Source organism: Loxodonta africana, chromosome 15 (genome assembly GCF_030014295.1).
Source record: "Loxodonta africana isolate mLoxAfr1 chromosome 15, mLoxAfr1.hap2, whole genome shotgun sequence".
Lineage (NCBI taxonomy): Eukaryota > Metazoa > Chordata > Mammalia > Proboscidea > Elephantidae > Loxodonta > Loxodonta africana.
Window position 1 is genome coordinate 13,023,736 of NC_087356.1, and position 72,089 is coordinate 13,095,824.

Sequence of the window (72,089 nt, forward strand, 5' to 3'; positions counted from 1 at the left end):
TTTACAGACAAGAAAATTAAAGGTCAAAGAAGTAAAAAAGAAAGAAAAAATTGCTAAAGATCCCATTACTAATACGTATGAGCTGAAGTTTTCCTTCTTTAAAGCCCATGCTCTTTCCTCTGAAACAACAACATCAACTCCTCAAAAAAAAAAAGTTAATCGTTAGGTACAGCAGGGAAGATTTGAAAGAAAAAAAAAAGCAAACCAACAGATTCCAAAGCCTTTGCCTAACAGTCACTAACTCAGAATTCTCACCTTTGGGGCCCTAGGATCCTCAATTTTTAAAGCACTCTATGACTCTGATGATTACCCAGGTTTGGGAGCAGCTGGCGAATAGTCAAACTGCTATTGAAGCTGAATGTAATCAATTAAGGAACTAGAGATGTGCAAATTAAAACTGTATCAGAAAACTAAGACATTATGAAGGATCGATGCCTTTGAATTATGGTGTTGGCAAAGAATATTTAATATACCATGGAGCACCAGAAGAACGAACAAGTCTGTCTTGACTAAGTACAACCAGAATGCTCCTTAGAAGCAAGGATGGCAAGACTTCGTCTCAAGTACTTTGGACATGTTATCAGGAGGGACCAGCCCCCGGAGAAGGGCATCATCCTTGGTAAAGTAGAGGGTCAGTGAAAGAGAGGAAGATCCTCAATGAGATGGATCAACACAGTGGCTGCAATGATGGGCTTAGGCATGGCAACGATTGCGAGGATGGCACAGGACCAGGTAGCGTTTTGTTCTGCTCTACCTAGGGTCGCTATGAGTCAGAACCGACTCAATGGCACCTAACAATAACAACAAGGGTGTGGGAGGTGAGGCAGGGGGCTGGGCAAGTGCTACTTTTTCTCCCAGCAACCTTCTATACATCCTTTACAACTAAGACCAGATTCCTCAACCAATACTTCTCAATCTTCAAAATATCTGGAGATCTTGTTAAATTTCAGATTCTGAAACATTAGGTCTGGGGCGGGGCCCAATATTCTGCATTTCCAACAAAATCCCAAGTGATGCCAATGCTGCTGTATAGTAGAACATACTAGCAAGGTCCTAGACTTTGAGCTCCTAGCTCACTGAGAGCAGGGGCACTTTTTATTTCATTGGCTTGTGGATATACCTCACAATGAGCAATTTCCAACACACAGTAGGTACCCATCATGTGATTGTTAAATAAATCTCCAAGCAGACTGCTCCAGTTTGACAAGGCGTTTGGTTTGTGCTTCCCCTGAAATCTGTGTCTTGTAGGTATGATACGTCTTTCCCAGCATTTATAACTGTGTTTTTTTTACTGACCTAGAAGTTATGTTTGTTCCTTCCCTCCCTTTACCAGTGATAAATTGCTTGAAAGGAGGGGCCAGATCACTTTTTATCTATAGTCGCGGTACTTAGGACAGTGCTTGTACATAAAAAGGCATTTAGGGAATGCATGTTAAATAAATAAATTGGAAATGCAAAAGCTGCTTTTTATTCCCCTCAAAAGCTGAAATTGATCACTGACATGTAGGCCAATTTCTCTAACTCCAAGAATGATCATATATTCCCAGGAAAGTAGAGCAAGAAGTGCATACTGAAGACAAAAGAGAAATGAGTGTCTGGGTGGGTGCACCCTGCAACAGAAATATACAGGCTGTGTCGTCCTTAGATCAGACACAAGAGCTCAACGGACTCAGCAAATGAGGAAATGTCTCCACAATAGACTCAATACATCAACAGTTGTCATTTTCAACTGGGGCTTTTTGTCATGAAGGACAGTTGTTCTGCCAAGCTAGAGCTTTTTTTGGTCACTTTCAAGGTCATTGTCCCTTCCGAGATCTGGTGTTAAGTCTAGATTCTGGCAAGTCTGGATTCTTAAAGTGGATTAGATGAGCCCACAGAGAGCTGCGTGACCTGGCTGCACTCCGATTCTCCTACTTAAAAGGCCTGGTGGTGCTTCTCGGAGCACATCCAATCATTAGCCCCTCTCTGGATTCCAGTCAAGTTTCCTGAACTTAGCCCCATCTGCCATTTCATACACTGACATTGTGCATGCTTGCCTTGTGACTGTCCTAAGCTTTTTGATATCATTGCCTTAAATATATTCTGATAGGGAAAATATAAATTAACCTGTGATCAAAGTCCAGAATCAGAAAATTAGTTACAACTGTCAAAAACAAAAACAATGAATGAGTCCATCAATCAATCAAACTCAAAAAAAAAAAACACTTGAGTGGTTGTTTGAAATTCCATTTGGCTTTTCCTCTGTCAGGTCTTTAGAATTCCTTAAATTCATAACCCTTTCACTTAAAAATATTGAAAGGCTATCTAAGAGTGATCCAGAAAAACAGTGAACTAATCACATAAGCCACACAAGATATGCAGGTCCTTCGTCCCTATCTTAATTTCTGTTTGAACTCTATAGGCTTCTCACCTCAAACAACATGGTTGTTGGCAGTTACTGTTTATACAGAGGATAAAGAAAAGGAGGAGTGAGGTAAATTTTAAAATCTGTTTCTAATTCCAGTGTAAGACAATGGGAGATGTTCTGAAAATTCATCCAGAGAGAGGCAGACAGTAGTTGAGAATTAATCTGACTCTATTACTTATTATCTGACTCTAATTCTTACACTATTAGTTATTAAATTTTTACTGTTTAATAGACTGGCATGGTGAAATATGGAAATGATGGAAGACATGAGAAGGTGTCCAGAGGGTTTCTGACTATACCTAGTCTTTCTTTTTCTCTCTGCCTCTATATATGATATACACAGTCATGCACCATTGTCCATTCATGCAATGTCCATCTGTGGTTATAACGGAGTTCAGAAATCCCAGTAGGAGAGCAGGACTTAACAGATATAACCGGAAGTAGCAAAAGCAACAGCTTCCCACACGCCACAGACTATCTCATGTCTCTCCTATTTAAAGCGATTGTGCGCCGGGCATATAACCTATAATACCGATGTACATGTAACCTTTAATACATATGTCTTGATAGTCATAATAAATGCCTATGTTACTGGCCTATGTACATAGTGTACTTTCTATGGTTATTTTAATGTGAACTTTCCCTACTTCCGAATAAAAATTTACCGTACAACAGCGTGTGCTTCGACTCACAGGCAGCAGCAGCCTTGAGTGTTACCAAGTGTCTCCTGAGTGTTGTAGCGTTATCTCTCTGTTTAATTTTCTTTTGCAAATATCACCGTGAAATGTATCATGACTCCCAAAGCCAGTGCTAGTGACAGCAGCAGCAAGAGGCAAAGGAGAAGCGTTGATTCGGAAGGGAGACGCAAGATTATTAAACAACGCAAAGGTGGAAAATCAGTGAGTACCGTTGCTCTCAATTTACACATGTTGGTACAACTTCCATATCACATAACATCCTATTTCACAGCACGTATGGTGGATGTTGCGTGACACATGACAGTATATACACATTACATGCACACATATAGATATACACATAGCTATCTATATCAGTTTGTATCTATTTATATAGATACAGGTCTCTAGATATTAGAAAGGTGTGGTGGTGAAAACAGTGAATGTGCTCGGCTGATAAATGAAAGGTTGAAGGTTCGAGGCCACTCAGAGACACCTTGGAAGAAAGGCCTGGTCATCTACTTCCAAAAAATCAGCCATTGAAACCCTGTGGAGCACAGCTCTGCTCTGACACACATGGGGTCGCCATGAGTTGGGATCCTCTGTGAGGGCAACCGGTGGTTATTTATGTAGATAGAGACACATATACATAGATAGCTAAGTATGGATATAAACATTGACAGAGATAAGGAAATATTTTAAACAAATACAGCAATTTTTTGTATGCTGCACTTAGAATAGGATATCTTGGTAGACAAGCAATCTAGTTGGCTTTAAAGAAAGCTATCTTATATTGTTACCTCTTTGCTACTTTGGACGACTATTAAAGTTTTTCATTTTAACTATATTTTTAAGTGGAAGGGGTGTGAGTTTAAAAATGACTTTCAAGGCCTTCCTAAATTGTCGCCTTCAGAAAATCCATCCCCAGGGATAGTGGGAATCAGCCTCCACCTGGAGGCCCGCAGAAGGCAGTGGGAGGCGACCTCCCTGCTGTCGGTGATAAAAGAAAAAAAAAAAAAAAGGACACTTAATTCCAATTCGGGACTATAGAGTAGGCAGACAACAGCCCCAGAGCCCTCCTCTTCACTGGACTTTTAGCTGTTCCACCTGAAAATACATTTTTCTGAGGCTCTCCTAGTCACCCCATTTCCTCCTTCCAGCCAAAGTCATGGGAAGCTAGAATTGCAATATATTGTAGGAATCAGTCCCTCCTTTCCCGGAGGAGAGATGTGGAGTGGAAGGGACACGCCAGGCATCTTCCAGGGCAATAGTGGCAGCGCTGGACCGGAGTCCCATCGCTAGCCTCCTGGCCCCTCTTGCAGTCCTCCAGGCTCCTCTAATAGACTACCCGCAGCCCCAGGGTCCCAGCTCCTCAGGCTCCCAGTTCCCCTGGCGTCCCCCCCCGCCCCCCCACACACATACACCACACCCTCTTCGCCCAGGGCACCGTCCCCATCACAGGCTCCAGCAGCACTTTCCTCTGACGTCCGCCTCTCAAGCTCTGACGATCACCCCCAGCCTGCCTCCCTTATAAAGGGGACTTTTCCTAACCCTCCGATCGCCACCTCGCCCCGCGCCCTCTCCTCGGTGCTGCGCCCCGACACCCACACCTGTCAACTCCGCCGCGCTCAGAGATTGTTGGAGACGGTGGGCGAGGATCCGCCCGAAACCTGCGGGCGTGGCGGCTGCCGGCATGGACCTCGGCCCCTGCCTCCTACCCCTGCTCCCCCTGCACCCCTGATCTCCCACTGCCCCTCACCCCTGCGCACCCCCTCCAGCGTGTCTCACAGGCGCGGCGGCCCCGAGAGGACCGGAGCTTCCCGAGCGCTTCCCCGCGAGCCCATCACTCCAGGTAGGAGTAGATTGGGGATCCTGAGCCCTTCGGGGACCCATGCTCTTGGGGACACTGTGGGGACTGAACCCGGGCGTTTTTAGAGGGGCGGGACTCGGCTCTTTGGCCCCTCCGTGGCGGGTCTGCTACCCTGCACTCCGCACCCTCGGGGTGAGAGCCAGGGCAGCCAGGAAGGGGAAGAAAGCTGCAGGAAAGTCTGGGCGCAGGAGAAGAGCAAAGGGGTTGAGGACCGACAGCAGAGGGCCGGAGAACCCCACAGCGACCTGAGAAAAGAACGTCTGGGCCAACAAGCAGGCTGTTCACAATACAAGGTCCACCGCCACATGGGGTTCTTTTGCTTCCCCTGGAATTCGAGGGAGGCTAGTTCTTTCACCATACCCACCTTTCTTCCTTACCCACCTGCGTGCACAAACATGTGAGTGTCACCCAGAAATTTGTTTGCGTAAACTGGGGTGCATGAAATAGCCAAGGTCTCAAGGGAAAAATAATAAAGAGAACCAAAATTCCGAAAGGTAAAGGTGTTAGAACTTGACATCTGTCTTCTAAAAGCCTGGTTTTTAATGTTATTAGGCAATTCTGTGTTTTTAAATAATTTTTTGATTCAATATATGGTCAATAGAGGGTTTTTTAGAGGGTGGAGGGAAATGAAAGGAAAGAAGAACAATGGGGAAAAAGAATTAATCAAGGGGGTGGAGCCTTCAAACAAAAACGTCTTTAGTCTTTACAATAACTTGAATAAGAACTTATTGAAAAGGTGAAGGTAAGGTGTCTTTGAAATAAATTTTCCTAAAGTTATTTTTTTTTCCCAGATGTTTGCATGTCAGGTTACCTTTGGAACCATTTCTTGAGGCTGTTTGAAAGGATAGATAGATGAATGAATGAATGAATAAACAAATATGTCAGATACCTCAAAGTAGTCCTTTATGATACACTTAAGACATTACAGAATAACTTAGTTTCAGTAAGCAAACACAGCGATACTCCTTGTGATTTCTTGGCAGAGTTACTGAGTTAAGATAATTCAAGCCAAGATTAATTTTAAATTAAAAAGATTTGTTAAACACAAAATGATTACGCTTATATTTATTTGTTAGACAGCACTTCCAGAATGTTTCTATTTCTTGAAAACTAAACCAAGTTAAACTGTTAACCAGAATTAGAATAATGTAGTAGACACTTGTTGGTGATTATGACTTTAACATTTCAACATAACTCTTTCTTGAAGTGGCACAAGCTTTCTCAGGAGCTAGCTGGTTTATTCCTGGCTGCCTCAGTCTGCTTAGCTCTTGGCTGACGTACAATGCATTACTGTGATTTCTTTTGAAGCCTTCATGAAGTAGCCAGCTGCAGAAGAACCTGGACCCCTAGATAAAAATGGCTTTCCATGTGGAAGGACTGATAGCTATCATTGTGTTCTACCTTCTAATATTGCTGGTTGGAATATGGGCTTCCTGGAGAACCAAAAACAGCGGTAGCAAAGAAGAACGCAGTGAAGCCATAATAGTTGGTGGCCGAGATATTGGTTTGCTGGTGGGTGCATTTACCATGACAGGTAAGTTCAGGTGCCTTCTGTCCATGCCGCCTGCCCATTCCTTGGCTTTGCTGAATGTACAGCACGTGGTCTCAGAGTGACAAAGCAAATGTGCTCTTTGTTCTTTGGGGGTTCTTTATGCTCACTCATAGACTTTCAAAATAACTTGGTATTTATTTGAAACTTAAAAATCAAATGGTTTCAACTCAGTACTTGAACAAAATAATTTTATAATAAATCACTGGAAAAAAATATTGACGGAACACATCTTGGCTCTCTGGGCTGTTTAGTGGGTGGAAACAAGGAAAAACAAAGAGGTGAATGAAAGGACAAAAGAGTCCTAGTCTTACAAGTTGTGTCGCTGTTAATATAATAAAGTCAGCATTCATCATATTCATTCACACATGCATGAAGTTATGGCTTTTAGTTGTCTTGAGTTATAATTGTCAATGATTACCAATTAGTGAGGGTTTTTACCTGAATACACCAATTTGAGGTCAAAACAATTCCAAATTAATTGATGCCCTGTTTTGAGAAATAGTTCTTCCATCTAATAAGCTAATTTTTTTACAGGAAGTGAATCACATGTAATAAATCCATGACACTGAAAAAAAAAAATTCCTAGGAACATTAGTATAAAAGGAAAAAACCTAGGGCGTGTCCTACCGTGAATCCACCATCCACCATTTGTGGCCCTCTCCTACCCAAACCTTCTTTGTGCTAGGAGAGGCTGACATTCTCTCCTCCATTGTTCTGGAGATGGTGGTTCTGTGTCATTGATGACATGGTGGCGTGTTTCCCTTCTACATTCTCTTTGGTCATTAAAAACATCCTGAAAAACAACTATCTAAAATCATATCTTTAATCTTATTTGATACACATTTACTAACAACATATATTTTATTATGGAATCATAATAGGTTTTAAAACATTAGCAGTATAACCCATACTAACAAGAACTCTGAGTACCCAATGGAAAAATAGCTCATTAGAGATCTTATTCAAATGATAACCAGTTTCAATCCTAAAGTACTACTGAAAAATGAATCACCCTGTATCTCTATTATGAAACAAGTCTGTGAAGACTGAGTATATTTTGAATGCCTTGACTGAGGCCATCTGAAACCTCACAAGGTTCTAGAAAAATTTATAAGTGTAGATTGTATCTTTCTTATGTTCACATTTTATGTTTATTTAACTCTTTGCCAAATATCGTGATTTCATATGATCTTTATACCTTTTTTTTTTTTTTTATATACCTGGGGTTAAGTAAGGACTTCAGGGTCCCATGGTTAACCAGGACCAGACTCAGGACCAACCCAGGTCTCCTGTCAGCCAAGCCCAGGGCGGCTCCTTAATATACCATATACAGCCCTCTAACTGGTTTCACTCTAGTTCTTTATAAAAATGCATTGTCTGTTAAGAGTCTTTTTGCTACCCTCTGTTTCTCATTTTCTCTGTATAAAACATACATAGAACAAATTGTACTGTGCAAAATATTTCATAATCACATTTATCTTTTTCTAATAGTAGACACTAAAAGGAATAATCTGGAAAACTAGAAAAATACAAAAAGCATAAATAATAAAATGAAAATCACTGATAAACCTACCACCTGCAGACAAGTTTATTGAAATGTTGACATAGTGCTTCCTATGCCTTTGCTGTATTATCCACCTATTGACAAACAGTAAACACAACTCTGTATCTTCAGTTCTCATTTTTCATTGTAGCAACAGCATGTCTTCTTGCCCCTTGAGATCCAGATGTTATTCGGATCTCTGAAGCGGAATTAAATCATTGTGATTATACTCCCCTCAGGTTTGTTCTATTACAAAGAAAATGAGAAAAATAGAATAAACAACAAAATAGGAAAAAATAAAATCAACAAAAGCTGTTGATTTCCCTCAAAAAAACCTGTTGAAAGACCTATTATATGCAAAAGTATCCCGTTCAGTGTAAATTACTACAATATTCTGTTATTCAAGCTTAATGTTATTTTTTAACGTATCCCTATAGATAGTGTTCCAGAATTTATTTTATCATTTAGAGTGATTTTTTTAAGCTAATAGACTATTAAAGTCTATAGAAAATATTTGAATTATGATAATAATGCTTTTAAGATCGCATGGTCCATGTCAGTTTTTAAAGTTTTTTAATCTCTCAGAGCCCAAAAAGAACCTTAGTCAATACCATAGTTATTTAAAATCTGAATCAGAGCATCTAAACCTTGTCAAATCAATTGACTTTTATATATCTGATAAAGGAGAGAGGTCGCAAATGTTGATTCTTAAAAACTGCATATAGTTTAAAAGATTTCTTGTTCCCACTCATAAATCTGACACAAAATATAAATATATATATATATACAAGCAAGGAGCAAATTCCAGCATAGAAGGGACTGAATTGATATCAGCTGAGGCATTTTGTTTAATCGTAATAAGTAACCAAGCCTTCACTTCTGTATTATAGTAGTTGCAGTCATTCAGGCACCAATTTTCTTTTTGGACAAGAGACAGGAGACCTACACAATGCAAAATGGTCACTAATAAGCTTTGTGTTTGTACAACCATCCGACCATTTACTTTGTGCGATGAAACATTGCTGGTTTTGAGTTGCCTCCCTAAGAAGATGAAGCCTCAGTACTATGCCTAAAAGAATTCATTTCTTCTGGTCCTAGTTTCACGCCCACTCAAAAGCCCCCTTTTTAAAGAAGGAAATGTACCAGGCTTTTCAAAACTCAGGACATATATGCAATTTCAGTAGGGCTTAGAATGAGAAAAACAAGTAATAGCATTTGTTATTTATTAACAACCTATGTAAAAGCTACTGTGAGACGGAAGTGACATATTGCTAAATATGTATTTGCCCCTTTGGAATTTTGTATATATACCTCCCATTTATATGTACTTAAATTCCTTTGCAACAAGGTTTTTCCATGGTAATCTTTAAAAAATAGTATCAATCCCAAGATACTCTCTCCTTTTTGCTTGTACTGGATTGAAAGACATAAACAGAAGCACTCGTCTTAAACAAGTTTTTACATGTATTATTTCCTTCACTGATTTACAGTCCAATTGTAAGATTTAAGAGAATTCTTTAGAATTAGATTTTATTCAGTCTCATGTCTGGTAATTAAGCTTCTTACCAGTCAATATCCCTCATAATTTTATATAGGGATCATTTTGATTACTTTGAATATAGTCTTAAAAGATTATAAACCGCAAAGATTTAACCTGCATTTTTCAGCAAGGTCCAAATATTATATTGTCAACTCACAGAAAATGATAAGCATTTGTAGATTACTCTTGGCCCCATCTTGTTTAGCCAAAACCTATTTTCTCTGGTTTCTTTGTTCCTTGAGCAACCTCCTTCTTGCTGTTATACTACAAAAATTGTATTTATGAACATCTGAAGAACACATATTTTCTTATTATTCTCTATGCACTACCAACTATCCTAGCAAAAGACCCATAGTAGAATGAAGAGTTGCACGTGAGTACACAGTCAGCATTTTCAGCGACTATGAGTGCTAGTCTAGGCCCCAAGTGTATGCTGGTTAGTTGGGAAGAGAAAGGAAAAGCTAATGTAAGAGAGAGGGATACCTGGGGTAGAATTCTCTCTCCCTTTCCAACAATTCAAGGTAGTAAGTGCACCTCCATTGCCATGCGGACCAGATTTTCCAGAATCATATATCCTCAAGGTTTAAGAAAAGCCTCCATTGACGAAAAGCACACACACACCCTGCACCTGCCCACACACATACACCCTATACCCACCCACACACACATACACCCTACACCTGCGACACACACAGACATACACCCTACACCCACCCACACATCCACACACACATACAGCCTATACCCGCCACACACACACATACACCCTACACCCCCCACACACCCACACACACAAATATACCCTACACCTGCCCATACACCCACACACACACATACACGATTCTTTGATGACAACAGTCATGAGCAATGTGAAGAGATCAATACAATTAAAGCAAAAGGGCATTGAAAGAAAGACCCTTGACTGTTATAAGGGCCGGGGTAAAGATACAGAGTTATTGGTAATGGAATAATCATATAATATACTGTATGATCTCAGACTTTATGATATACTAAAGTGTTGATAACTAAACACATTTAGAAAACATCTAGAGTAGCAGTGTATAATAGAATTATGTTAGCCCCAAATGTGATGTCAAATTTTCAACAAGACACTTTTAAAAATGTAAAAAAAAAAAGTGAGTTAATGTTAATAATATATTTTATTTAACTGAAATATTCCATTTCAACATACAATCAATACAAAAAACATTATTGAGGCATTTTATATTAAGTGTTCCATACTAAGTCTTTTAAAAAATGCAGTATATATGTTACACTTATGAAAAAATCTCATTTGGGACTAGTTGTATTCCAAGTGCTCATAGCTACATGAAGCTAGTGGCTACTACGCTGGCCAGAGCAGGCCTAGGGTGTGACAGGTAAGACAGTCTCATTCCCTTCTGTTTCATTTATTGCAGCCACCTGGGTTGGAGGAGGCTATATCAATGGGACCGCCGAAGCGGTGTACGTACCAGATTATGGCCTAGCTTGGGCTCAGGCACCAATTGGATATTCCCTTAGTCTGATTTTAGGTAAGTGAAAGTTTAAATCTCAGTGACTCATTCAGTAAAGCATAAAGAACAGGAGCATAAATAACAAATGAAATAACCAGTCAAACAATATGAATAACTATTATAGGAAAAAAAATGTTCCCAGAAATTTCTAAGTAGCTGTTGTCAGAAATTAGTAAGTAGCAGGATATGAATGCTTGGCTTCTTTGATCTTTTGATTATGGACTATATTACAAAAAAAATTTTTTTGTACTCTGTGGTTAATAGAACACTGAATTTCTTAACATAATGATGTTTTGTATCTTTCAAAAATAGCATGGATATATCACTAAACATGAATCAATGTGAATTGTACCTGAAGTTCTTTTTCTAAATCAAGTTAATGAAAGGTCAAAAATATTATATAACAGGGAATTTTCTTTTTTTTTTTTTTTGCACTCAGGATAGTTTTATTAGATTCTGTACTTATTCTAAACATTATGCTGGGAGATACAAATGGATCAAAGCATTTTCATGAACACTGCACCGGTCAACATTTTCGATTTATATGCTTCAGTTATGCCACCCAGTTGTCCTTTGGATACATACAATGTTAAGTGTACTAAGAAATTTATATTTGATTACTAAATATCTCATATTTCAGACTGGTTCCACAACACATTAAAAAAAATAAAACCAAGCCCCTTGCTGTTGAGTTGATTCTGACTCGTAGCAACCCTGTAGGACAGAGTACAACTGTCCCTTAGGGTTTCCAAGGAGTGGCTGGAGGAGTGAAGCTTCTGGTTACCAGCTGAGTTCTTAACTACTGTACCACCAGGGCTCTAAACACATATAGGTGTTTCAAAAAAAAAAAATTTCTTTTAAGAAACTATAGCATAGTAAAACATTGGCAAAGACTATTATGAATTCTTTATCTTCTCATAAACACTCGTTTGATTCACTTTAGGTGGCCTGTTCTTTGCAAAACCTATGCGTTCCAAGGGATACGTGACAATGCTCGACCCATTTCAGCAGATCTATGGAAAACGCATGGGTGGGCTCATATTTATCCCTGCCTTGATGGGAGAAATGTTCTGGGCGGCATCGATCTTCTCCGCCTTAGGTAAGGACCAATGAACCAGTGAAACAGTGTTCTAGCTGTGCTTCTTTGGTGGACTGAAAATCAGATACACAACTTTACTTTCTTCAGCTTTGGCTTCTCAGGTTTTGTTTTATTAAAACCATATTCTGAGCCATTTTTATATCCATAAAATACTAACGGAAATTCTACATTCACCTGCAATATGGCTACAGAGTTAAATACAATTTCAATTGCATTTGTTTTTGACCCAAATTGCATGATTAGAGTGACAACTATAGGTTATTTTATAATGATCAAAAGTCGCTTTTGGAAGTCATGTTTGATTTTGAACAAAGCATTAATTAAGCATTTTTTTTTTTTAAAGTGTAGCTTTTTTGTGTGTGTGTAGCTTATCTAAAATATTTTTCAAAACAAGGGTCCATGTGCTGGGGGGGAAGAGGGTATGGATACATATTATTTGCATTGAAAAAAATTGTAAAAAGTGTTTTATATCCTAAGTTCTTCCAATAGTCTCCTTTCTGTGGACTAATAACTTTTACCTCCCAATGCTTTTCCTTCTAATAGCTGCTGTGTTAATTAATATGAAAACCAATTTAAAATCCTCTAAGAAAAGTATTGCATGCATTTAAAAAAAAAGTTTCTGAAGATATTGGCTTCTTGATAAAGTGTCTAGTTAAAAACCAACATAAAACCAAGTGTCGATCCCAACAACAAATAACATTTCAAAAAAAATGAGGTATCAACAGTCCTCTGCTGAAGGAATGGGTAATAATATAAACCACATGGCAAAAATCTAAACATGAAATATTTCACTGAGTTGATATTTGAAAAACACAGTTCTATAGTTTGTAAGTGGAAAAATTATGTACGGTAGAAGATAAGAATTTCTCCTCAAAAAAGAAGGTTTTCCCCCATCCCTGAGCTTCTCCTCACCTCCGATCTAATATTAGAGGTAAATATTTGTTGTTGTTGCTGTTGTTAGTTGCCGTTGAAACTGCTCTGACTCATGGCAACCTTATGTATAACTGAATGAAACACTGTCTTGTCCTGTGCCATCTTCATGATTGGTCTGTTGAAGTGTGCTATCTGTGGCTAGTTGAGAATATTGGAACAGGCTGAGACTATTGAGGCAGATAGAAGATGTAGAGCCCACTGTGAGGGTCTACATCGACTCACGCACCCCCCCCCACCTACAGCCCCACCATCCATCCCACCTCCCACCCACTGTCCGCCTACATCCTGCCAGTTACCCAGCTCAGCTCTGGGATCCATCCTTGACCACTTGCACTCTCATCAGGCTTCTTCATCACTCCTCTTGGATCCCTCCCTGCCTCTGTCTTGGTTTTACCCTATCACAGACTGGGACACCTCCAGCCTCCCTCATTTTGATTAATACAACATTCTCCCTGCTTACAGTTCCGTCTCCCTCTAGTACTCCCCACATGATAGACGGATTCATCTTTCTAAAATGCAAACCTAACCATGTCCCTTTTCTGCTTAAACCAGATATTTTAACAAGGCTCATAAGACCTTTTATGACCCGGTCCTGATTAGTCCCTCTTCTTAATATCCCCTCCCCATCTGTCCCACTCTGTCTTTCTGAGTTATAGTCCTGCCCTCTTACTTTTGACACTTTGCAGGCCTGGGTGTCCTCTGCTTTGCATTCATTTCCTCATTTTTCATCTATTACCATCTGCCTGGCTAACCACTAAGTGTTCATCAGATCTTCTCACAGATGTCACTTTGTTGTAGGAGTCATCCCTGAACTTGTTGGGTGCTTTTCCAATAGAGTTCCTTAAGCACCTGGTATTTTTGTTTATAGGATTTATCACTTTGTATGGTTATTTGCCTGTTTATTCTATTTCATGACCAATATCCAACATCACAAAATGGATTATAAATGCTTTGAAGGTATGACTTACGTCTTAACAGTTATAACACTGCCACAAATAAGTGAATGAATGAACGAATCTGTTATAGCTATACTTTCTCCCAAAAAGAAAAAAAGAAGAAGAAAAGTGATACCAGTGCTGTTTCCTTTCTCCTCATTGTAATCTCATTACATTGTAAAGTATTGGGTTGTGGACATTTTTAGGGATCTAGGGTCTAATTTACCACAAAGATAAATTAATGCTAAGGAGAAGCTGTGTGGGCCCTTGGATTCTTAGCCCACTTATAAGATTTAGAAAACAAGAGATTTCAGCGGGATGATAGGAGATCTTCAGGCTCAATCCTCTACCTTTTAATCAAGGGGAAATCCAAACCATCCTGAGTGTTGAGTTCCTTCTAGAAGATTGAGAGAGTTGGAAGGTCCACAGCATTCCCTGGTGAACTATGTCAATGTTTTGGCATCTAGGTACGTATGTATGTATTATCCCCCATCTCTCCTTACAAATGGAAATAAAAGCCTTAAGTCTACAAGCAGACTTTCAGTGGTCAGAACAAAAGTAAGGTAAGATAATCTACCTCGCTGTTATATATAGTAGAGCACAAAGGTGTCTTCTGGCTCCAGGACTGCTGTCAGAGAAGGACTCTGTACTGTCAGATAGTATGTTGTAATAACTTCCTCTCTTTTCCCTCTCCAAACTCCCAAATAACCTGCTCTTACTTTCTTGGTCTCAATTGTACAATAAGAAAGTAACTTCGGTGTAGGAAAGAAGAGAAATTGCTAGTTATAAAATACTGTAATAACTCAGGGCAAAATGTCGCAATTTCCTGGCGCCGTATAATAATATTCAGCAACTACCACTGCTCTTATATCCTAATAAAATAGTGTGTAAAATTACACTTCCCTTCTCACCTTGCTTTCATTAGCTAAAAAGAAACGGGAGTTTATTTGCCATTGGTTTCAATACCAGAAAGTTTTGACTTTAAGAATAAACTACCTGCTGAGATATCAAGAAAGAGTAGGCTGAATGACTAACAGAAAATACAAAATGTTCACTCTCACTGAATAAAGATTAACTTATACAACAGAGCCCTGAAGGGAGAATAGAATTAATAAACTAATGCTTCTGAATTGTTCTATAAATGTAAAACAATAGCTAAACTCTGAACTCTGTTGCAATTGGTTATGTTTCTATGTTATGTGTGTCTTGTGTATACTTTAAAACATGTTAATATCTATGCATGCATGTGCACACTACATACACGTACTCACACACACCAAAGAACAGTTATGAAACCTACCCTTCGGTAAGAAAAGTATGAGTGTGTTTTGAAATTAATACCCATGTTTTCTTCAAAACTGATAAGTGGACATAGTTCAGTTCTTGCTTGTCAGAAATAACTCGGGATACTTAAGAATTAAAAAGTACGAGATTCACTAGCATCTTACTGTAAATGTGAATAGTTCACCACCGGAACATGGAAGAGTCTTTCTTAAATTATCAACCTAGTGTAAATAAATAGCCTCATTATAACTTTTCAAAGAAATTTATATTTACCAGTCTATCAGTGCAAATTCAGTGGATTTTTCACATAACTGTACCTACAATATATTTCTTTTCGTGGCTGGGCAAATAGACTAATATTTCACAGCAGATTTGGAAGTATAACTGATTTTACTCACTACGATTGAGTTACTCATGAAACATTTTAGATAAATATCGTACGTTTACAATAGAATCTATTATCTCATTAGATTCCCACAACATCCCTGTGACAGGTGAGAAAAGGTGAGAGGTAGATGACTTTTCCAAAATCAGAGTTACGACCAAATGGCAGAGTCTACGACAACCCCAGATACTTAGGATCCCAGTCCAGTGATCTTTCTTCTATATCACAAACCCTCCCTACTCTTTGGAAGTCCAGGATTAATAGACTTCTCAGGAGTGTATAGAAAATTAAATCGTATTCAAAGAGGGAAGGGCAATAACTGAACGTTCTAGAACTCACGGGGAATGACTTGGAATTGTTATTAAAGTGGTGAACCGCACCAAGAATGGCAATGAGTTGAAACTGAAGCTTCAATGTGAAATAAAGAATCTTCAGGGAGGAAAAAAAAAAATACAAAAAACAACCTGTTCTATATATATATATAATCAGTCAATTATCCAAAGCCACTTAAAAATATTTGTCCTCTTTCTTTTGTCTTCATCCTCCAACTCCTTACCAGGTTTTTCTATTTAATTGGTTTATTGCTCAGGAAAGAAATTTAATTTTATTACTAAAGCAAAAAGAATAAAAAATTGTCTTAAAAACAATTCATATTGCTATTGTAGATGAAAATATCTGACAATGTTATCTGTTTTGGATTTTCTTCTCTTGTGGATCACAGACATTATTAGTATGCCAGCTGAGAAGTGGTGGTGGAGGGTAAGACAGTTGACTACAAATGATGGCACCAGAAACAATCCCAGAATTGCTAGCGTGTGTATTAGCATTTCTATGATTTCTGCATTTAATAATATAAGATACAAACTGTGCATTTCAAACAATGGAAGAAAGGATCTGTAGAAACAATACGCGAATTCTAGTTGATGGTCCAAGAATCACAGTGGTTCAGACTGTCCAGAGCATAACATTATTGTTGGAAATGTAAAACCAAAAAAAAAAAAAAAAACCCTTGCGGTGGAGTCAATTCTGATTCAGAGTGACCCCAGAAGAGTGAGCAGCTGGAGGATTTGAACTGCCGACATTTTGGTTAGCAGTTGAGCTCTTTACCACTGTACTACCAGGGCTCCATTGGAAATACAGAAACCAACAAATATGAGAAACAAATTTATAAAGTGAAAGAAAACTAAATTTATTTCTAAGACAGGTTTAAAATTTTGATGATGAAAATTACATAAAAATATGCCCTTCAAAACTAGAACCCTTCGGGATATTGGTGTCCTATGAGTGGAACTGACCTGTTCCATGTCATGTCAGGGGAGCCTGGATGGTGCAGAGAATCCCGTGGGGCGATGGCGTCCCCAGGATCAGGATCTCCAGAGACGAGTCTGGAGGTGCAGTTGTTGATGCTGGAGCAGTTTCATAGCAGTGCTCTTACAAGACCGGAAGCAATGGTACCCAAACAATGGCCCATAGCAGGGCACCCTACAGCCGGCGGGTGGAGCAACTGGCTGACCAGGAGGCTGTCCGACTGAGGACGGGTCTCAACTGGGTGATCTCTGGGGCTACATTTTATGCCCCCAGTGGAGTCCTGGTGCTGGTTTCAACTACACAGCATCATTGTAAGTCCCCAGGTTATGAACAAGATCTGTTCCTGAGTGTGTCTTTAAGAATTTGTAGGTAAGTCAGAGCAGATGCCTACGGTTCTTATTTAGCCTTACGTTAGTGCAAGAGGAGCACTGGTACCACAGTGGTTAAGAGCTTGGCTGCTAACCAAAAGAACAGCAGTTAAATCCACCAGCTGCTCCTTGGAAACCCTATGGGTCGGTTCTACTCTGTCCTATAGGGTCCTTATGAGCCAGAACCAACTAGATGCCAATGTGTTTGGCTTTTGGTTTAGTGCAAGAAAAGGCTGGAAGCCTTTTCAATGATTTAGAAGCTGCACGTGCAGCAGGTGAAAGTAATTGTGGCGAAGGATTTGTTGTAAGGGTTGGCTTGGAAACCCTGGTGGCACAGTGGTTAGTGCCACGGCTACTAACCAAAAGGTCGGCAGTTCGGATTCACCAGGCTGCTCCTTGGAAACTCTACAGGGCAGTTCTACTCTGTGCTATAGGGTTGCTATGAGTCGGAATCCACTGGACAGCAGTGGATTTGGTTTTTGGTTTAAGGGTTGGTTCAGGAGCCCTGGGGGCACAGTGGTCAAGGCACTGGGCTGCCAACCAAAAGGCTGACAGTGTGAACCCACCAGCCACTCAGCAGGAGAAAGACGTGGCAGTCTGCTTCAGTAAAGATTCACAGCCTTACTAACCCTATGTGGTGATTGTGCTCTGCCCTATGGGGTTTCTATGAATCGGAATCGACTCAACAGCAGTGCCTTTGGTTTTTTGGAGGGTTGGTTCCTGCATTTCAAAGTGAAGGCAAATTCACATAATATTAAAGGGCAAGTACAAGTTGTCCCTAAATCGGACATTTGTAATCCCAGGACTGCCTGTATCCTACTTTGTGCTAATCTTGTAAGGGTCAGCATTATTTTAATCTTCTCTGAAAGTTATATCTGCTGTGTTCCTGGAAAGTCCCTCTGCCTGTCACCAGAGCCAGCCGTTCTCTTCTGAGCAGCTTGCAATTTTGATGTTCTCCCTGTCTTGTGCGTCCCAGGAACACGCAGTATGGTGGCCCAGCGAAACGTCATGTAGCTAACCCTTGTTAGTAGGCATTTTGTGTCCTTAAGAATACTGCATTCCACTAACTAAATAAGATAGCCCTGATTTTTTGTGAATTTTAAAGAGAAAATGTTGATAGATACTATTTACCAATTTTATGATTTTTCTCCTATAAATTTGTGTCAAGCCTTTGGCATCATTTGTCAGCTATCAAAAATTACCAGGAAGCAGAGTGAATGCAAAATAGCAGATGAATATTAATTGTAATGTATGGTAATGAGTAATCTGCTGATCACAAAGGCTTGTTTTTCTCATGGGTGTCAGTTTATACATCGTAAGTATTTAATTAAGTCAGAGTTTCAGATAGTTGGTAAAATTATTGCAAGCTTTTATGGTGGAATTAAATTAATCAGGATTTAATGAACCACTGTGGCAGGGACCCTGGTGACTCAGTGGTTAAGCATTTGGCTGCTAACCAAAAAGGTCGGCAGTTCAAATCCACCAGCTGCTCCATGGAAACCCTATGGGGCAGTTCTACTCTGTCCTATAGCATTGCTATGAGTTGGAATTCACTCGACAGCAAGGGGGTTGGTATTTTTTGTTTTTTATCATGAGTTCCAGGTGTCCGCCACATAATTTCAGAAAGGATTATAAATTTATGTGTGTATGTATATGCATATTTAATTTTTTGTTCTTATCGTTGTGTGCTCTGTAGATTTCAACTCATAGTGACCCTATAGGACAGAGCAGAACTGTGGCATAGGGTTTCCTAGGCTGTAATCTTTACAGGAGCAGATCACCAGGCCTTTTCTACCATGGAGCGGCTGGTAGATTTGAACAGCGACCTTTTGGTTAGCAGCCAAGCACTTAATCATTGCACTACCAGGGTTCCTCTATTTAATTTACTGAGATATAAAAATGTTTAAATTTCAAAACTAAAATTCACTTTAGCAGCTTTCATCCATCTACTACATTTTACATGACACAGAAAAATACTTTCCTGTCACTGAACTTTCCATGTATTCTGGAACAGGAAGTGGGATCCATTTGAGTACCTTGACCCCAGCGTTCTCGTGTTTTGCTTTTTTCAGGAACTACCATCAGCGTGATCATTGACGTGGACGTACATGCTTCTGTCATTGTCTCAGCAGTCATTGCCATTCTGTACACCCTGGTGGGGGGACTCTACTCAGTGGCCTACACGGATGTCGTTCAGCTTTTTTGCATTTTTGTAGGACTGGTGAGTGTGGACATCCACAGATTTTTTTTCTTCTTTTTTTGCTTTTTTTCTTTCTCTTTTTTTTCTTCCTGTCCCCTCCTGCCTTCTCATCCTTGCCCCTGGGCTGGTGTGCCCATTAATCTCATCTTGTTTTACAGGCCTGTCTACTATTTGGCTAAAGGGTGAACCTAGGGAATCGACTCAATGGCAGCGGATTGGTGGGTTAGGGACACGGATTTATTTTTTTTTAAAGATAAAACATTTTATACTAACTCAACAAAAATTAGTACAAATTTTATTCCCCATCATGACTAATACCTAATAACTCACATACTGTATCCAATTTTATATTTCCCTATGAGTTAATAAGATGAAAAACTCTAATTTGTTAGATTTGGACATGGAAGTGTGCCCTTAGTTTAAGTCTTAGAAAGATCTAGTTCTTCCTTTCCTTATGCCTATTTTTGGTGGAAATGTATGTGTGATCTTCTTTGATGTCCACACTCTCCTCATAGTTTAAAAACGTTAGAGCTAATGTGTGCAAGTCTCTTAACTTCCCCTTATATTCCTTTTGGCTAATCTACTGCTTGTAGGAGTAAGAAATTATTTCATGTGAGGCCTCTGGAAAAAAAGGGGGATTTCAAATATTAATCATCACCATTTGGCATCTAAAAACAAAGAAAAGTTCTAATTATATAAGGCACTAGAAAGATTTATTATCTAGTTTTTGTAAGTCCTAGATTAAATTAAATAATATACATGTAAGTATTAAGTAAAAAATATTATGTAACTATAAGACAGTATTATTAGCATTAAAGTAAAAGCACTTTTGTGTATATCATGGACATATTGTAGTCATTGTTGATTCTTTGTGAACTCACATCTTAAAACATGAAGATTATAATTACTTATGAAATAAAAAGCAAAATCTAAAACATATCAAAGGAATGGTAAAGAAATTTCTTATTTACGATGTCTCTACTCTGTGCTGGGGCCTTTCACATGCATTATTTTATTTGCGCACCCTGTAGGGGCAATGCCCTTGTGTGAAGGCCACAAGAATCAGCCTGCTAATTGGAAGATTCGTGACTCATTTTCTCAAGGATGGTCCAGGCACCCTTGATTCTCCTCCTTTTCTTTATCTTTCTCATACTGAAAGGCTTTTCACTCTATTATAGTGTTTACACTGGACACTTAAAAATGAAGAAATGAATCTCATATTCATTCTTCTACTTTCTAACATCTCTAATAATATCCAGGAGGAAAATTTAAAAGAACTGAAAAAATTAGATTGAAAGTTTAACTGTAAATTTACATACGCTAGCAATGATTAGGAAACCCTGGCGACGTAGTGGTCAAGTGCTACAGCTGCTAACCAAAAGGTCAGCAGTTAGACTCCACCAGCCGCTCCTTGGAAACACCATGGGGCAGTTCTACTCTGTCCTATAGGGTGGCCATGAGTCGGAATTGACTCGATGGCAACAGGTTTTTTTTTTTTTTGGAATGATTATAATGTTTCCTATTTCTCTCCCATATGTTTTATTTGCATTTCACAAAATTTTGTTCATCCTTCTTTTAAACGAATTTGAGAATATTTAATTTATTCAAGGACTTCCATTGTTTATTTTTGAAATTGCCAAGATCGAGAGGATGGTGCTGAAATTCTGAATTTTTGTTAGTATCACCATAAACTTCCAAAAATAAAACAGAAAACCCAGAAACAAATCTTTGTTCAGAACATCATAGGTGAAGTTCGTTTGGCAATGGCAGATCTCGTGACTGATTGCACTTGAGAGTCTAAGAGACACAATCCCAAGGGATGAATCTATTTACTGATGATATATGTGATTTCTTACTGCATTCTATGAGACTAGAACTTAAAACACGCTGGCACATAAATCAAATGTGCTCGTATAAGAATGTCAGGACAAATATATATATGCCATCAGGATATGTGCTAGAATGTTTTTCTACTGCAAAATTCAATTATAACACATTTTGTTGGTAACTAATGAAGGATGCATTCAATTGGCTGTATAAAGTCCAAGAATGATCTGTTTTCCAATCTTCAAATTGGTTTATATGCATACTAATTACTTAATCAACTTATATCTTAAACCATCCCCTCTTCTCAATTTCTCTGATTCTGTTGATTTTATCATCATCTTCCTATATCCCAAACTGTGTAAGCTTCAGGTCCGTATGTTAGTCTTCCCTCTCCCTGACTGTTCTCTTCCTGTTAGAATTATAGGGCTGTTGACACTCTCTTCATAATCCTTTTCAGTACCAGTATCTTTCCATTTCTAATGTCACCACTCTGCTTCAGGTCTTTATGGGGTTATTTCAGTACCACTTTATAGCTCTTCCTGATCTTCAACTATATGAAAACTCAAAAGAAATTCCACTAGCTTGCAGTTGCCTGAAGAGTGAAATACGAATCCCTTAGCTTGCAATTCAAATTTTTTTTCACACATCTCTTTATCTTTCCATTCCCCTATATCACCCTATGCCTTTAAACCCAATCACCTAATACACACACACCCACACACACACCCCATATAGTCTTCTACTCTTTGCCTTGCTCAACCAGACCATTTCTTTCTTTAACGCCTTCTTTTTCTGCCTCTTCATATAGGGTCTACCCTTGAAGATTTGTTTTACGCACCAGTTTCTCAACCACATCTTGCATAGTCACTTTAGTGAATGGAAATTGTCCCCTAATTCAAATGAAACATAACAAAAATTAATATATGTAATGTTCTTAAATTTAATGCTTTCATCCATAAAGGCATTTGGTGACTGGTCCTATAATTCATATGATAATCCGTTGCTGTCAAGTCAATTCTGACTCATAGCAACCCTATAGGACAAAGTAGAAATGCCTCATAGGGTTTCCAAAGAGTAACTGGTGGATTCGAACTGCCAGCCTTTTGGCTAGCAGCCAAGCTCTTCACCACTGTGCCACCAGGGCTCCAGGTCATATGATATGGCGTAATGAATCACAGAAGTAGACATTGTCTTACTTTAATTTTTCTAAATCAGTATTCCGTAATATCACACAGAGAACATGGTTTCAGGTCCTTTTGCCTCGTAACAAGAGGAACTGTTGGGTTATGTGATCTGTGAGAAAAAAATAAGAGTATAAATCTTGCATATACTAGATAGTGAAAAATCATAGGCTAACACTCTACTGTTACTCTTTGTTTCCAGTGGATCAGTGTGCCATTTGCACTGTCACATCCTGCAGTTACTGACATTGGGTTCACTGCTGTGCATGCCAAATACCAGGCACCTTGGCTGGGAACCATTGAACCATTTGAAGTCTACACATGGCTTGATAGTTTTCTGCTATTGGTAAGTGATGCTTTCAGCTGAGGAATGCAGCTTAATGAGTCCTAAAATCAAATGCATTTTTAAGATTTTCATATTCACAAGTAAAATTTACCTACTGGATGATGAAGGCTATTCTAAAATGACAACCCTGGATTGGAAGGGTAGAGTCACTGATTGTGGAAGCTGATGAGTGTCAAAGCTAGGAAGCAAACAAGGCCTTCAGAGGATAGCATCCACGGTGGCGTGTGTGGTGTGTAGGCAGCATTTCAGTTGCAATTTAAGTTAAGGAGCACCATGTCCTACCCCCAAATACCTTCCCCAATCTAACAACCAAGTCATCTAAAAGTCTTTGTCTTTTGGATTAAATCAATAAAAGTCAATTTCTTCTGGAATAAGTAACTCGCCCAGTCTTGAATTACAGAATAAGCAAATTAGTGGTGTCATACAGTCCTAAGTGTGTGAGATAAATTATTTTGAGGTTGGAAGAGAATTGTCACTTGGGAATGATGCCAAGAGAGAAGCCCCGGAAAGCCAGAGGCAGCTTGAGAACATGCAGAACCTTGGGACAAAGGCATTGGCCTGAGAGGATAGGTACAAAAACATAATCCAACCAAATCCAACCTACTACATTTTACTTTTTTTGCTAATTAAAGAGATAGTGTATTAAAATAGTATACCATATTTGATCTCAAAGTAAGATATAGGTTACTTTTTATATCTACATTTAAGGGGAAATTGGTCATTTTCATTTCTTCTTTGGAAGATTCATAATAGTTTGTGATTTTACTTTATTATATTTATGGCAACTTGCTGGATCTTAGTATTACCCAACACTAAAGTGAATATGTCTGCCCCAGTAAAAAAAAAAAAAAAGTGCATAATATTTCATCCCTTTCTTCATTCAATTCAAAATTGTAGACATTCTAGAAAATTAAGAGCCAACATATTTCTTAATCATTAAGGAAAGAAGCCCTCCAGTTCACCATTGATAACATGTTTGTTTTCATGTTTTCCTGCTTCTTTACCAGGAAATTCTTTACTGGAGCAGGCAGTAAAATCTCCTTGGCAGGTATTTATATGAAAGAGATGAGGAAGATTCAGGAAACATATGAATTTTTTGGTAATCACACCATTGTCTGAGGTAGGGGTTGAAATAGAGGATCACAGACCTCAAAGGCCTTGCCCTGTGCCACACTAATTTCTTCTTTTAACATTTTTTTTTTTACTTTTGAACATATATGGCCTTTATAAGAGATAAATTCTTTTGAAATCAACATGTGATGAATGACAAGACAACCTAGGACTTAGAGTACAGTGGGAGGAAGAGGCAATTAAAGAAGAAATTACAATGCATTGTGATACATGACACTCATTTCTTCATTCATTTATATAACAAGCATTTGTTGAGCTACTACTCTATGCCCCATAGAGGACTGTGTCAATAGTCCATGAAAAACTTTTTCCAGCCTCTTGCCTAAGCACTCCCACATAACCTGACCTCTAGCCATACCAACACATAGCACTCCTACAGCTACATAGGCGTTTGGTTTTCTTTTTCCCTTCATATTAGTTACTGTTCCAGGTACTGTCTTCTCTCTCCATCTTCACCAGATAACACCCTTTCAATGCTCAAGGATCAGTACAAATCTGTAGGTTTTCCTGATTACCATGCCGCTTATCCTTACTCTCGTATTTGCCCCCAGTTAATTGTTTCTCATTTTTGGTCCCATACATACCTTTTGGTTGCACATATCACCAATAAAAATTTTAAGTACACTTCCAATATAAGTATGGGGCCCTGGTGGTGCAGTGGTTAAGAGCTCAGGCTGCCAACCAAAAGGTTGGCAGTTCGAATCCACCAATTGCTCCTTGGAAACCCTATGGGGCAGTTCTCCTCTGTCCTATGGGGTCACTATGAGTTGGAATCAACTTGATGGCAACGAGTTTGTTATATGTACTATGCTAACATGTTATATAAACTATTTAATAAAAACTCTTATATAGTATATAAGAATTAACTAAAAATGAGTATAAATAGAGCTCATATATTTTCTTCACTTGCTGAAAGTGAAGAGAACTTGAAGCACTTACTTATGAAGGTAAAAGACTACAGCCTTCAGGAAAACAAAAAATCCTAACACCTGGACCAATAGGCAACATCATGGTAAACAAAAAAATATTGAATTTGTCAAGAATGTCATTTTACTTGGATCCACAATCAACGTCCATGGAAGCGACAGTCAAGAGATCAAACGACATATTGCACTGGGCAAATCTGCTACAAACCTTTTTAAAGTGTTAAAAAGCAACGATGTCACTTTGAGGACTAAGGTGCACCTGACCCAAAACTTGGTATTTTCAATCACCTCATATGCCTGTGACAGCTGGACAATGAATAAGGAAGATTAAAGAAGAATTGATGTATTTGAATTATGGTGAAGAATATTGACTATACCATAGACTACCAGAAGGACAAACAAATCTGTCTTGGAAGAAGTTTAGCCAGAATGCTCCTTAGAAAAGACGATAGTGACACTTGTCTCATGTACTTTGGACATGTTATCAGAAGGGACCAGTCTCTGGAGAAGGTAAAGTAAAGAAGCAGCAAAAAGAGGAAGACTCTCAATGAGATGGATTAACATCATGGCTGTAACAATGGGCTCAAACATAGCGACAATTGTGAGGATTGTGCAGGACGAGGCAGTGTTTCCTTCTGTTGTGCATGGGATCACTGAGTCACGGCCAACTTGATGGCAACTAACAACAACATTTTCTTCAGGTGCACCAATATATTGTCTTAAATCCTTTGGACACTCCTCTTTGGAAAATACTATAATGCATTTACTCTCCTACTGGGTAATGAGCTCCCAGGAAAGAAACATGGCTTATTCATCATTGTACGCTGATAACTATTGCACTGACCAGCACATCACTCAAGTCCCTAAATATTTATTGAGTTGTATGGATTCAAATTAAAAGCCAACTTCCATACTCTTATCTTTTCCCAATATTTTATGATAGTTTCAACTTCCAGATGAGAACAAATTGAAGGCTTCTGGGTAGTTCTAATGCAGCTTGAAATAAGTAAATAAATGAAAAGAAAGAATGATTTTATGTAATTACGAAGGAAAAGAACTTGAGGAAATTCTGCACAATTGAAAGTATAAATATGACAATAACATAATTATATGAATTCAAACATGTGGCATTTTCTATACTTTAGAGCCATATTTATTAATATTATAAAAGTGATTATAATAAGGCTTAATTTTAAAAAATTATGATAGATGCTATCTGCCTCAGATTCAGAAGTGAGTCCATGTGATTTCCATGCAGATACTGGGTGGAATCCCGTGGCAAGCCTATTTCCAGAGGGTTCTGTCTTCATCCTCAGCCACTTATGCTCAAGTGCTTTCCTTCCTGGCAGCTTTCGGGTGCCTGGTGATGGCTCTACCACCCGTACTCATTGGGGCCATTGGAGCATCAACAGGTAAATCTCTTACAGCTTCACTAATTGACCCATTCAAGCTTCACCACAATTCCAGTTAACTTGCCAGTTACCACCAACGGATCCACCTCCCGACTTCACTCATGTACGTTCCCATATATACCTTTGGTAAAGCACTCAACAAATTGTCTTAAAATTCAGTGGTCTCCAAAGTTTTGGGGACTGCTACTCCATCAATAAAACATTTGTGAGCACACACCCCAAATGCAGGCATTTTTCTTTACTAACTATGTGTACTTATGTCAGCGATGATTCTCAACCAAGGTTGAGTATTAAAATCACCTAGGGTAAGGGGAGGAGTTTTTTTTTTTTTTTTAATACCTATTTCTTGCCTACCCCCAGGGATTTTATTTAAACAGTCTGAGATAGAACCAGACATCAGGGTTTCTTTAAAGAAATTCCATTGTTGAGTCTAACTGCAGCCAGGGTTGAGAGCCACTTGTTTAGAAGAAGTTTACCTGTCTTCACCATGAAACGGGTATCATGACCACCAAAAGATTGTTTGAACTTGAAATTCCTGCTTTATATTTTCTATGGTTTGTTGTTTAAGAGTTTTTATTCTTGGGAAAATAAATCAATAAATATGTAGGAAAAAGATAAACCAAGGTACTATGTAACTTATAGCATATTTATCACGCAGTTAATCTTCACGTAGAACATTTTTTAAAAACATGCTCTTAATTTGAATGAACTTATCTATAATTACTCCTGACCTTTATGTTCCCATGCTGTACAAGTTCCATGAGCACTTAGTGGAAATATACTGCATTAACCCAAATTTGAAGGAATCTTCTAGGTAGTGGTAATCAAAATGGTTTAAAGAAAGTTTACCTTTCACCCTGCTGTGTTTTGCAAAGATGATTCTGGGTAATGTTCACATGAGTATTTTGACTTCAATGAGTAGAACTATTTCTTGGATTATTTAATTTTTAGAAGACCGATCATGGTTTATAGTATACACTGTCCATCCCAGCTGCTCATCCATGACATAAACATTTAAAAAGATAGCAAGCACAGATAGTATTCAGTGCTTGCCTGTGAATAAAAGACGTCATTTATTTCACAAGGAGAAAACAGACCTGGCCGTGTGTGTGTGTGCGTGCGTGCGTGTGTGTGTGTGTGTGTGTTGTAGGACAACAGACTCATAAAAACAGCATAAAACCTATTTCTCTTGAATTAGGTAAACAATCTTGATTGTTTTTTCTGGTACCATAACACCTCAGTTAATGCTACAAAATTGGCTTTATCTAAGCATGGCTTTGAACAACTGTGAGAAAGATAGGGGAAGAAAAAATAGTACAACCCAAGGGAAACCGCTCTTACTTGGTGTTGTAATCATGACATTAAAGAAATCCAGCAAATAAAAAAGAAACTATACTAATGTGCTGTTACAGATTCTATTCTATTCTTCAGCCTGTGCTAGAATTAAAAACTAAAGAAGCTATATTCAAAAATAAACTTTGGCTCAAGTCCTATTACACTAGAAGTTCAAAACCTTCCCAAAATTTGAGCCTTATGCCTACCTGCACTTTTTATTCATAAAAACATGCTGCCTTTAATGTAGCACGCTTCCCAGTTCTAGTAAGTGGAATCCTATGCAAGGAGGCCCTAGGTGCTGGAAAAAATAATGTGAGAGTAGCTCTAAAACCAAGTTTATGTACAGGAAGAAGATGGGTGAGAATAGCCCCACTAATCTCTGTAAGTATTTACACATGAATAACTGAGCAAGAAGGAATGAAAAATTAGTGTCCTTTCACATGTCCAAAAGATTGGAGAAAAATATAATTCAGGGTAAGAGCATTTTTTTCTATGATTCTACACTATGTAATGGCACCAGAACACTACATTATTGCAGGAAAGTTACAAGTATTTCACATCATGTTCTGTGTAGGTATTGTGAATAGAGGCTAACTGTAACCACTGCCCATTGGAAGCCAGGATGTATAAAAACAATTCAATTGGGTCAGTATATGTACTTCCCACTCAATTAGATTAACATAAAAGATTCTGAATTTGTTTCAAAGGCTTCCTAGTAAATAGAATGACCCCCAGATGGGCAAAGAATATATGGCATTTTTGATAGTTCATTGTTATTGTTTCTATTCAACAGATTGGAACCAGACTGCATATAAGCCTCAAGATCCCAAGACTAAGGGAGAAGCAGACATGATTTTACCGATCGTTCTGCAGTATCTCTGCCCCATGTACATTTCTTTATTCGGTCTGGGTGCAGTGTCTGCTGCTGTGATGTCCTCAGCAGATTCTTCCATCTTGTCAGCAAGCTCAATGTTTGCTCGGAACATCTACCAGCTTTCATTCAGACAAAATGTAAGAACAGTCTTTTTAAACTTGTTATTTATTATTATTGTTGCTATTGTAGTATTTATTGTATATATACAATTATATGGAGCCCTGGTGGCAAAGTGGTTAAGAGCTCAGGCTGCTAAACAAAAGGTCAGCAGTTGAAATCCACCAGCTCGTCCTTGAAACCCTTTGGGACAGTTCTACTCTGCCTGTAGGGTCGCTATGAGTTGAAATCAACTCAACGGCAACCAGTTGTACAATTATATACTCATTAACGTCTATGTAAAATCAGATCCTACTCTGAGTAAGCATACAAGATTGAATGATGATGAATGTTAATAATACTGAAAATGAATATTATCAATGCATGCAATTATACAATACTGAAGGAGACAGATCAATATAACTATTTTCAAGAGGTACAGTCATATTGCTATAGTTTGAATTTTTGTCTTTCTGATGAAAGAATAATGAAACTAGAAAAATTTTAACAAAAAAGTTAGTTCAATTAAATACTATAGGAAACTTGAGAACTCTGAGAGAAGACGTACATGGTGAGCAAGTTCTTTCACCTGATATTTCTGTAATATTTGTCCTGCTCTTCACTTGAACTCCCAAGTCTACCATCATCAGAAAATGATCTCTTAATCTGGTTTTCCTTATCGAATTTAGTGGGTTCATAACAGATGCCATGTGGTCATTTGGGAGCCAAGAATCCCTGTCCACCTTTTTTGTTGACTAAAGCTTTGCTGCCCTCTGAGTTTTCTAGGTCGTGGTTAACAAAATATTCTCAGCCATTTCTCAGAAAAGAAACTCCTTGGACAACCCCTCTGTAAGGACATCAGACAATGGCTAGCCTTAGATATTGTAGGGTTCCTACAGAGAGAGGAAGCAAGAATGGTTGATGCTCTCTTACTGTCACAGAAGAATTATTTTCTAATGTGTAAAATAAGAGAAATCCTTCCTAGTTTTATTGTTCCTCCATGACACCATGTTAGCTCACTTGTCTTCTCCCCCATACATTCAGGGAATGACTCAGGTGTTCTATATGTCATCCATATGGTATACATAAACTTCTTCCAAAGGCCCACCTGGGAGGCCACCTGGTTTGCTTGATCTGGATGCTGTAGTTTAGGTTGATTGTGCCCATAGAGGGGATTCTTTAGACCAGTTTTAAAGCACGGAATCGTATCTTATTCTTTGCCTAAATAAGCCAACATGTTGCATGAAAATCTGACACTGTGGCAATTTCTTACAGGCATCAGACAAGGAAATTGTTTGGGTCATGAGAATCACTGTGTGTGTGTTTGGAGCTTCTGCAATAGCCATGGCCTTGTTAACGAAGACCGTGTATGGGCTCTGGTACCTCAGTTCAGACCTCATTTACATCATCATCTTCCCACAGCTGCTCTGTGTGCTCTTCATCAAGGGAACCAACACGTATGGGGCTGTGGCAGGTTATGTTTCTGGCCTTTTCCTGAGAATAACTGGAGGGGAGCCATATCTATACCTGCAGCCCTTGATCTTTTACCCTGGCTATTACTCTGATAAGAATGGTATCTATAATCAAAGATTCCCATTTAAAACGATTGCCATGGTTAGTTCATTCTTAGCCAACATTTGCATCTCTTATCTAGTCAAGTACCTATTCGAAAGTGGAACCTTGCCACCAAAATTAGATGTATTTGATGCTGTTGTTGCAAGGCACAGTGAAGAAAACATGGATAAGACAATTCTGGTCAAAAATGAGAATATTAAGTTAGATGAACTTGCACCTGTGAAGCCTCGACAGAGCATAACTCTCAGCTCAACTTTCACCAATAAAGAGGCCCTCCTTGACATTGATTCCAGTCCAGAAGGATCTGGGACTGAAGATAATTTGCAATGACCCCAAACAAAATACTGCTTTTTCAAACAGAGCACTGTAATACCATAGTCCTGGAAAGATGGTTTGCAGCATCTAAAAAAATATATTAAAAAGAAATATAAACAAGGTTCAGAAAGACAAAAGCCCACATAAAGTGCAATTGCACAGATACAAGCCAAGCTAGAAGGAAACACCTATGAAAGCAACCACTTCCTTTCTCATCCATAGTAGTTTTGATTTTGATGATAGATAGTTTTGTAAGTATTTAAGAATGAATAAAGCTTCCCTTCAAAGAACCAATGACCAGAGTATTTATATTTATTATGTAAAAGGGAAGTAGATGTTTTAGAGCATAAGAAAAATGAAATTGCACAGTCTTGATCGAAACCTTGTTTGTTGATGTATCTATGAATGGTGCAATAAATTAATCAGCTGATTTTTCTTAACATGATGATTACCATATTTTTACACAACTAACTCGTACCTTCTACATTTGTTTGCCAACCATGCCCTCCCATGAGGTTTTCCGTAAGCATGGAATGCTAGTTTTTTACAGCAATAAGTAAGTAAAAAAAAAAACTGGCATAGCATCACTTGTGAAAATATCTTGCAGGAGGAGGGAGTGGTTGGCAAATAAACATAGAAGGCATGCATTATTTGTGTAAAAATATGGTAAGCCCTTCTTTCATGTTCCAAAGGAGCCCTGGTGGCACAGTGGTTAAACACTCGGCTGCTAACCAAAAAGTCAGCACTTGGAACTCACCAGCTCCTCCAAGGAAGAAAGATGTAGTAATCTGCTTCCGTAAAGATTACAGCCTTGGAAACTCATGGAGTAGTTCTCCTCTGTTCTATGGGGTTGCTATGAGTTGGAATCAACTTGACAGCAATGAGTTTGGTTTCAAGTTCTGAACTATTATATTTGCGGAATATGTGATTTGTTATTCTTTGTAGCGACATGTATTATTCTGAGCACAGGCAACACAAATTCACACAAAAAAATTAGTGTACAGTGGCGTTCCTTCATGTGCAAGGAGATAGGAAAATAGAATTCATTTTTGTAGAGGAGCCCTAGGCTTCTTTGAGCAAGTCTATAACTACTATGTGAACAACGAAGTGTACCTGGAGCATAGAAGGATTATTAGGCAATTTTAAAGCAATAAATCAAGACGGTCATTAAGCAAAAAGTCATAGGTAGAACAGTAGATTTTTATCTTCGTTTGAAGTGTCTAAAGTTTTGTACCATGATAAAAAAGTAATGTCTTGGCTTACTATCTAAATTAGTATTGGAAGTGAAATTAGGCCATATTTAAGGCTACACAGCAACAATTAAAGTTAATGAGAGACAAGTTGATAAAGTGAAATGTTTTTCATTGACTATCTTACTGGCAGTTCCCATAGTATCCTGATTACAAAATTAGAAAACCAAAACCCAGTCATATTTAGGTATTCATTAGGAGGAATGATTAGGTATTAAGGAATCTAGTCTGTGGCACTTATTCTGTGCACTTTTTCACACAGCTTGTCTTCGCAATTTGACAAATTACCGTGACAAAAAGAATACAGTGAATTTTAAAACGCTAAAAGGAAGCAGGAAGTGGAATTAATCCTACAGGAAAGAAGCCATCAATTTTACATTTGGTGTCTATATAACTTCATGACGTTGGTCATTAAGTATCATTTTGTTCCTTTTCTGGAGTTTAAAAAATATATGCATATAGGAAAACGGTCACATTATAGAAATACCTGGAGCTGTGATTACAAAAGCAAGTGAACCTATGAGCTGAAAAATTATTTAAGAATTTGATCCAATGACGAAATCCAGGCCGAATTGTTCAAGCTAAAGCACTTTTTCCAAAAACTTTTTTAATTCAGTGTTCTTCATTAATTATAAAATGTTAAGTTATTGAAGCAAGAATTATGTTTTAGGTTTTAATTGGAATTATCTGAAAATATCAAAAAATGTATCTCCTTTCTGACTAAATAGGAGTTAAATTTGCAGAATAATTTTTTTAATGTGAAATTTAAAAAATTTTATGTTATAGTGTCCCATTATACATACCTAAATGAAAAGAGAATTTGTTCCATGCATCTATTTGCTCAGAATCTGCTCTCTGACTAGTACCCTTTGCAAGACTTAGAAGGAGTGCATTTCTGGAACCCGTAAGTGGGGCAGCCTCAAGATTCTCAGACATGGATTGAGAGAAGAGCCAGGGCCAAGGAAAACATTTGAGAAAAACTGCAAAGATTAAAGCATTTGATATGTAAAAGTAATTATTTGGTGGGGATTACGCAAACACAATATTTCAGCTGTTCCATGCTTCCTAGCACACTAGCTGAATAACGATTTTTTCCCCTCCATTGCCGTTAAGTTTTCATTTCAACCCATCGAGGCATGTGCATCCCTAGAAACTCCCCACCCGTATTAGAATAGAGGACAGCAGAGAAGCATATTCTCCTTACAGACATTATACTTTACAATTTCATTGGGCAACAATTGTCTACACAAATATAGATCATATATATGAAAAGAATAAATATTAATAGTGAAAACTTCTTCCATTCCATTCATGTTATATAATAGATGTAGAGAAGTTTACCTTATCTAAAATATTAAAAACTGGATAATTTAAATAATTTAAACTAATAAATAAAGCTCTATTTTCATCTAAACTATTGCTTCTCATCCACTCTCAAACCTGATACATAAAAAACTAGTGTAAGTCCATGTGCTAAATATTAGCAAGGTGATTTTTTTAAAGTACAAAAAAAAAAGTAAAGATCAAAAAGAATGAAAAAATGAACACAAGAGCCTTTATGTATGTACGTATATACGTATTTATGCACACAATTGTCCCCAATTTCCAAGGAAAGACTGAAGTTGTGAAATATGGGAGGTGATAGTTTATATTCATTAACCAAAACGACTTGCTGTTGCGTCAGTTTCAACCCATGGCAGCCCATTACCCTGCTCTATTTTGACATCACGGTTAATGCAGGTAGCTTTTTAATCCTCCAGCTTAGTTCAGTGGATCTGGTTCTCCAAACCCTTTTTCAATCGAAATAAAACAGCAACATCTTAGACACTGACGAGATTGCTCTCTGGAGGTAATACTTGTAGATAAAGCATTGGAATAAAACATACTTTATTTTCATACTTTTACAATGATTGTAACGTGTGTCTTGGGTAATTGTAATATTTTTGCCATATAGTATTCAAAACATCAAACTTGTAGCTAGACTGAAATATCAACAATAAGCTTTCACTCGTCGAAATCCAACTTCATTGCTATTATTATAAGTAATGAATCGTATGTGAATATCAAATGAATGTAAACTTGAAATAAGTGAATCTAATATATTGGCTTTTTCTTTACATTTGAGAGTAATTAATTAGCATTGTATTTCAAACACAAATTGTGACTCTAGCAGTCGAGAAAATTTACCCTGGTATAATGTATAATTTATTGCAAGTTTACTACTGAACACAAATACATATAATGGTTCTAAAACATATATTTTTGTCTGCTAAAATATTATACTAAATTATGCTTAAAATATACTATGGACTGCTAGAAGAACAAACAAATCTATCTTTGGAAGAAATACAGCCAGAATGCTCCTTAGAAGCAAGGATGGAGAGACTTTGTCTCACAAACTTTCGACACGTTCTCAGGAGGGACCAGTTCCTGGAGGACATCACGCTTGGTAGAGGGTCAGCAAAAAAGAGGAAGACCCTCAACGAGATGGATTGACACAGTGACTGCAACAATGTGTTCGAGCACAGCAGCCATCGTGAGAATGGCGCAAGACAGGGCAGCATTTCCTTCTATTGTACATAGGGTCACTATGAGCCAGAACTGACTCGATGGTACCTAACAACAACATGCTTAAAATAAGTAGACTTACAACTATATATGTAAATGTTTAAATGTAATTGTATTGAATTAAATTGTGCTGGTGCAACTCAGGATGTTATTGTCTAGGTTTGGCTTTTTGGGGCCCAATCATGAAACAAATATAAGTGGTGCTTCAAGACAACTATGCAATAAAATTGAAATAAAGCATCTTATTACCCAAGCAAATGCCAAGTAGAAATGCTGGCACCTTTCCTAAATCTTAGGACAACATAGGATTACATGTCTCGAAACAAACTGTAAATTATTTTTCTTGGAAAAGAAATTGCACCTGTGTACACGGGCTTTCCTTTGAGTCAAAGAAATCAGAAACCATAAAATTAATATCATTAACATCAAGAAGATTTTCATCTTAAAAGTCACATAGCTGTCTGACGGGTGTTGCTTTAGGATACACAGCGAGGGCTTTGAACTAGTTCATTTTGGTTTGACCCTCTACTGGGAGTTTGCTTTTCTACCCCAGGTATACTGAATCAGAATTTTAACAAGATCCCTGGGTGATTCTTATGTACAAACAAGATCTGTTTAAAATGTAGATTCCGATTCAATATATCTGGGGGTGAAAATGCAAATTCTCAGCAGAGGGTTGAACTGAAACAAACAAGTTCCAAGGCCTGTATACAACCCATTACTAGGACGTGAGCTGGTTCTCATTATGCCTTATGTATGTATTCCATATCTCTTATCTAACTCACTCAGGAGTCTTTAAAGTATGTATATACACTCTCTTACACTTTAATCATGAACGTTAGCGCCTTTGGATAGATATGGGGAATGAAGCTCTAGAACAAGCTTGAAGAGGAATGAAAGAAAGCTTACGCGGTTATGGCTGGGAATTATCCACCGATCTGGCTGCCATTACAGACACAGTCCTGGGAAGCACGCAGTTTGGCTTTATTCAAATCCATGCTCTAAGGGAAGATAGTAGGAGCCATTTTAGCCATCAAGTATAGAGAATTTAAGTTTGATCCTTAACATTCTTCTCAGATAGATCCTCTGAGAGAGCTCTAGGGAACAACAGAACAGTGAAAAGTATTTCTACAATTTGTATACAATCCTTTAAAGAAGAACTCCAAAACAGTTAAAAAAAAAAAAAAAAAAGCCATCATATAAATTCTCTAAAATCAAAGAGTATATGGCAATTTTTGCTTTTTTTGACATATATGTTTGTCATATATATTTTTGATCATTCCATTGAAAAGCATCATGATTCAAATGATTCTTTAAAAGCGAATAAAAATAATAGGATATAGAAAAAGTAAATTTTGTTATTTGGAAAACACCCAAAGTTGGACTTCAAAACTCATATATTCGTTGGGGGTAGGGGTGGGAAATGAGTGCTGATAGATACCAATCAACAATTAACACCAAATTTAAAAACATCAGGGTCCAGAAAGTATTACAGACCACATTATTCTATATAGGTTAAAATGTCCCAAGAACAGATAATAACGGGCATAAAATGTAAGCAATGACTTAAGTGCAAGAAACAATCTAAATTGAAACCATGCAAAACAATTGTAGTCCCAAAGACATTTGTTGTGTTCACAGAGTTTGAATACACACGACGGACGCTGTGTGCTCTATTTTCTGTTAATCAACGTTAAGTAGAAATTTAGCCTTCAGAAAAAAGCTGACCTACATACGGTTCCATTTAGAATGGTTTATAACAACTTCCTTTCCATTTTAGTTTCCTACATTAAAATTTTTATTTAATAAAATCATATTTAGTAAATACTTCCCACATTTTATTTCTCAGAGAGAACTACAAAGTTCCAAAACACAAGTTCAGAGGAGAGATTTAAAAACATAATATGAAATAAGCACTCTTCTGTTGTATGTGTTTTGTTCAGGCATCTGCTTGAACTTGTCATCTACAAAACAATTCGGAGATCATTGCTATTTAGAAAGATGGCTTAAAAAATTGATTTCAGTGCAATCTATCTTTTATTTAAGAAAAAAAAATTAGAGGCATTCAAAACAAAAAAAGCAAGTTTTCGACATTAATGTCGATGGCCCATTAGATACTCTACTTCCTCACCTTCATAAACTCCTAAACCTGAGAGAGTCTCATAGTTGGAATCAACTCCACAGCACACAACAACAAAAAAACCTAAGAGTTAGGAGATATTACCTCCTGTCCTTGTTTTGCTCCTAATTACTTGATCTTGGGTGAATTAATTGATCTCTCTGGGTCCCAGATCATCAGTAATTATTTTAAGGTATTTTTCTGGCTTATAATTTAACAACTACTTGTGTCTACACCTTCCTTCCATATTAGCCCAGACATACTTCACTACCCATTCTGGTATTAGTTCAAGATCTTAAATTTAGTGTTCGCCATGAACTAAAGCATTCCCATCCTCACCTCCATTGCCATTTCCAGAAAACAAAAATCCTCACAACCAGACCAATAAGGAATGTCACAATAAATGGAAATAACATTGAAATTGTCAAGGATTTCATTTTATTTGGATCCACAACCAATGCCCATGGAAGCAGCCCCTGAGAAATCAAATGATGTGTTGGGTAAATCTGCTATAAAAGGCCTCTTTCAAGTGTTAAAAAAACAAAGATGTCACTTTGAGGACTAAGGTTTTCCAGACCCAAACCATGGTATTTTCAATCACCTCATATGCATGCAAAATCTGGACAATGAATAAGGAAGAGCAGAGAATTGATACATTTGACTTACGGTGTTGGAGAAGAATATTGATTATACCATAGACTGCCAGAAGAATGACCAAAGCTGTCTTGGAAGAAGTATAGCCAGGATGCTTCTTAGAAGCGAGGATGGCGATAAAACAATATAAGCCTAAAGGGGCACACCAGCCAGGGCAAGGAGGGGACAGGAAAGCTGGTAATGGGGAACCCAAGGTCAAGAAGGGAAAGTGTTGACATGTCATGGGTTGTTAACTAATGTCATAAGACAGTATGTGTACTGACTGTTTAATGAGAAGCTAGTTTGTTCTGTAAACCTTCATCTACAGTACAACTAAAAAAAAAAGGAGAGCAGGTGATCTGCCAGGATGGGCTCCTACAAAGTAAGGGCATTCTGGGAGAGTCGAGACAGCACTTACGACAGTTCTAGGGCTCCAAAACTGACAAGGAAGGAAAAGAAGAGGAGAAGAGAGAGGAGAAAAGGCAGCTCTCCCTGGAATAAAGTACTTAAAAGAAACCTACCTCCAGGGCAAAGCTATTCTTTCTGGGGCAGTTTTGGGGTTCCCAGCCTCTCCCAAGCACGGGGAAGCCCTGTCAAAATGCCCTGCCCACCAGGACTATACTGAGGGAGGCCTCCTGGGGACAAAAACAGGAAACCCACTTCTGTCTATATATACCAGCCCTTCCTTTATAACATAAATAAATATAAATTGCCCCCCCAAAAAAAAAGAAGTGAGGATGGCAAGACTTCATCTCCCGTACTTTGGACATGTTATCAGGAGGGACCAGTCCCTGGAGAAGGAGATCATGCTTGGTAAAGTAGAGGGTCAGCAAAAAAGAGGAAGACCGTCAACGAGATGGACTGACGCAGTGGCTGCAACAACAATCTCAAACATAGCAGTGATTGTGACGATGGTACAGAACCAGGCAGTGCTTTGCTCTGTTGTACACAGGGTCTCTATGAGTCGGAAGTGACTAGACAGCACCTACTACAAGGCATTCCAACCCTCACCTCCATTGCCATTCCCAGATGTTTACCAATACCATTTTATTTACGCAACTTAACATTTCCTTCTCCTAAAATGTCAAATAAAATGACGTATTTTATTTTTCTATGAGGTAAACAACACCCACCCACCACCACCACACACACCCACCTCTACCAAATCTCACTTTCTTCTAACCAGGGACAACTCTTGCCCCCATTTTCACAGAAATTGTCAAATACTCAAATTCCATTTATGAAGACAACATATAATTAAAGCTCCGAGTCAGAATCTACTCAACAGCAATGGGTTTGGTTTGGTTTTGGTTTAAGGAGGCCTATCCTGATGGTGTCATGCTTAAGTGCTACCACTGCTAACCAGTAGTGTTTAAGTGCCACCACTGCTAACCAGTAGTGCTTAAGTGCTACCGCTGCTAACCAAATGGTTGGCAGCTCAAATCCACCAGGTGCTGCTTAGAAACTCTGTGGGGTGGTTCTACGCTGTCCTGTAGGTTTGCTATGAGTCAGAATTGACTCGGCAACAGGTTTGGTTTTTTTGTTTTGTTTCACTGGCACAATGGTTAAGCAGCTGGGCTGCTAATCAAAAGGTCCAAAGATTTCAAACCCACCAAGGGCTCTGAGGGAGAAAAGACCTGGCGACTTGCTCCCACAAAGATTACAGCCACAAAAACCCTGTAGCGCGGTTCTACTCTGTCATAAAGGGTCACTATGAGTGGCAATCAACTCGACAGCACACAAAAACCACCACATAAATATACATATGCTTTGCTTTATACAGTTAGTTGACAAAAACTAAAGATACTGAACAACTCCCAAGTTACCAACAGGTGCCCCCTTGGAATCACTGGCCTATTCTAGTAGTTTCTAGAGCATTTGCTTCCTGACTTAAATTGAGTCCTTAAATTCTATAGGCACCTAAAAACTTAGATCATTTTCTTTATGAGTTTTAGCCACTCATTTATTAATTTATTCAAGAAAATTTTCATGAACATTTACCAAGTGTTGTTCTTTATGCAGACTGGGAAGAAAGAAAGAAAACCGTCTTTGTTCACAGAAGATATGATTGTCCTAGAAAATCCCAAATAATGAAAAAATAAAATAAAAACCTTCAGGAACTCAGTGCAGGATACAAGGTTGATAATCAAAAGTCTATTGCTTTCTTATATACCAGCAATGAACAATTTTGGAATTATATAATTCAAATTAGAAATTGAATTAAAAACACAACACTGTGTAAAATAGCACCAAAAAAATAAATAAAAGAAAGAAATAGGTATAAAAAAAGACCCATTGCCATCGAGTTGATTCCAACTCATAGCGACCCTATAGTACAGAGTAGAACTGCCCCATAGGGTTTCCAAGGAGTGGCTGGTGGATTCAAACTGCAGACCTTTTGGTTAGCAGCTGAACGCTTAATCACTGTGCCACCAGGGCTCCAGAATAGGTATAAATCTAATAAAATGTATACAATATCTATATGAAGAAAAGTAAAAACTGATAAAAAAATCAAAGAAGATCTGAATAAATGGAGGGGTATTTCATATTCATGGATAGGAAGACTCAATATTATTAAGACGTCAATTCTTCCCAACTTGATTTATACTTTCAGCACAATCAAAATCTCAGTGAGTTATTTTATAAACATCGATAAACTAATTCTAAAGCTTATATGGAAAAGCAAAAGTCCCAAAACAACCACACCATTCGGAAGAACAAAGGAGGAGGGCCGACACTACCCAAGTTCAAGATTTACTTAAAGTTGCAGTGATAAAGACAGTGTGGTGTTGGTGAAATAATAGACAAATAGATCAACAGAATAGAGAGCCCAGAAATAAATCCACATAAATACAGTCAACTGATCTTTGAGAAACGAGCAGAGACAATGCAGTGGAGAAAGGACAGTCTTTTCAACAAATGATGCAGGAACAACCGCATCCACACGCAAAAAAAAAAAAAAAGAATCTAGACACAGACCTTACATCTGTCACAAAAACTAACTTCATAGTTCTAAATGTAAAATGCAAAACTATAAAACTTCTAAAAGATAACATAGGAGAAAATTTAGGCGACCTTGGGTTTGGCAAAGATTTTTTAGATACAAGATACAATACCAAAAGCACAATCCATGAAAGAAAATTTGATAAACTGGACTTAATTAAAATTAAAAACTTCTGCTCTGCAAAAGACACTTTTAAGAGAATGGAAAGGCAAGTCACAGACTGAAAGAAAATATTAACAAAGCACGTATATGATAAAATTATACAAAGAAATTTTAAAACTCAACAATGAGAAAACAAACAACCCAATTTTTAAAAGGGCCAACGTAAAATACCAACCATCTAAACCATAACATCAGACCATAGGTAATTCTCCAATCTCATTTAACCATTCTTCCTCACAAGTATCTAACTTACTGTTTTGATTTCCACGTAGTCTTTTCCATCTGAATGTTGAAAGATGGCTCTGAAAAGAAGAAAATGAAATTTTTCAATAATTATCCTATAGATAACAGAATAAATTATATTGCCAAAATGCAATATTGTGGATGAAGTGTGGCTATGGTAGGTCCCTAGGTGGTGCAAACAGTTTGTCCTAGACTACTAACCACCCAAGGACACCATGGAAAAAAAGTTTGGTGATCTGCTTCCATAAAAATTACAGGCAAGAAAACTGTATGGAGCAGTGCTATTCTGTAACACATGGAGTAACCAGGAGTTTGAATCGACTCTACAACAATGTTTTCATTTGTTGTTTGTTTTTATTTTTATTTGTGGTGGTTATGGTGGACATTGTAATGAATTCCCTAAATGTCCACATTCCCTTTCAATAAATGACTTCTTGCACCAGCTGCTCTCAGCAGACAATCTGCACTGTCAGTCATTTCAGGAACTTCCCCAACTGCAGACAGCTGCCAGCCCAAGGTCAGCACCTTCCAGGGGCAGTCTACCTCCTATGACTAATCAGAGGAGTGTAAAGGCCTAGCCATTTTGGCTCAACTCAAGACAACTCTGAAGGACCCCAAAGTTTCCTGTGGGATTGTCTGAGTTTATCTTTCGGTTTGCATTGCAGCTCAACTTCTTCTGCCCTGTCCTGTTTTCTTCTTCCCCCTTCCATAGGTGTTGATTCCAGGAGTACTCCTTAATAAAAATAAAAAAATAATTCCCACTTGCTGTCTCAGAGCATGCTTCCAGGGAACCAAACCTGAAATAGTACCAGGAGTTATCCAAGAAAGCAGATGATAAGGTGGGGTTTCAAAGCTGGAGCATTCACCAGCCAGTTTGCAATGAGGACTCCAACACTGGTGGCAGGTAGAACAAAGATAGCCCCTGTCACAAGATGGTCATGTAGTTCTTAAGTGATGTTTAATTGAGATGGTCTATAAGGAGAAAGGAACATACTAAATGGTGTAATGTATAAGACATTTGAAACAGATGGAAAAACATCAAATCTAAGATAATGGGACTGAATGGCTATTGCTATACTCCACTGATACTCTAGAAATAAATGACAAAAAGGTGACAGCTATTATCAAATTCTGTTAGATAACTAAGCCAGAGGGCCTTCTTGGCAGCAAACAAGTTTGCAGGATTAGACTACTTCCCCTAATTAAGAGTTAGCCCAGTCCTCTTGCATGGGGAGCGTATTAGTTTTCTATTGCTGCTGTAACAAATTACCTCAAATTTGGTGGTTTGAAATAACAAAGTTTTATTATTGTGTAGTTCCGTAGGTCTGAAGACCTGAAAGTCAGAGTCTAAATAAATTTAGTTTTACTGGGCTAACATTAAGGTATTGGCAGGGCTGCATTCCTTCTGGATGCTTCAGGAAAGAATCCATTTTCTTGCCTTTTCCAGCTTCTAGAGGCCACCTGAATTACTCAGCCTGTGGTCTCATTCCTCCAGCAACATTGGGTCAAGTCCCTCTCATGCCAGCATCTCCATGACTCTCATTCTCTTCTGCTTCATCTTCTCCTTGTAAGTAACTTTGTGTTTCTGTTAGAAACATCAGGATAATCTCCACCTCTCAAGGCAAGCTGATTAGAAACCTTAATTCCATTGGCAACCTTAACTCCGCTCTTCTGTATAACATCACCTGATGCAGTGAAACTCATGTGAAATTGCATGCTACAAATTAATAAGTAAGCACAGGTAAGCCCGTGTGTACCTTGTTTACTGGGTAATCCATCCTTGTCACAGAATACTGCTTCAGCTATAGTGAATCCCTCATAACATCACATCAGAACAGGGGGCCCACTTTATAGAAAAGGAGATGTGGGAATGGATCCATAACCATGAAATTCATCGGTGATATTATGAAGTGTACCCTCTGTAATTTGCCTGCCTGCCAGAGTGTTGAAACAACCTGTTGAAGGTACAGCTGAGGTACCAGTTCCCAAGCAATACTTTACAAAGATAAAGTGCCATCCTCCAAGTCTTGGATGCTGTGTCCACAATAAAATCAAACCAAACCCATTGCTGCTGAGTCAATTCCAACTCATAGAGAACCTATAGGACAGAGTAGAACTGCCACACAGGGTTTCCGAAGGCTGTAATCTTTACAGAAACAGACTGCCACAGCTTTCTCCCTCAGAGCAGCTGGGGAGTTTGAACTGCTTACCTTTCAGTTAGCACCCAAGCGTTTTAACCACTGCACCAGCAGGACTTCTTGTCCACAATAGGAAGAACAAATTGGACTGGAAACCAAGGGATAGGGGAAGTAGGAGTGACTCTACTAACCAGCACTCCTACTGGCCCAGTTGACGATACTGTACTCCCCATACCTCTTACTCTGTTCTGCATAGTTGGAAATCCTGACTTCCAAAGGGAGGATGCTTCCGTTAACAGAAAAGCAAGAGTCTCACTGAATTAGACTCTACAGCTCCCAGCTGAGCACTTTGAGCTCCTTTTATCAAGGCATCAGCAGGCAAGAAGAGGAATAATAAGGGTAATTGACCGTGATCATCGAAAGGAGATAAAGATATTGTTATCCAATGAGAGTAGAAAGGAATATCTTTGCTACCCAAGAGATATAGTTGGGTGCTTTTGGTACTCCCTTGCTTAATTATGAGGATAAATGGACACGCACAGCAAACCAGGCTGAAATGGGCATGGTCACCAGCACTCAGACCCCTCAGGCATGAGAGTCTGAGTCCCATTACCAACTTAGCCACCAAAACCAGCAGAGCTGCTGTACAAGGGTGAGAGGAATTTACAAAGGCTAGCAGAGAAGAAAGACAGTGAGTGTTTATTGCAGCCCCGAGACCCTCTACAAGTGATGAGGGCTGTGGTTTGTACCACTTACTTTCCTCTTCCAAATTTCTCTGGGAAATAAGATCCACTGCTAGAAGAGTCACTTAAAACTATAACTTTCTGATCTATAAATAATACTTGTCTACTTCTCTCCCTCCAGTGGCCCTTCGGTCCAGATTGAAATATACCAACCAAAGTGCTCACCACCTCCTGAGTCAGCCCTCTATATAACGATTCAACACATGTTCTTTTTATTCAAAAAATCTGCCTTTCCTTTAAACTTGGGGGGAAAAAATCTTCATCAACATAACTGAGAGTGCAAAATCAAACCTTCATTGCCAACAATTTTGGTTCAAAAAAGTAACAGAAGAGACCAATCCTGTTGCCACTCAAATAGCAACACGTAAGGTCATTAAAAAAAAAAAAAAAAAACCATTGCCATCTAGTCGATTCCAACTCATAGCAACCGTGTAGGACAGAGAACTGCCATATAGGGTTTCCAAGGAGTAGCTGGTGGATTTGAACAACAGGCCATTTGGTTAACAGCCAAATACTTAACCACTGAGACACCAGGGCCCCAATGTCATATAGGTAGTAACGAAGAATCTGATCAACATAGTGAATTCCGGTCATCTTTTATCTCCATTCAAGAAAAAGAAATGTTTTTAAGGTAGTAGAGAGTTAGCTATCTGATAAGACAGCAATTTAGAATAAAAGCTCTGTGTCATTGGAGTATTTCAATTACTGAATAATGTCCCATTCAGAGTAAACACAAGTTCAACTCTAATATATTTTTAAAATAATGCAATTCCTGGTGTCTGGAAGAGGTAGAAATGGAAAAATTCTACCACTTCACATGCAATCAAATTTTACCCTCATAAATCCATAAAATCCCACAACATATGGCCCTCTCATTCTCTGTCTCTCCCTTCGAAAACTTCTTTCAGTGTTCCTCTCTTGCCTTTTCTTCCTCAGGTACAAAGGGATGTAGTCATTTCTGTGTTCATCAGTCTTACATCTTCATCCTGTACCCTGGATCAGTAAAACAAATGTGGCAAACCTAAGAAAAAACCCTTTTTAGAGCATGAGATAGGGAGAAGCCATACACACTTCTAATTATTGTAAAAAAGTATAGTCCTGAAACGGGCATATCAGCTCTGCTAATGTTCTAAGGGAGCACTGGTGACACAGTGGTTAAGAGCTTGGCTGCTAACCAAAATGCCTGCAATTCGAATCCACTAGCCACATCTTGGAAACTCTATGGGGACGTTCTACTCTGTCCCGTAGGGTTGCTATGAGTCGGAATGGACTGGACGGCAACGGGGTAATGGTCTGAAAGCACGACTTTCTTACGATTCCAAGGAGTGGCTAGTGGATTCGAACTGCCAGCATTTTGGTTAGCAGCCAAGCTCTTAACCACTACTCCACCAGGGTTTCCTTAAAGACAAAAGGCAGTGCTTATTAAAGACTGGCTACTGTCAGCATTCACATGGTTTAGGGCAGCACAGTCTGTGTATCAATCTCTCCCTCTTCATGAAAATGTGAGCTCATCCATCATGTATGGGGAGGCTGCTTATCTTGTCTGGTCTCTTGCCTACAGAAAAGGATCGTTGGTTTCAGACACATCTTACAAACCAACTGTCCAGTCTATTCTGACTCATAGTGACCCTATGTCCTCAAATAATTCAAGAGAAGTGTCCTAATTTATGATTCTGGTAAATATACCCAAAATTGAATTTAATAGGGAGATAGGGGCAAAGCATAGGGTTACCTGCCTATATCTTTTGTAGTTGGCTTTTTTTTTCTATAGATATTTTAGCTAAGTAGAAGTAAAGAAGAGGAAATAGTGGAACAGAAGTGAACAGAAGCCAAGACGTAAACCCTAAACATACTGTTTTCCCATACTAATTTAGTCAAAAGAATTCCATGGAGATTCTGGGACCTCAGATACCTTTCCTGGGTGGGACATTAGCAAGAACTGCACAGGTAGGAACCATAGTTCAGGTTGTTACCCAGCAAGCACATGCTGTGCTTGATTAGCCAAAGAAAAAGGCCCCTGAGAATGGTAAAGGTGGTTTTGAATTAGAAAGGGAATCTTTTACTCGATTTTGTGAGACTTACAAAGAATTTTATTAGGTACTGGTAGAAATCAAAGACCAAGCAATAGCTGTATTTCCAACTGAATTCATTATGAAACAAAGGGTTCACATTTTTAGTAAACACATTCCGGTTTCATTTAATAAATGAAAAAATTATCAGAAAGTCTATATATAATGACTATAATTTTGCGATTTACTCGCTATAATATCTGAAGGTTTTTGTATGTCATCAATTATTATTTTATAAATAATTTATGTCCTACTAGGTGATTTTCATATATACATTTATTTTTGCCAAAACAGTATTCAATAATCAGATACGATAAATGCAATTTTCACCAACAAATCAATGACATTATCATAAGAAAGACTACTTAACTGAGAAAAAATAAGTTTTTATTGTAACATTATTTTAAAGTAGGACTTCTGGGAGTTTAGCTTCTTTTCCTTTAAATACTTCTGTGATACGTGTTGTTGTTGTCAGGTGCCATTGAGTCAGGTCTGACTCACAGTAACTATATGTATAACAGAATGAAACACTGTCCAGTCCTCTACCATCCTCACAATCATTGCTGTGTTTGAGCCCATTGTTGCAGCCACTGTGACAATCCATCTCTTTGAGTGTCTTCCTCTTATTCTTTACAAAGCATGATGCCCTTCTCCAGGGACTGATCCCTCCTGGTAACATGTCGAAAGTATGTTGAGACAAAATCTCACCATCCTCACTTCTAAGGAGCAATCCGACTGTACTTCCACAGTAGATTTGTTTGTTCTTCTGGAAGCCAGTGGCATATTCAAAATTCTTTCCAACACCCTAATTCAAAGGCATCAATTCTTCTTCAGTCTTCCTTGTTCCCTGTCCAGCTTTCGCATGCTTATGAAGTGATTGAAAACACCATGCCTCGGGTCAGGCACACCTTAGTCCTTAAGGTGACATCTTTGCTTTTTAACACTTTGAAGAGGTCTTATGCAGTAGATTTGCCCAATGCAATGCATCTTTTGATTTCTTGACTGCTGCTTCCTTGGGTGTTGATTGTGGATACATGTAAAACAAAATCCTTGACAACTTCAATATTTTCTGTGTTTATCATGATGTTGCTTATTGGTCCTGTTGTGAGGATTTTTATTTTCTTTATATTGAGGTATAACCCATACTGAAGGCTGTAGCTTCTGATTTCATCAGTAAATGCTTCAAGTATTCTTCACTTTCAGCAAGTGTAATGGTTAAGATTGTGTGTCAACTTGACTGGGCTGTGATTCTCAGTGCTTTGGCAGTTATGTAATGATGTAATTTGGCCCTGATGTAATGATGTAGTCATCCTCCATGATGTGATCTGATATGATCAGCTAATCAGTTGTAACAGGAGTTTCTTTGGGGGTGTGCTTGCATCCAGTATACATGGACATTCTGGAAAATCTTGCTGACTTTTACTTGCTCTGGATCCTGGATTTGGCTCATCATCATCTCACCTCTGGTTATTGAGCCAGTGGCCTGTCACATTGCCTGCCAATCTTGGGATTCATTGGGCTCTGCACCCTGTAAGCCAGCAGCATTCCATATCATCTGCTGATCTTGGGTTCGTTAGCCACTGAAGCTATGTAAGTCAGGAGAAGCCTCCAGCTTGATGCCGGGCCCACGGACTTGGGACTTGTCAGCCTCTAAGCTGCATGAAATATTTCCTCGAGGCATACATATATATATATATATATATGTATATATACACACACACACATACATACATACAAAAAATCCATTGCCAAGTTGATTCTGACTCATAGCGACCCCAGAGAAGAGAGAGGAACTGCCCCGTAGGGTTTCTAAGGAACAGCTGGTGGGTTCAAACTGCTGACCTTTTGCTTAGCAGCCTGAGCTCTTAACCACTGTGCCGCCAGGACTCTATCTCAGAGACAGGCTCATTCTATTACATGAAGTAGAAGCAGAGATGTAATCCATAGTTACTGGGGTAGCATAACTCTAAGGGAGAGCTTTTCCTCCTCAAGTCAGTTGAATAAACAAAAGGTTGCTGGGTTACCTAGCAGTGAGGCATCATGGAAATTCCCTCTCCTGCATCTCCCTCAGGACTAATGTCTTCCCTGGACTGCTGTGGTCACACATGTGAGCACTGGAATTCTCTCTGACCACCCTCTGCTTTTGATAGAGTCTTTCTTTGGATGTGTGTTGATAAGATTTCTTTTGCTATAGTCAAGTTGCTTGTCAAAAACCTCGTCATGGAGACATTAGATCCCCATCATTTACATGTTATTTTAATTAGTTTAACTCTCAGAGATCAGCTTTTCCCTCACTTGCATCAGAATAGAGGGTGGAGGTGGCAGGAAAGACAACTTATTGTTGCTTTATTTATAGGAAATGATGAATTCTCCCGAGAAGTCATTGACTGCTTTAAGTATAAAACCGCTAACAGCTGAAACCTCAAAGTGTATTAAAAAGGGAAATATTATACATTCATAGCCATTGTCCCTGTAAAGAAGAAAGCAGGGAGACTAGAAAGGGGAGTGAAAAGGGAGAGGAGGGATAGATGGGGAGAGCTGGTGATTAACAAATGCATAGATAGCTCGAGGAGCATAAGGATAAAGAGCTGGTGCTTTGAGATCAGACAGAAGTGTGTAATTAGAACATCCAAGTTATGACCTGTAACTGGGTATAGCGTACTTACCTTGTGGTGCTATTCTTAGGTTAAATAAGGTGTGCACGCAAAGCACTAAGTATACTGCCTGACACATATTAAGTCTTCAAGAAATTGTTCCTCTAAAACAATTCTCTTAGAAAAGAGCTACCTAAAGAAGCCAACAGCACAAGAAAGATATAGCAGCACTGTGTGCAACTGAAAAAAAAATCCAAATGTCCTCCAACAGAAAAGGTACATATATTGGGATATTTCCAGACAATAGACTAAAGCACAGCAATAAAAAAAAAAAAAAATGAACTATTCAAGTTTCATACATTAATATGGAATGGGAAGACAAGCATAATATTAAGTGCAAATATACTGCAGAAAAATTTATTTAGGGCTGTGTGCGTCTGTGCATGTCTGTGTGTGTGGTGTAAAGGGAATATTAAATACAAAATTGAGGGCAGCTGTTACATCTGATGGGAAAAGCAGAATGTTATTAAAGAGGGATACATAGTGAGCTCAAAAGTACGATAAGCTTTATTTGCTTTATTTCTTCTTTTTTAACAGCTTAGTTGAAATATAATTTACATACTTCATAGTTCACTCATTTTAGTCTACAATTCAACGTTTTTTAGAATATTTACAGAATTTTGCGACCATCATCATAACTTAATTTTAGAACATTTCCATCACCCCCAAAATAAACCTTCTGCTTATTTGCATTCATTCTCCATTCCTACCCCAGCATCCAGCAACCAATAACCTGCTCTCTAAAGTTTTGTAGAAAGCTTTTCTGCAGAAGTCGTTATCAATGCAACTGTGCAATATTCTATTTCCTAATCTGGGTGATGGATTATTATTTACTGTTTAGATATATTACACAGAGTTCCTGTTGTTGTTAGGTGCCATCAAGTCACTTCCAACTCACAGCGACCCTATGTACAACAGAATGAAACACTGCCCAGTCAACTCTGTGTCATCCTCACAATCCTTGTTATGCTTAAGCCCATTGTTGCAGCCACTGTGTCAAACCATCTAGTTGAGGGTCTTTCTCTTTTTCGTCGACTCTGTACTCTACCAAACATAATGCTTTTCCCCAGGGACTGATCCCTCCCAATAACACGTCCAAAGTATATGAGACTCAGTCTCACCATCCTTGCTTCTAAGCAGCATTCCAGTCATACTTCTTCCAAGACAGATTTGTTCCTTCTTTTGGCAGTTCATTGTATATTCAATATTCTTTGCCAACACCACAATTCAAAGGCATCAATTCTTCTTCGGCCTTCCTCATTCATTGTCCAGCTTTCACATGCATATGATGTGACTGAAAATGCCATGGCTTGAGACAGGCACACCTTAGTCCTCAAGGCGACATCTTTGCTTTTCAACACTTCAAAGAGATCTTTTGCAGCTGATTTGTTTAATGTAATGCAAATTTTGATTTCTTGACTGCTGCTTCCTTGGGTGTTGATTATGAATCCAAGTAAAACGAAAACCTTGACAACTTCAATCTTTTCTCTGTTTATCATGATGTTGCTTATTTGTCCAGCTGTAAGGATTTTTATTTTCTTTGTGTTGAAGCATAATTCATACTAAAGGCTGTGTTGTCTTTGATCTTCTTCAGTAAGCACTTCAAGGTCTCTTCACTTTCAGCAAGCAAGGTTGTATCATCTGCATATAAAAAAAAAATAGCAGGTTGTTAATGAGTCTTCCTTCAAATCCTGATCCCCTGTTCTTCTTCATAGAGTCCAGCTTCTCAGATTATCTGCTCAGCATACAGACTGAACAGGTATAGTGAAAGGATACAAGCCTGACACAGAGCTTTCCTGACTTTAAACCACCCAGTATCCCCTTATTCTGTTTGAACGACTGCCTCTTGATCTATATACAGGTTCCTCATGAGCACAATTAAGTGTTCTGGAATTCTCATTCTTCCTAATATTGTCCATAATTTTTTATGATCCACACAGTCCAATCCCTTTGTATAGTCAACAAAACACAGGTAAACATTTTCTGGTATCCTCTGCTTTCAGCCGGGATCCATCTGACATCAGCAATGATATTTCTGGTTCCACATCCTCTTCTGAATCCGGCCTGAATTTCTGGCAGTTCCCTGTTGATATACTGCCTCAGCTGCTTTTCGATGAACTTCAGCAAAATTTTACTTGCATGTGATACTAATGATATAGTTCAATAATTTCCACATTTGGTTGGATCATCTTTTTTGGAAATAGGGATAAATATGAATCTCTTCCAGTCAGTTAGCCAGGTAGCTCTCTTCCAAATTTCTTGGCATAGACAAGTGAGCACTTCCAGTGCTGAATCCATCTGTTGAAACATCTCATTTGGTATTCTGTCAATTCCTGGAGCCTTGTTTTTCACCAAGGCCTTCAATGTAGCTCGGGATTCTTCCTTCAGTACCATCAGTTCCTGATCTTATGCTCCTGAAATGGTTGAACGTCAACCAATTCTTTCTGGTATAGTGACTCTCTGTATTCCTTCCACCTTCTTTTGATGCTGCCTGTATCATTTAATATTTTCCCCATAGAATCCTTCAATATTGCAGCTCAAGGTTTGATTTTTTTTCTTCAATTCTTTCAGCTTGAGAAATGCCGAATGCTTTCTTTCCTTTTGATTGTCTAACTCCAAGTCTTTGTACATGTCATTAAAATACTTTCTTTTGTCTTCTCAAGTTGCCCTTTGAAATCTGTTCAGCTCTTTTACTGCATCATTTCTTCCTTTCACTTAGCTACTAGATGTTCAAGAGCAAGTTTCAGAGTCTTTCTGACATCCATTTTGGTCTTCACTTTCTTTTCTGTCTTTTTAATGACCTCTTGCTTTCTTCATGTATGATATCCTTGATGTCATTCCACAACTTGTCTAGTCTTTGGTCATTAGTGTTCAGGGAGTCAAGTCTATTTTTGAGATGGTCTCTAAATTTGGGTAGGATATACTCAGGGTCATACTTTGGCTCTTATGGACTTGTTCTAATTTTCTTCAGTTTCAACTTGAACTTACATATTAGCAGTTGATGGACTGTTCTGCAGTTGGCCCCTGGCCTTGTTCTGACTGATAATATTGAGCTTTCCCATTGTCTCTTTCCACAGACATAATCAATTTGATTCCTCTGTATTCCATGTGGCGAGATCCATGTGTATAATTGCCGTTTATGTTGGTGAAGAAAGGTATTTGCAATGAAGAAGTCCTTGGTCTTGCAAAATTCTATCACGTGATCTCCAGCATTGTTTCTATCACCAAGGCCATATTTTCCAACTATCAGTCCTTTTTCCTTGTTTCCAACTTTCTCATTCCAATCACCAGTAATTATCAATGCATGCTGATTGCATGTTCGATCAATTTCAGACCTAGTCTGTCTTAGTTTAGAAGCTCAGCTGAAACCTGTCCAGCATGGGTGACCCTACTGGTAATCAAATATTGGTGGCATAACATCCAGCATCACAGCAACATGAAAGTCTCCACAGTACGATAAACTGACAGACATGGGGGATAGAGTCCTTAGTTCTCAGTAAAAGAATGAACAAAAATTTGAAAAATAAAATCAAATTACCTATATAGGAGTTTTCTTATGAGTTCTGAGTTTTAATTTTTTTAATAAAATTTGAAATATTTTTGTTCCAAATTTACTTCAAAAAATACCTTTTGGAAATTGTGCTATGCACAAAGCAGCTTTCAGCTTCTCAATTTACTATCTGTAAAATGGAATTCCATAAAGATCAAGTAAGGTAGTAATAAGCTGAAGGGCTTCCTAACTATAAAGAGCCACAAATGACAAGGCTCTTTTACTGCTTCTCCATTTTCTTCTTCAAGAAAAATGATTTTTGAACTGGAAAGTTGTAAAAATATGATTAAGAGCAAATTGAAAACCAAGAGCTGATAACAGGAGCACTTTCATGTTTTAGTGGAATTATGAATGTTAAGGTCTATCCTACAAACTACTGTTGATCAACAGTTTGAATGAAGGGACACAGGAAGCATATTTTCTAATAACACTGCTGATAACACACTCCCCCCGTCAGCAGCCATAGGTACGGCTGAGGGGAGGATGCGCTTCATGTACACAACCGATGCTTCGCACTTTATCCTTTATCTTCCGTTTACTTTATGGTCTCTTTCTTCTGGTTATAATTTTTTAAGTGGCACTAAAGGAAGACAATTTTCAGAAACATTTAGTGCCAAACCTTAATAGCTACCTTCAAAAATTAGCCATAACTCACTCTCACACATCTAATATTAAAGCTTAGTTTATTTATCGAATTTTAATGATTGCTTTTTCTATGTGCACAGAGGACAGCAGTTAAGATCATGGGTGCTGGAGCCAGGCTACCATTTCAATCCTGACGCTAACACCTGCGAGTTGATAGCAAGTTACTTCCCCTCCCTGCGCCACAATGTCTGCATTTATCAAATGTGAACCTACCTCAGAGTGTTTTTGCAGAACTTAGTTTATGTAAAGCATTTAAAATACTGCCTGGCACGTTGTAAGCCCTATCTGAGTATTTGTTTTCTAATTTTCATTATACTTCTGTTCATGTATGAGGGAATATTCTTGGAATGGGTAAGACAAAACACTAGCATTTGTCATGAAGCGCATCTTAAGTATGCCACTTTCATCTACTGTGTCTTAACAGTATACCTACGGCTAGTGTCTTAACTTCCACAGCTATTTCAAAAAGGTGGCTACCATTAATGCCCATCATTGCCTAGTACAAAGTTATAAGGAGATGAGTTTAGTATGTGTCTTAGTGGTCTAGTGCTGCTATAACAGAAATACCATAAGTGGATGGTTTTAACAAAGAGAAATTTATTTCTTCACAGTAAAGTAGGCTGAAAGTCCAAATTCAGGGTGTCATCTCCAGGAGGTGGCTTTCTCTTTCTGTTGGCTCTAGAGATAGATTCCTTGTCATCAGTCTTTCCCTGGTCAAGGAGCTTCTCAGGCACAGGGACCCCAAGTCCACAGGTCCAAAGGACAGCACTGCGCTCCCAGCACTGATTTCTTGGTATGAGGTCCTCTCTCTACTTGCTTCCCTTTCCTTTTTATCTCTTGAGAGATAAAAGGTGGTGCAGGCCACACCCCACAGAAACTTCCTTTACATTGGATCAGAGATGTGACCTGGGTAAGTATGCCATTACAATCCCACCCTAATCGTCTTTAACATAAAATTACAATCACAAAATGGAGGACAACCACACAATACTGGGAATTACGGCCCAGCCAAGTTGATATACACATTTTGGGGGGACATAATTCAATCCATGACAGCAGGGAACAGTGAGATCTGCATTTATTTGGTTATTAAAATGACACCCAGTGCTTATATCCATGGTTTGATTGTATGAACAGCACAAAGGTCCAAGGCCAGATTGGATAACAATTGTATGTTGAGCCAGACTTGGTGGCTTCTTTTAAGTTGAGAATTTTCCTTATCTGAAAAACAGAAATCTGAAGTTTATTGTTTCTGCATTACCAAATATACAATCCGCCATTTTTGAGACATCTCCGGTCCCATCATCACTGTTGGGGCTGGAGGCTGACTTCTGAGTTAAGTGAGAAGGGCTCCATTAGCCAGCCACCACACAGTGGGAGCCTGGTACTTGTGTAAACAACAGGAAATGGCTTTGCAGAGGCTGGCTGGTGATTGCTGACAGTTACTGCAGTCCTTAACAAGTGTCCTTCAAGGTGGAAGTGCTTTGAAAGCACCCCCTGGGGAGCCAGGCCTTTAAAACTCTCTGAACTCAGCTATTGGAAGTAAATAGACTTAACTAAAGCCATTGAAGAAATACTCCTAAGATTTAAACATACACACACACACATATATTTTTTTCTTTAAGCGATTCAAGGCAGTATCATATTAGAGTCTTAGCCTGTTGGCTCCTTTGCCCCAGCCTCAAATTTCTGGTTCCGCCTCTCACCTGGAATTCTTGAGGCTCCCCAGACAAGCCTATCAGGACTGGTTAGCCCTAAGTTAATGCTTAACAAGGCTGTTAAGACTAGATAGGCCTGCATCTCATGATCTAGTTTAAAAAAAAGAACAAAGAAACATAAAAAATGCTTGACTTTTTAGTTAAATCTTTGGAAAATACTACAGGTGACCTCTTCAAATTTAATAATCTTCTCTATTAAAATAGAGCCCTGAAATGGATACTACCATTGTGGACTTAAACAAACACCACCTTGTTCAGATGTTATTTCTTCTTAAAACTTTTTTTTGTTTTATTTTTAGACAGGATAAGTCAAACTACCATTTGACAAGTAGATGTCTTCAGCTTGTTTTTAATTTCACCAGTCCTCTGGTAATTTTCTACCTTATTAAATCTCATGCTTTTATTAAATAGAATTTGCTATAAAAAAAAATTTTACACAAAAGCCTTTACTACTGTAATCTCAACCAGAAACCATTGAAATACAATTTGGATAAAAGTAAACATTTAATATATATATTTTTCAACCTTTTTTTTTTTTTTTATCAGTAATACAAAAAGACAAAGCTATAGAGATACACCTCTAATAATGCATGTAACTTAGACTGTCGTCTTATTGGCAGAAAAATCAAAATGGTGGTTGTGACAATATATTTTCTTCCACAAGGGGAATTTCCTTAAAAAGTGAAACATCAGCCTAAAAGAGAATATATTAGGTATCTATATGCATCTGTGGCCAGTTTTGTCATTACATTAATACTGCACATTATTTGTTGGCATCTAGCACATTTCAGAAAAATTTGAAGAAACGACCCTGTTCAAACTCTTATCATGTGGCTTTCTGAGGTTCTAATAAGAATTTTTCTACTAGAACTCCTGGAAATTTGCCATAGCATTACACAGTAGGCTTTGAGGAGGCAGGAGATACTGACACAAAATTAAAATCCATAAATAGCCCCAAACATTAACTTGAGCCAGTAGGGTAATGTCTTCAACCTCCAAGTATTTCCTGAATTACTTAGTTTTGCAATTTATTGAATTCGATTTTTTCCTGCTCACCCTGAAAAAAAAAAAATCAGCCAGTGTAAAGAAGAAGGAAGAATTATAAGAACTAGGGTGAATTACCAAGTGAATCAACAGTCCCAGTTTCTAAAACTCTGCTTATGAAAGAGCACCTTCATCAGTTAGACCTGGTGTGTAAACCAGAGAAAGGTGCACAGCCGAATCCATCCAGAAGCTCAGCTAAACAGGGATCGCCTTAAGCACAAAAGAGCAGACAGAAAAATGTTCCATGCAGGATTTTGTTGGAGCAGAACCCTTAACAAGCTCATCGTTACAGAGGCTGAACACCAGCCAAAGGACAGACCAAAAAGTGGCAGGACAATTATGTAGACACATTTCTCTTCCTGTAGAACTTCACGGCATTGAGGCCAAAATCACTGTGTTATTGCTACCCATGAGGCAGTGGGCAGCTGAGCAGGATTGAGTGAGATGAAGTTTACATCAGCCCAAAGCAACATCTTATATTAAGTGAGTCTAGAACAGGGAAGGCAAGCTCCTCAGGGAAGAAGCCAGCCTTCTTTATTGGAGTACATTTTGAGCCCTGTTTCTCCAGGGCAATGAAAAGAATGGTTCTTTTACAGATGTGATTTCTTCTGTAGGGTGTATTTTTATAAGACAGTCACACACACACACACACACATGCTCCAAAGGAAATGTTTTGATAGGCATAAAGATCTATGCTATGGAAATGTGCTTTAAGTTGCTTTCAAAATTTGCAAGGATGGAGTATAGGCTTTCAGAATGTACATTATCTTTGATATTTGTTTTTCCCAAACGTAATAGGCAGCATGAGAAGAAACAGATTTGTCTGGGTTTTTATTTTGTACTCTACAGACTATAAAATTAGTGTGTAAAATTATAATACATAAATGTTGGCAGCAGACCTCAGAAGTGAGTTTCTCTGGGAGCTAGCTATAAAGACTAGCCTAGTTTGTTGATGAAAGAGCAGTATTTATGCCTTCAAATCTAATGTGGAAGTTCATTATTTGACAGACGTCATTTCAGTTTGTTTAAGCACAATATTTGCAATCCCCAAGAAGAATAATAGTTCCCAAACAGATGGTAGGAAAGTTGACCTTTGGAAGAACATTTTGTCCACACGCTGCACCCATATAAAAACCTAGGCTAAAAAGTTGTGCCAAAAGTCTGGGTCATTATAATTCCAGAAAATAACTTTGGGATTTGGAGGCTAAAACTGAATAAAGTAAAAGCTAAGATGAAGGTGGAAATTGGAGTATTAGTGAAGGATTGAGAGCCTGTTGCTTGAGTTCTCAAGGAATGCGGGGGAGTTACAAAAAAGGGTGTCAATTATAGCAACAAAAAGAGGGGACGATACTTCAGGAGCAAGGAAGAATGAAGAAAACTAAAGATACAAGGGAAAGATTAGTCAAAAGGGCTAATGGACCACATCTATCACAGCCTCCACCAGGCTGAGTCCAGTACAACTAGATGGTGCCCAGCTACCACCACGGAGTACTCTGACAAGGATCACAATAGAGGGTCCCGGACAGAGCTGGAGAAAAATATAGAACAAAATTCTAACTTAAAAAGAAAGACCAGATTTGCTGGCTTGACAGAGACTGGAGAAACCCTGAGAGTATGGTCCCTGGACACCCCTTCAGCTCAGTGATGAAGTCACTCCCGAGGTTTACCCTTCAGCCAAAGAGCAGACAAGCCCATAAAATAAAACAAGACTTAAGGGGCACACCAACCCTGGGGCAAAGACTAGAAGGCAGGAGGGCACAGAAAAGCTGTTAATAGGGAACCCAAGGTTAAGAAGGGAGAATGTTGACCCATTGTGGGGTTGTTAACCAACATCATAAAACAATATGGATACTGTTTAATGAGAAACTAGTTTGTTCTGTAAACCTTCATCTAAGGTACAATTAAAAAAAAAAAAAAAAAGAAGGGACGATAGACAAATGTTTTGATCCTCACAGGAAGGGAATGTGTTGAAGGTAAAGAATAATGATCTCAAAGTGGCAATGGAAATTAGGATAATGCTGGTGGGTCCTCTAGGCCCCATGGCATGAAGTGTGTAAATTAATAGAGGGGCTCCAATCTGGACAACCAAAAGGAATCCAAGGTCTTTAGGGGAGAATCAGGGTTCAGAATATAAGTAGAGGGAGCATTTTAATAAGAAGAGGACCATAACAGAAAACAAAGCAACTTTAAAAGGCATAGAAGTACTAGAAGGATCTTAGCAGAGGAAGCACAAAGACCCGCAAGAATGATACTTTAGGTATCAGGAGCCAAACTTCAGGGGTTTATGGACAGGGTCACCCTTGATCAGAATTTTAAGAAGAGTACTCCTCAAGCACATACATACAGAAAGAGAAAGACACAGAGATAGAGAGAGATTTACTTCAAGGGATTGGGTCACCTGATTGTGGAGGATGGCAAGTCCAAAATCTGTAGATCAGATGGCAGGCTGGAGACTTCTGCAGGCTTTTGTCCCAAGATCCCTAAGTCAGGAGATGAGAAGAGTGCTGAGTCAAGAAAGAGAAAGAGAGTTCTGCCAAAATTATCTATTTATAGACAGACCACACTCTAAGGAATTCCCTCTTGTAACTGATTAATTTTATTAAATTAGATTACATTGTGGAATAGCAACTATGGTATTTTTATGCAAACAACATACTCCTACGTTTGTTTGCCAACCTTGCCTCCCACCACCCTGCAAGGTATTTTCGTAAGCACACTACATTAGTTTTTTGTTTTTTTTTTTAACAGCAACATGTAAAAAATATTGCCATAGCGGTGTTTATGAAAATACCTCATGGGGAGTGGGGCACGATTGGCAAACAAACATAGAAGGCATGGGCTATTTGCGTAAAAATATGATAGTCTAGTACTTGCCAACAGGAGAAAAGACATGCTGATCTTCTCCCATAAAGACTACAGTCTAGGAAACCATATAGAGCAGTTCTACTCTGACCTAGAAGGTTGCTGTGAGTTGGAATCGACCCGACGGCAGACGACAACAGCAGTATTTGCCAAAACCACTGGGAACCATACCCTAACTAAGTTGACATATGAAATTAGCCATCACATCCTGGAAAAGAAATGGGAGATATTCTGTGTTAGTAATGAAAGCAAGGCCCCCAACTCTTTCTAGAACAGTTGAGGAAGAGAAGTGTGCTCATAGGAATGCTAGAAGACATAACATTTGGAATTTTATGTTATTAAGGAAGCATTTATACAGGGGGAGGCAAAAAGACTAACAAATGTAAAGGCAATATTCAAAAGATCTGGGGCAGCCACAGATGGCAGACGTCCACTAGATATTCATTACCCACTTCTTCACACAATGCCTGGCACAAAGTAGATGATATATTAACTATTGAATTGAATATTAAATAATCATAACAGGTATAAATAGCTCTTTAGATATATATTTCAACAAAAAGAGAGCCACTCAGGGACCTTGACCCATGATCTGCACGGCTGCATGCATCACAGTTGGGGCTGGACAGGACGAAAGCCAATCTGGACCACATCATAAACCCAGATTAAAATGGGTTACATATTTTTTAAGAATAAATTCAAGTCTTTCCTGAGTTTTCAGCCATACATCTCTCATAGCAGCACATTATTACAGTCTAGACTTGTAATTTTTCGTGAAAAATGTACATTATAGCCACCTTTTGCTTAGCAAATATCTTAGTAAATTATCTAAAGAAAACCAATTAGTTCTGTGGGGAAACAGGTTGGTTATTATGCATGCACAATTCTGGTTGTATAACCACTATGGTTTTGGTCTTGTGTTATAACAGTTATTCTTTGGAGCTAGAAAGAGTGCTGGGTGGAGGGGAAGGACAGGGGGAGAGTGGTATACAGGGGAACTGCTTCATTTTATTTTAGCAGAGGTCAGTGACATACCTGACATACAGAAAAAACTCAGAATAAATAGACGAAAACAAGAGAGAAAGCTCTAGGTAAGTGAGAAGACTGATACAGATACAGGGCTTCAAACCGGTTCACTGTGGTTAGAGCCCCTGCTGAGGATTTGCATTTCTAACAAGTTTCCAGGGGATGCTAATACTGCTGGCTAGGGACCAATTCTGAGAACCGCCAGTAGAGCAGCGGTTCCTAAAATGTATTATACATAAGAGTCACCTGGAGATTTTGTTAAAATGTAAATTTTGATTCAGTATACCTGGGGTGGAAATGCAAATTCTTAGCAGAGGTTCGAACCAAAACAAATCAGTTGGAAGCCCTGTATAGACATCTAGGAGGAAACTATTGGGAGATGAGTGTTAGTGATGGCATCCAGAGGCAGGCTAGCAATAAGGAACCTTGGCAAAAAGAATTGAGATCTCCCATGACGTGGTGGATCTATGAGCTTCAGAGAGCATGTTATACTTTTAAGAGATTTGCTTTTTAATGTTTGATGTCTAGCTTTATTTTACCGTTGTTGTCCCTTCGGTCAAGTTTTCGTAGATTATACTATCTCTGCTAAGAGGTATCAAGAAAACTTTTGTATTCGCTCTTGGTTCAGGTGTTAAAAGTAGGGGCAGTATCCTCACTCTACTTCTACCAGGGGCCAAATCGATGGTGGATGTGAGCTCAAGGGGAAAGAAATGTCAGGAGCAAAACTTTGCCTATTATTCAGTGGCCCCTTCCTGACAGAAGAGTCTCCTTTCACTGATTTGGGGTTTTATATTATAAGTAAGATAAAAACCCATTGAACATAATAGCTGTCGTAGTCATCTAAACCAAAAAAACCAAACCCATTGCAGTTGAGTCGATTCTGACTCATAGCGACCTTATAGGACAGAGTAGAACTGCCCATACAGTTTCCAAGGAGTGGCTGGTGGCTTCAAACTGCCAACCTTTTGGTTGACAGCCATAGCTCTTAACCACTACACCACCAGAGTTTCCCTTAGTCATCTAGTGCTGCTTTAACAGAGATACCACAAGTGGATGGCTTTAACAAACAGAAGTTTATCTCTCACAGTCCGGTAGGCTAGAAGATCAAATTCAGGGCATCAGCTCCAGGGGAAGGCTTTCTCTGTCAACTCTGGAGGAAGGTCCTTATCATTACTTTCTTCCCCTGGACTATGAGCTTCTCAGAGCAGAGACCCAAAGTCCAAAGGACGCACTCTTCTGACACTACATTCTTGATGGTATGGGGTTCCCATGTCTCTCTGCTCGTTTCTCTCCTTTATGTCTCAAAAAAGATTGGCTTAAAACACAACCTAATCTTGTAGATTTAGTCCTTCCTCATCAACATAACTGGCTCTAATTCCATCTCATTAACATCATACAGATAGGATTTACAGCACATGGGAAAATCACATCAGATGACAAAATGGTGGACAGTCATATAATACTGGGAATCAAGGCCCAGCCAAGTTAACAGATTTTGGCTGGGGGACACAATTCAATCCAGAACAATAGTCAAAACCAAACCAAACCCGTTGCCATCAAGTCAATTCAGAATCATAGCACCCCTATAGGACAGAGTAGATCTGCCCCATAGGGTTTCCAAGGAGCGGTTGGTGGATTCGAACTGTCAGCTTTTTGATTAGCAACCACTTGCTCCTCCAGTAGCTAGTATTTATCCCTTGTAAAAGTAACAAAAATAACAATAAAAATAACTAGTACTTATTAAGAAATCACTCTATGCCAGACATTATGCTATGCCTTTCATGCACTTTTAACTTATTAAATACCCTCTCCCCAAAATCCCATGTTACAGGTGAGAAATATGAGGGTCAGAAAGGTTACAGAAATTTCCCAAGATCACGCAGCTAGAGGGTGAGGGAACAAGGACTCCATCTAAGTAGCAACCACTGAATGCGCTATGATGTTCATTGTGAAGATGGGCAGTGAGTGTCAGCTCATACAGGTCTTGTCTAACCCAGGTATTGTTAGTTTCCAAATCCATAACTTTGACAAATTTCTGCACTCCCACAAACAGGGCCCCACATTCATACCCCCCCACCCCCGCACCCCCCGTTCCCATGATTTCAAGGAATTTCTCCAGGCATCACCATAGGATCATGTTCTGCCTCACCTGCCTGGGGTTTATCCTGGTACCTGCATAAAGTCCCTTAGATGTGATGTTAGAACTGTTCAAACTCGCACTTCACCAAGTCTTGAGTTTTGGGTCTCTTCTCTTTACGGTACTGGCTCTGATTCCAAGAACATCGACAGCTGCATTGTTGAGTTCCTACCTTCAGAGGAGAGACATTACTTAGAGTCCTCTTGGTAATTTTAAATGCCTATTAGATACCACAAACAGACACTGGCACTGGCTATAGGAATTCCTATTGAGTCCAAATCCCACTACCCTAATAAATTCCAACCTGGCTAAAATCTATCTCATCTAGTACACAGGTAATCAATATAAATACGGTATGTCTCCTTTACTCTCAGTTAACACTTGATAGCACTGACAAGAGCCCTGGGAGTAAATGAGGCAGGTTATCATTGATTCTTACCTCCTGCCTGGAGTTATTAAGCAGCAGCCACCAGTGCAGATCCAAAGCCAATTCTCTAACAAATCCAGGTTTCTGAAGGTGCGCAGGGAAATGGGTTTCTCTTTTTACATGGCCTTTCTGGCCATGGTCTTGTAACTCCCACAAAACAGCTGGGTGGGATTATGCAAATAAGATACTTGTGGCCTACCAAGGAGATTGGTCAGTTTTGCTGTACTGCTAGACTTATAAGGGGTAAGCCCACAGATTGCGGAGGGACCTCGCTACCATCAAGAAGAAGTGCCAAGTGCAGAGCACATCTTTTGGACCCAGAGTCCCTGTGCTGAGAACCTTCTAGACCCAGGAGGCAGAGAGCCATAACACCGAAGAGATATAACACTGGAAACACAAAGGCATGAGACGGCAATGACGCAGAACGGGCAGATGGTTGCAGTGGGTTCACTGACCCACGGAGTAAGAGAGCTGAGCACCTTTGTTCAGGAGGCTTCCTGGTGGAGTGGGGTGCCTTCAGACAATTACCAGTGCAGCTAAAGAGCTTTATGACATTTGCTGGAGCAGGGCAAAGGCCAGGCCCAAGTGGGGGCAGATCTTGTGCTTTCATTGGCTTTTTGAGAATAATTCTATCTCACTGTATGGTGCTCCTGAGGACGAGAAAGACCTGACATCTTAGCTGGAGATATGTTGGAACAAGGCATTATTCAGGGAGCGGGGATCAAAGAGCTAGAACTGTATCAGCAGAAGCTAAGTCCTGGTGACCAATCATACTTACCTACTGAAGTACCAGGTACCAGGGGAGAAACCCTTTAAGGAAGATATACACAGCACCCTGACAAGAAATAAAAACCAAACCCATTGCCTTTGATTCTCACTCATAGTGACACTATAGGACAGAGTAGAACTACCCCATAGGGTTTCCAGGGCTACAAATCTCTATGGAAGCAGACTGCCACATCTTTACCTCACAAAGTAGCTGTTGTGTTCAAATCGCCTTTTGGTTAGCAGCCAAGCACTGCATCACTGCACCACTGCACCACGAGGGCTCCTTTGATAAGAAATAAAGTGGGAGATAATACGTAATTGTCTAGGAGACTTTTGTTTTGCAAAGTGTGGTCCTCAGGCCAGCAGCATCATCATGACCTGGAAGCTTGTTAGAAATGCAGACTCTTGGGTCCCATCCACACCTACTGAATCAGAATCTGTACTTTAACAAGATCCTCACGTGATTCTTATGTACATAAAATTTTAAGAAGCACCACTCTACCCTACTGGTTCTCAGACTTGGCTGCGTGTCAGAATCACGTGAGGGAGCACTGGGATTTTCTGAGGCACCCCAGTTGATTCTAGAGCGCAACCGATATTGAGAGTCACTGCTCTGGACTGATGACCCTTTCTACAAGGAGAGCAAGCAAGAAAGAGCAGGTGGTCAGAGTTTAGACAATTTTTGGAGGCTCAAGTAAACAGACAAGCAGCTGACAGGATTCACAGATTCTAAAAGTAAGCATTAGGTCACCAGGAACAGAACAGAGGTTCAGGGGCATACAACAAGTTCGGGTATTGGGATGATTATCAAAAGAGTCACATAGTACATAAAAAATGCATATGTTCAGGTGGACACTTGAGACTATGTTGGCATCTCCTGCCTGGAGGGGAGATGAGAGGCTGGAGGGGGTTAGAAGCTGGCAAAACGGACACAAAAAGAGAGAATGAAGGGAGAGAGTGGGCTGTCTCATTAGGGGGAGAGTAATTGGGAGTGTGTAACAAGGTGTATATGGGTTTTGTGTGAGAGACTGACTTGATTTGTAAACTTTGACTTAAAGCACAATAAAAATTATTTTAAAAATGCATACAGTGGGGGAGTGGTCAAGGAGTAAGGCAGAAACTTAGTAACTAGGATGGTTGCATGAGTCAGAGAAGACCGACAGTTCTATAATTCTTGTTTTGAAAACATGCATTTTTTTCTAACATGATTGCTATAGTAGGGAACAACTTAAGCATAATGCAAATTTTCTATTTGCTTATTAATGCCGATTTGGTATTTGCTTATGTGCAATTTCATCCAGTAGAAACAGTGGGTGAACAGAGGAAACGGGACCCATTTGAAGGAAGCCATGTGAGAATACAAAAAAAATACACACGCACACAACTCTAACTCCATCAACTACCTCAGTTCACCGCATGTGTTATGAGCCACAGCCATCGCCACTGGCGTTGCAGCCTTCCTTCCGATTTCAGACGGCCTTTCTTCAACCCCCCCACAATAGCTCACAAGTCCCACTCTTTCAGCGGCCACTTCCACAAGCAAATATCAGGCTTCTCCGAGATAAAGTGTCATATTTATTGTAGCATTTATGTATTTCCTAGTCATTTAACACGTACAAAACTGTGGCACCATTTCTGTACATTCTTAATTTGGTATGTATCCTTGGTAAAATTTGTCCAGCCCCGTTTTTCCCATAAGCACTGTAGTATTTATTCTGCAATTTTTCAAAAACAATAGTGATTTTGAGAAATACATGTGTTTCTTTATAGCAGAAACTGACTGTAAAATAACTGGATTTGATGTAAAACCATTTAACTTATCAACGAATGTCCTTGAAACTCCCTTTAAAGACAAGATTAAATAAGGACTGTACGTGGAGCCTCTGTCAGCTCTGGAGAGAGAAAAGAGAAAATGCCATGGGACAGGGAGTCCTAAAACTCTTTGAAATTTCTAGTAGAGGAAATGATGCAACCCAGGTTCAGAGAGAAGAAGGCACAGGCCTGACCTGAGAATGTTAAGGCTTTGTTCTCTGCTCATTGATGCCTTGAAGTGTTTACAAAGGGGAGTAGGAAGAAGAAGCCTGGAAAGGTAGGATGCAGCCAAGGTGAATTAAGGCTAAAGAATTTGCTTGGCTCTCTCCAAGTGATGAAATTTTGTGAAGGCTTTGGAGCAGGAAAATAACCTTAAGAATGGTACTTTAGAAAGAATAGTATGATGATGTCGTCGTCGTACAGGCCAGGTTGAGTGGGGGAGACTGGAAGCAGGGAAGCCAGTTTAGAAATAAGTACAATGGCCTCTGTTGGGGACTGTCAATAAGAATGGGAGGTCTGCTCCCTCCTTGCCTCTTACTGAAGCCTCTCAAAAGAGTTTGTCTCTGTTTCTTTTCTTTTCACTCCTGTGTCTGTTAAAATCCCAGTTTTCCCCCACTATGCCATGCAAATACCTCCCAGCAAGTCACCAAATGGTCTCCTTTCAACAAAATGTGGTCATATGTTTCAGCCTCTGTCTTCCTAGGCTGTTCTACGGGATTTCATTCTGTTGCCGACCCACTTCTCATAACTTCCTTCTCCTTTGCATTCTATGGCATCAGTTTCCAAGTTCTTGTCCTAGTTGTCTGACCATCCCATACGCTATGTTCTGGCGCCTCCTTTACTAAATCCCTGTTCCTCTCACGTTTTATAATACAATATTCCACAGGATTCCATCATTGGCCTTTTTCCTTGTAAATGCCCTAATTGGATAATTCCATCCACCTTTTTTGTTTTGACAGCCACCTACGTTACCCAAACCCATTGCCATGGAGTTGATTTCAACTCACAGCAACCCTGTAGGACAGGGTAGAACTGCCCCATAGGGTTTCCAAGGCTGTAAATCTTTAGGAAGCAGACTGCCACATCCTTCTCCAGTGGAGTGGGCTGGTGGGTTCAAGCCGCCGACCTTTCAGTTAGCAGCCAAGCGATTAACCACTGAGCCACCAGGGCTCCTTACCTATACCACAATAACACTCAAATTCTTCTTGTTAGCCCAGAGTTCTCATTGGTAGTTCCAGCTCCACTAAAGGTATTTACCCGGAAGTTCCAAGGACATTTCAAATACTACCTGTTCCATATATAACTCAATATATTCCTTCTCTTACTCAAACATATTCTTCTTCCTAGATATTTTTTTGTAATTGGTGGCATCACCATCCACTCAGGCACTGTCGGGGGACAGCCCCAGCAAGGAAAGACCCTCACTGTCCGTCCTGGCAGATAATTTGAAGAACTGACACGTGGCCCTTTCCAGGTTCATACGTTCAGAGAAATTTACTGACACCGGCAAGCGGCTGCTCTCCAGTGGCAGCCGGCTGGAGTATTTTCCGCAACCACCTAGCAAGGGACCCAAGCCTATATACCATTCCAGCTGGGACCAAGGCTCACCATTCTTCTCCCACATCATTGGGCAGTCAGTGTTCCCAGGGGTTTCACGTCCAGGCCCAGATGTTTTCCTTCTTGTTGCTAAGGCATTCTTCGGCCTTGGCCGCTGGCCCAGTCATGCCACTCCTGGCCTTGTACCTTAGCCTGAGTCCATCCCGAATTCATCCCCAACATGCTTCTGGGAAGAGCAAAGCTGATTCCATTAGGAGGGGATGCATGTAGTTGAATAGCATTACCCTACAGGCACCACGTCAGTGTCTTGGAGTTATCATCTCACACATTCAGTCATCAACCCCTTCCAGCATTTCTGTTTCCTCTTCCTGATTTTTTCTTCTCCATTCCCACTGCCATTGACTTAATTCCATTTCTCATCATTACATACCTGGGCCATTTTCTCCAGACTCAAGTTTCTCAAATGTATACACTAGGCTGTTAGCACAGTGAGCTTTCTAAAATTCAGATCTGATTATGTCATTTGTCTGCTTCAAAGTGTCCTAAGGCTCCAAATTTCCAGAGAATAAGCACCCAACTCTTTTACATATCCCAGGAAGTCTACTATTTTCTGTCCCCAGCCAAAACTCTCATCACTTTTCTCCTTAACATCACCAAGCAGCAGTCCTAAAGTATTGGTAAAATAAAAAAAAATTTTTTTATTAGATCCCCCCAAAACACCATGCCTCTGCCCCTTGCGTACACTATTCTTTTTTAGAAAAAGGTTTTTCCATTTTTTTGCTTTTCCAGCAAAGTTATTCATACTTTAATCTTTGCTAAGACTTTACCCTGAATCTCCAAGACAGAATTAATTGCTCACTTGGATGTACTATTTTTTTTTTTAATATATTTTTGTATGAATCACAGTTTACCTGTCTGTGTCCGATAGTGGTCTATAAGTTTCTCATGAACAAGCACAATATCTATGTAACTCCTCAGCCTGTTTCCCACAGATCCATCCATCAGCTTCCCCTGCTCTGCTCTGTATAATAGGGGGCCAGAACACTTCAGGCTGTTTCCTGGGTCCTCATATTAGCTGGCTCCTGCTGTGTTCAGCCAGTGGTTTTTTTTTTAGGAGTACTTCACTCTTTCTACCTTTAGAAGCATTTCCAGCACCACCTGTTTCCTCCAGAGCTTCAAACTGGTTCATTCTGGTTCAAACTCCTGCTGAGAATTTGAATTTCTAACAAGTTCCCTGAAAGTTATACATAAGAATCACCTGGAGGTCTTCTTAAAATGTAGATTCTGATTCAGTATATCTGGGGTAGAAATGGAGCCTGCTAGTGCAGTGTTTAAGAGTGGATTGTCAACCAGAAGGTTAGCAGTTCTAATCCACCAGCCATTTCTTGGAAACCCTACGGTGTAGTTCTACTCTATCCTATAGGGTCGCTATGAGTAGGAATCGGCTCAATGGTAATGGGTTTTACAGGGTAGAAATGCAAATTCTCAGCAGCAGGGAACTTTTTAGAAATGCAAATTTTCAGCAGGGGCTCTGATTGGAACAAACTGGTTCCAAGCCCTGGTTTCCTCCAAGGCTTCAGTTCAGCCTGAAGTGGTTCCTGGTTCCATTGGGTGACCACAGCCCCAGGAATCTGATAACATCACCTCCCCTCTTTGTTCCTTCTGCCTATAAGCTACAGCGACTTCTTGCTTTCGCTAATCTCTGATTAATCCACTGTCTTCTAATTGAATTTTCAGTTATTCAGTCATCTCTTTAACCAATTCCCTACATGTATTCCTTAAGTATTATTCTAAACGCCCAGAGAGATTTCTGTTTTCCTGTTTGGATCCTGACTTATGCATCGTCTTACTCAATTTTGTTGCTTCAATACCTAACACAGTACCAGGTACATTGTTTATTATACTTATGGAATGCATATAAAAATAAATTTAATCAAGAATAGTTGTGAAAAAAAATACAGGCAGAACTCAGGAAGGGACTGAATGAGAATGGGAGAAAGAAGAAGGGTTAGAAATGTCAAAATCTCAAGTCTCGTATGTAGAAAGGATGGTGATGACATTAGGGCAAGAGGAAAGTCTACAGGAAGATTTGGTTGACAAAAAGAATTCATCACTAAGTTATTCTTTTTCATTAAAAAAAAAAATTCAACATTTCACTTGGTACTTGTCCCCTGCATTTTTATAGTTAAATTTTAAAAATCATTCTTCATTGGAGGGCAGAAAAACTTAGTGGGCTCCCATGTGCAAAAGTGGATTCTTTTCTCAACACTGCTAAAAACTGTCTCTCTCTTTTTTTTTTTTAATTGAAATATAGTTCACTTAACATTAAGTTTATCCTTTTAAAGGATACAATTCAGTGGTTTTTAGTACATTCACAAAGTTGTACAGCCATCATCACTAATTCCAGAACATCTGTATCACCCTGCAGGGGCAGACTAACTAGTAAACAAAGTACGCATGGGCTTACTTTTGTGTACTTACTAATCTGTAGTGCACAATTTCACATAGGTTTTACCGCGTCTTTGATATGGTGAAAAACAGGTGAAACTGTGCACTACAGATTAGTAAGTACGCATAAGTAAGCCCGAGCACACCTTGCTTATTGGGTAATCCAGCTCTGATCACCCTTCAAAAATACTCCAAACCCATTAGTAGTAACTTCCTATTCCCCTCCCCACTAGTTCCCCTAGTCCCTGGAAACCACTAATCTACTTTCTAACCCTAGGGATTTACATATTCTAGACATTTAATACAAATGGAATCATACAATATGTGGCTTTATGTGTCTGTTTTTTTTTTTTTTTTCCTTCACTTTGATTAAGCTTTAATGTGATGTATTTGGAATTAAAATTCCACAAACAACAATGGAAAAATAAACATTGCTTTGAAAAGGTCCTAGAATATAATTTTAAACATACAAAGGAGAAGACTGCATATTAAACTTCGATAAAAATTACAGGCTGAGTTTCTCAAAATTGATGATAATATAGCAATGATAAATTTTCTCCCTACTAAGTAATTAAAATGATTGTCCTTAAAATTCTAATCTCTTTCCATCCAGAAAAAAAATATATATATATTGAGGATTTTAAACCATTATAATAAGCACACTCAAAACTATACAGAGCCTTCATAAAAGTTTTATTATTTTCTCTTTTCCCCAAATTGCAAGACACCTCATTCCAAAGGGTAATATGCTCTTTTGCCAGCTTCAGGTAACTGGCCTCTGGGTTCCCAGTGATGCACGTGGTTATGGGATAGGGTAGAGCAGTGTTTTTCTTCTTTTTCTCAGCCTACGTTCATATGTGTTATCAAAACCCACTGCTATCAAGGCAATTCTGACTCATAGTGACCCTAAAGGACAGAGTAGAACCCCATAGGGTTTTCAAGGTTGTAATCTTTACAGAAGCAGGTTGCCATATCTTTCTCCCACAAATGGGCTGGTGGATTCAAACTGCTGACCTTTGGGTTGGCAGCAGAGTGCTTACTACTGCACTACCAGCCCTCATATAAGTTATAGGATCCATAAATCGTTCTCCAGCAGAAGTCACATCATTAATGTGAAGAAGTATTGTTTTTATGGTTAATTAACATCTGATCATATGTTATTATCCTGCAAACACTCCATAGCATTTAGCCCAGGACTAAGAACAGACTCAGCATTTCATTCTGTAGCCTTAGAAAACAAGTTCTGTGAAATACAAGAAAATGCTTTCTACCAAAAAGCTTATAAAATGTTAATATATACATTTATGAATGTGTTTACAGAGCTGTTTGTCAGGGATCAGGAGTAATTCAAGCTATCAAATACTAATCACAGTTACTATATGTAAAATAAAATGATAGGTTTTTAGGGATACAACCCAAATTAGGTTCTCGAGCTGCACTCAGAGAACTTAAAATGCTACTGGAAGAGAAACTTAAAACTAAACCATCTGGGCAGTTTCTGGTTCTAGTTAAGATGATGTAAGGACACTTCACCCTATCTTTCTAACTGATTAAAACTAAAAACTGTGGATAAAGAAACTATTAAGGACTCTCAAAAAGTAAATAAAAGCATGAGAATGAGGAAGGGAAATAAAAACTCAAAGAAAGACCAATATGCTAATCATTTTGATTTTTCCTCCTGAATCTCCAGGTGTAGACTCAGAGCAGCCTGAATTCCACATGTGACCCAGAGGGCAGCTGGTGTGACCAAGAGACACATTCCTTCTCTAGACAGAGGACTTGGAGGCAGAGCCCCTGAGGTAAGGAAAGAATTGTAGAAATGCCCTGATTTTTCTTCTCTCTTCTAGTTATCCCTCAGCAGCAAACCCAGTCCCAATTTTATACTCCCAGGGTGGAGGTGGCTGCATTAGTAGCCAGGCTAACCATTTCACTCCAGAGGTAAAATCGGTCACAGAAAGTGAGCAAAAATGCAAGGAGGTTGAAACCATGCTTTTGGACCAGAGAACAAAGATGGGAAACCCCAGAGAGCTTGAGAGTGTTGTAGACATGGCAGAGAGAAAGGAGCTCAAAAAGGTGATCCCACAGAGTTGTGTATGAAGCCTTGGGCTCACATACATGGTGTGCACGTGCAAAACTGATCAGAAAAAGAATGCGAAACTTTGAGAATTTAGTCGTGTAATCTGTCACCCAGATCCCAAACTGGCCCAAGAGGAACATACACGTGGAGTGAATACAAATAGCCCTACAAAGTCTCTGAAAACCAAACCGTTGTTGGAATTGGTCAAACTTGCAGAATGCCAGTCTGGAATTATAGCTAAACCTAACCAGGTTGATTGCCAGCTAAAACAAAAAATTCAACATTCTCCATTGGATTTAGATAGGACCTGCAGTCCAATAACATAATATTCAAATGTTCAAGGTAGAAAAGTATTCAACATAGAAATAATGAGGAAAATCTAAGCAAGTGGCAAAGAGAATCACGACCAACAAATGCCAACACCAGTTGACACAAATTTCGGAATTACCAGACCAAAAAAATGTAAAGTGCCTTTTATGACCTAACTCCTTGAACTAATAGTAAACAATCTTGAAATGAGTGTAAAAATAGAAATTCTCAGCAAAGACGCAGAAGCTATGAAAAAAAATAAAAATATTAGAACGAAGACACCATAATAAAAATTCACTGAATGGATTGAATAACAAAATGGAGATGATCAAGAAAAAAGTCAGTGAATTTGAAGAACGGTCAATTACAATTATCCAGCATGAAAAAGAGACAAAAAAAAAACACTGAAATAAATGAACAGAACTTCAGAAACCTCTGGGATATTATCAAAAGATAGAGAGTAAAATAAGATTGGTACAGAAAAGAATATGTGAAGAAATAATACCTGAAAATTTCCTAAATTTAACAAAAACAAACTTACACATGCAATAACTGCAGAAAACACTAAACATAATAAATCCAAAGAAATCAATGCCCCCCCAAAAGATCATAATCTAACTGTTGAAAAACCAAAGATGAAGAGAAAGTCATGAAAGCAGCCTGATGAAACTGATGCATTACTTACAGGAGAGAAATGGATTGAATGATTGTAGATTTCTCATCAGAAATAATGAACACCAGAAAACAGTGGAACAAAAATTTTAGTGCACTGAAAGAAAACAACTGTCAATTCAGAATTCTATATGCAGCAAAACATTCTTTAAGAATTATGCAAAATAAAGATATTTCCAATGAAAAAAAGAGTAAGAGAATTTGTTTCCAGTGACATGCGCTAAAAGAAATGGTAAAGGAAGCTCTTAAGACAAAAGGGAAATTATGCCAAAGGAATCTGAAACTTAAGAAATGAAGGCAGAGTAAAAGAAATGTTAATATTAAGGTAAATATAATAGATGGTTTTTCTCCCATTAAATTCTTTAAAATACATATGACAATTGAAAGCAAAAAGTATAACATTGTTAGAATTTTCAAAAAGAACAAATAGAAACTAAATAACAAAATGGTAGTACTAAAACCAATCATATATTAATAATCACATCACATGTAGATACCAAAAAAACGAAACCCACTGCCATTGAGTCGATTCCGACTCATATTGACCCCATAGGACAGAGTAGAACTGCCCCATAGAGTTTCCAAGGAGCGCCTGGCAGATTCCAACTGCCAACCTCTTGGTTAGTGGCTGTAGCACTTAACCACTATGCCACCAGGGTTTCCTCACATATAGATAGATGGTATAAATACATCAATCAGATGGGATTTAAACCAAAACAAAAACTACGTAATAGAAACTCTACCAAAACCCATTCTAAATATAAGAATATAAATATTTTTAAGATAAAAGTATGAAAAAATATATACAATGAACACACTAT

At 38.8% G+C, this 72,089-nt stretch overlaps 1 protein-coding gene across 1 annotated transcript; it reads left to right on the top strand.

Moving 5' to 3' along the window:
• The first annotated feature begins 6,203 nt into the window (after positions 1-6,203).
• Positions 6,204-30,674, top strand: SLC5A7 (solute carrier family 5 member 7). Its single transcript, XM_003413617.4, has 8 exons — positions 6,204-6,488; positions 11,008-11,121; positions 12,047-12,202; positions 19,488-19,636; positions 22,826-22,969; positions 26,285-26,438; positions 28,567-28,784; positions 30,019-30,674. The coding sequence occupies exons 1-8, from the start codon at positions 6,311-6,313 to the stop codon at positions 30,646-30,648; spliced, it is 1,743 nt and encodes a 580-aa protein (XP_003413665.2). The 5' UTR covers positions 6,204-6,310; the 3' UTR covers positions 30,649-30,674.
• The last annotated feature ends 41,415 nt before the right edge of the window (positions 30,675-72,089 follow it).

Bases quoted from the DNA above. Each gene is read 5' to 3' on its own strand.
- SLC5A7 (XM_003413617.4), top strand. From the start codon at position 6,311: ATGGCTTTCCATGTGGAAGGACTGATAGCTATCATTGTGTTCTACCTT. The intron at 6,489-11,007 runs GTAAGTTCAGGT...CATTTATTGCAG, and splicing joins GGGTGCATTTACCATGACAG to CCACCTGGGTTGGAGGAGGC. The intron at 19,637-22,825 runs GTGAGTGTGGAC...CTTTGTTTCCAG, and splicing joins TTTGCATTTTTGTAGGACTG to TGGATCAGTGTGCCATTTGC.